The sequence below is a fragment of the Monodelphis domestica genome, chromosome 3 (genome assembly GCF_027887165.1).
Source record: "Monodelphis domestica isolate mMonDom1 chromosome 3, mMonDom1.pri, whole genome shotgun sequence".
Lineage (NCBI taxonomy): Eukaryota > Metazoa > Chordata > Mammalia > Didelphimorphia > Didelphidae > Monodelphis > Monodelphis domestica.
This window is the reverse complement of record NC_077229.1, coordinates 300,184,402-300,256,490: the sequence shown is the minus strand read 5'-3', so window position 1 is coordinate 300,256,490 and position 72,089 is coordinate 300,184,402. Positions and strand designations below refer to the sequence as shown.

General features: G+C 35.1%; 1 protein-coding gene across 1 annotated transcript; it reads left to right on the top strand.

Moving 5' to 3' along the window:
* Window positions 1–22,462: 22,462 nt before the first annotated feature.
* OPRK1 (opioid receptor kappa 1) lies at window positions 22,463–58,342 on the top strand. The gene is made up of 4 exons (XM_001368727.4): window positions 22,463–22,863; window positions 23,594–23,912; window positions 43,554–43,906; window positions 54,036–58,342. The coding sequence occupies exons 2-4, from the start codon at window positions 23,656–23,658 to the stop codon at window positions 54,563–54,565; spliced, it is 1,140 nt and encodes a 379-aa protein (XP_001368764.1). The 5' UTR covers window positions 22,463–22,863; window positions 23,594–23,655; the 3' UTR covers window positions 54,566–58,342.
* Window positions 58,343–72,089: the final 13,747 nt, after the last annotated feature.

The following is a 72,089-nucleotide window of genomic DNA, read 5'->3' as shown; positions in this document are numbered from 1 at the left end:
TAAGGCCTTAAGGAGATAATATCCCCAAATTAACTAATCTCTACTCAAAAGGCTTATATTCACTGTAGTTTCTTTCAATATTCTGAGGATGCTAACGTAATGTTCAGGTTGTCCCTTTATTCTCATTCTTGCTGCATGACTGATCTTCCACCTCTCATGACATAATGTAACATATTTAATAGTGTCTTTTACACAATTCACAGGCAACTTATTGCCACATTGACACTGTAATGAAATGGGGGTAGCTGAAAGACTACTCAGGGTATGTCAAATAAAAAGAAAGAAAGAAAATTTCAGCTCTAGCCTATACACATGGTTAAAATCATCCCTTTCCCCTTTCTTTGCTCCCCACCCTGCATTTCTACATTTTTGCTTGGGACCAAGAATAGTTACTTTATTTATATATTTTTTAACCCTTACCTTCCATCTTGGAATCAATACTGTGTATTGGTTCCAAGGTAGAAGAGTGGTAAGGGCTAGGAAATGAGGGTTAAGTTACTAGCCCAGGATCACACAGCTGGGAAATGTCTGAGGCAAGATTAGAACCACCTCTAGGCCTGACTCTCAATCCACTGAACTACCTAGCTGCCCCCAAATTAGTAACTTCAAAAATATCCCATAGTGGTGGGCAGATGGCCCCCCCATTAAAATTAACATTTATAGCTCTTTTCTGTTTATTATGCATCTTTCCATGTCTTTTGGGTTCACTTCTAATTAAGTACAATATTCTTTCCCAAGGTAGAAAATTATGAGTATTATAATTTCATAAAGCAGGGAAAAGTAGTATAGAGGAGAAAACACTCTGAAGCAAGCTTGGCAAAAGGCCAAGTTAAATAAGGCCATCACCCAGGCTTCCAACGCCGAGAGAGTGGGACTGTCTCTGTGCATCGACTTTTCCACTTAAATCTCCTTCACGCACAAGTGTCTTTGTGCACACTCATCTATACACCATAGATGAAAATGCACAAAGACAATCGTCATCCTCGGTTACCGAGAGACTACTAACAACAACAAGGGCATGTGGGGATGAAATTGAAACCAAGCACAATGAATAGATAAAAACTGAGAAAAAGCTACAAAAATTTTATAACAAACTCTTTTCATCATGAGGGAGGATGGAGCCACCATATTTAGACTCTTATTTTTCAGTCCTAGATTTACTTACAAGAGAAGTGGATATTATACTAGTGAAAGACAAGCAAAGAAGCTGGACTAGAACAAGTGTGTCCAAAGGAGAACAGTAGTAAAGGTAAAACAATTTGGGCATCATCGATGGATGGATTCTCAGAGTTTATAAGCAACATGAAACCACAGTCATGGAGAAGGGTGGAAATCCCAACTTATTGCTACCACAAAGATAAGCTGCAGATTAACAACTAAAACATATAACTGCTTTCCCATTTTTCTGGCAGAACATGATAAAAATATTGTAAACTTAATTACAAATACCACAAAACAAGTGAGTGCAAGAAAAAAAGATATTACAGATTTAAGTTTTTACTGATGCAAAAAGTTGCAAGTTTGATTTTGAATTTAATTATTAGCTGTTTCAGATAATTTGCACAACATATATAGATGTTCATATACAAAGTGCATATAAAGCAAATATAGTATAACTTCGAAAATGTAACTATCAGATGCAGGGGGTGGGAAAGAATGAAGTAGAAAGTGCTTGAACTTAGTCTTGAGGAACACCAAGGATTTCAAGAAATGAAATTATGGAGGGAAAGCATTCCAAGGATGGGAGATAGCTACTACAAACTTATGAAGACAGAAAATATAATGCATAAGGAACAGCAAGTAGGACAATATGGTCAAGCTATAGATTAGACTAATAGTAACAATGTGTAAAGAAGGCACTATAAGTAAGATGGAAGCATGTCATTAAGAGCTTTTCAGGCAGATGAATTCATATTTGATCCAAGAGAGTCTAGGGAACTATTGGGGTTTACTCAGTAATAGAGGCAGGCTGACATGCTTTCAGAAACCATGCTTTCTTTATGCTACAGGAAAACCACTTTCGTGACTGTGTGGAAGACTGGAGACAATTCAATAGTCTATTTCAGTACTCCAGGTGACAAGTGATGAAGGCATGAATAAAAGTGACATTTGTGTGAGTAGAGAGAAAGGGACATCTATGAGAGTTTTTGTGGAGATAGAAAAATTATTTTACAACTGATTGTATATGTGGGGTGAGTGAGAGTAGTGGCTCAAAGATTCCACCAAGGCTTTTGGCCTGGATGACTAGAGAGATGAGTGCATTAGTGCATTAGAAAGAATATGAAAAACATACTGATTTCTGTTTTAGATATGTTTTATTTTTGAAACTTACCGGACAAAATACATCTATGATTCTTGTTTGTGACCTTCTGTAAGTTCACCTAGGGACCCCATCAAAAAGCTGTGGTTCTTGCTCACTTTCATTTGACATGATAGGATGCTAATGGAGTATTCTGACCCCCTATTGGTAATTTCGTGCTTTTGCCACTTGAACTTCTTTGTATATCACACAATTCTTGAATAATATTCTTTATTATGTTTCTTTACTGCCTTTAGATGACTGTCAGTTCAATTCTTCAACAATTTCAGTGTCCCAAGACAATCTTGGGTCTAAGGGATCCATTTCAGAGACTACAAAGGTGATCACTTTCTTTACTTGTTGCATAGCATTTTAGCAGAAAATGCTTTCTAAATGAATGCTTGTTTAGATCTTGTTTTTTCCATATTTATTTTTAAACTCACTTTTCATGTTGTCTATCTGACTCTACTTATTTCACTTTGCTTCAGTTCATATAATTCCCATGATTACATACATCATGGTCATTGTTTCCTAGTAATATTCTATCATGTTGATAGGTCACAATTTGTTTAGCCCATTTCAGCCAATGTTATTTACAGATTTTTTGGTGTACTTTAAATCAGGCAAATCTTGAAGAAATTGAAACCTATTTATTCCATCTTAAATAAACATCTTCATTTTTGTGATGTATAGCATGATGCAAGACTGGGTTGCAATTTTTCACTTCCACTTGGGAATTTCTGTAATTTAAAAACAATCCTTATTCTCAAGATATCAATATAATAAGATTTCATCATTCTTTTCATGGGGACAGGCCTACTCAACATTTAAAGAAATTGTAGTGAGTTAATTTAAAAAATGGAAAGACCTAAATGAAATTATGAAGAGTGAAATGAGCAAAACCAAGAGAGAGCAATAAACATATTGTTGTGAATGTCTGCCTCTGGAAAAAAAGAACTGATAAATAGATATATATATATGATGTAATTATATATAAAATATATACTACATATATATATATATATATTTGTCAAATACCTTCTCTAGTATGGAGGGGAGAAAATGAGGGAAATATATGAAAATTTTAATGTAAGAAAAAAATTAAAAAATTGAAAAAGTCCTCCATAGATATTTTCAAATCAGTGTTTAAAAAATCAATGAAACACATATATGGCATAAAATCCAATACTCAACTATCATGATTATTCCTTGAGCTGCCCTTTTAGTTATTAAGTTGAATTCTAGTGATCTTAGATAGATAGATAGATAGATAGATAGATAGATAGATAGATAGATAGATATTTTGTTGAGAATTTTTGTATGGAATGTAGTTTATTTGGGTGAACTCTATTTCCACATAAGTGAATAAAAACTCAATAAATTTCAGTTGCTGAGAAACAAGCACTGAAAGTACCTTTTAAAAAAGTCAATGATTATGACCCATTGGTTTCAAGTGAAATCCAATATTATTAGGACAATGTAAATAATATTGACCCATAGAACTTAAAACTCATTTTTAAGAGGAGAAAACTGAAGACTGTGGAAGGTAAATGACTTTCTTAAGATCAAACAACTAGTAAATGATAGAGACTGCACTAGAACTTGGGTCTTCAAATTTCTAGAGTTTGGTACTTTCCATTATACTGTCAAAGATGAAAGGTATTAGTACACTGAGTGATTCTGAAGTCTATGTCCTTCAGGTAACATGACATCTCAGAAAAAGTTTGCAATTATACAACAATAGGTTCATCAAAGACTTCATTCAGTGGAAAACTACAAAGGTAACAATTAGAGGGAAAATAAAACTTTAACCATAAAATTGAACACTGGTATGAGTAATCAAATCTTAAACTTCTCTTGGAAAGAGAACTGCACATAAATGACAAATCAAAGTCCTCAGTAAAATTGGTTTTCATTAGTCTAGAAATGAAAAATGAATAATGGCTGACCTGGTTTCCACTAAGGCATTTTTATAGCTCATCTTTCTGAGTAAAAACATGTTCAAGAAAATGCTGCAAATTTAGAATAAGTATTTTACCAGTAAGTGGTACCAGTGAGTAAGGTTTTACCAACATCACCTATCCTACAGGGTATGAAGTATAGTACAGTGGCAACATAATTAGTTTTATAGTCAGAGGATATGGGTTCAAATTCTAACCTGGTTATTACCATCATCATTATTATTATCCAAATATCCTTGGACAAGTTACTTAAACTTTTGGCTATCTAATGTCTTCATTTGTAAAATTTGCTAATAGGAAATAGGTTATAGGAAAGAAGTGGAGAACTGTTTGACATCATCACACAAGATTTCTGAATGCAATTGAATAGAAAATAAGCTTGATATTAAAGCAAAAGTAATTATTAAACATACAAATAAAAATTTTAAATCAAAAGGAGGCCTTTTTGGAATATGTCATTGAGAATAATGGAGATATTTAAAAATAAAAAATACATATATTTTCAAATTAAATATGACAAAATACCAGATGATGATTAGTGTTTTTGTTGGCCCTAAGTTCTGTGCATATGATCTTCTAATATTAGAGTTGAAATATATGATAAAAATTTAAATGCAATATTTTTATGGGAAAATCTATTTTCAGAAACTGTCTTCCCTAAAGAACTCTGAAAAAAGACTGTGTGTAAATATAATAATTATTGCTTTTATTGTGATGATACATCTGTATTATTTGTGTTCATAATTCACATTTGTGAGTGTGGTCATACTAGAAATGTGGCTCCGTGGATTGAGTGCTAGACCTGTGGTCAAGAAGAACTGAATTGGGCATAGCTGAGTAGCTCAGTGGATTGAGAGCTAGGACTAGAGATGGGAAGTCCCGGGTGACCTTGGGCAAGTCACTTAATCCCCATTGCCTAGCCCTTACCACTCTTCTGCCTTAGAATCAATATTGTATTGTATTGATTCTAAGATGGAAGGTAAAAAAAAAGGCAAAATAAAAAAGGAGTGAGTTAAAATACAGCTTCAAACACTTACTAATTGTATAACCCTGTGCAAATCACATAATATCTTCTGCCTCAGTTTCCTCATGTGTAATATGAAAATAATGATAATTCTTACCCTCCAGGGTTGTTGTGAAGATAAAATGAAATAATATTCATAAAGTACTCTGCAACCCTTGAAATAGCATATGAATGATATTTTTGCGTTGTTATAACAATTATTACTCTCATTACCAGTTTAAAGATAATGTTCCTGCTGATTCCTAGACTAGAATTCTTACATGAATAGGCCTTTGTGGCATAGATGGCTAGACAATTAACTCAAATGTGAAAGAAATTTAATCCTGAAACCTAATTTTTGAAGATAAGAAATTCTGGATACTCTAATGCTTTTCTTTGCCAGCTGACCATAAGCTCTTTTAGAAGATCCTATTAAGTGGGACTGGCTTCAAACATAAGCCAAATGAAAGAGTGTCTCTTATTTGAGATCAATCTACCTAAGTTGAGAAAGAATCAGAGAAGTACAGAATTTGAGAATTAGAAGACATTTCAGCAACTACATATTTCAAAAGACACTTTAGAGTAGGGATTTTCAGTATTTCCTTTCTGTGTGTCAAGAGATACCTTTGGCCATCTGGTGAAGTTTAGAAACCCTTTTTAAAATAATTTTTATTTTTTCCATATTACATGTTGATACACTTTTTAAAAATCATTTTTATGATGTTTTGAGATTCATGTCCTTTCCATCACTTCTATCCCTCCACCCTTCCCAAGATGGTAAGTATTATGATATAGGTTATACATATATTATCAAGCAATATATATTTTCATGTTCATCATGTTGTGAAGGAACACTTGATTTCACTTATACAATGAGAAAATTTATTGAAGAAATGAAATGAAGAATGGTATGCTTCAATCTGCCTTAGGACTCGGGAAGTCTCTTCTATGAAGTTGATAGCCTTTTCCCTCATGAGTCCCTAGGAATTGTACTGGCTGATAATACTTAAATCATTTGTAGTTGATCATCATATACTATTGTTGTTGTGTAAAAAGTTCTCCTGGAGGTTCTGCTCACTTCAATTTGTATCACATCATATAAATATTCCCAGGTTTTTTTGGGGGGGGAGGTTATGGTGGAGATCATCATATTTGGCATTTTTATGGTATTCTGTTATAATCATATACCACAACTTGTTCAACCAATCCCCAATTTATGGAAAACCCTTTGGTTTCCACTTTTTATCCACCACAAAGAGAGATGCTATAAATGATTTTCTGTATATGAAACTTTTTCTTATATCTTTGATCTCTTTGGGATACAGATCTTATAGTGGTATTGCTAAGACAAAGGATATTACACAGTTTGATGGTCCTTTGGGGCTAGTTCCAAATTGCTTTCCAGAATGGATCAGAATATCAGAATTAAATTGTATCAGTTCACAGCTGGTAGTGTCCCAATTTTTACAGATTCCCCTCCATCATTTATCATCTTCCTTCTTTATCATAGTAGCCAGTCTGGAGGGTATAAAATGGTACCTTAGAATTGCTTAAATTTACATTTCTCTAATTAATAATGATTTGGATTTTTGAGTGATTAAAAATAGTTTTAATTTCCTCACCTGAGAACTACATGTTCATATCCTTTGACCTTTTGCCAATTGGAAGATGTTTTGTATTCTTATGAATTTAATTCAGTTTTCATACATTTGAGAAATGAGGCTTTTGTCAGAAACAATTATTATAAAGATTTTTCATCATTTTGTCATTTGTCTTCTATTCTTGGTTGCATTGGTTTTGTTTGGGCAAAAACTTTTAACATTTAATGTAGTCAAAAGTATTTATTTTATATTTCGTAATACTCTCTAAATCTTGTTTGGACATAAATTCTTCCCTTATCCATACATCTATCTCTTATCCATAAAGTTTGGCAACTATTTTGTGGTCTTCTAATTTGTTTATGGTATTACTCATGATTTCTAAATCGTATTGATTTTGACTTTACCTTGTTATATAGCATGAGGTATTGGTCTGTGCATCACTTTTGCCATACTGCTTTCTAGTTTTCCCAGCAGATTGTATCAAATAGTGAATTCTTCTTCCAAAGCTTGGGTCTTTGGGTAAGAATCCTTTCTTAGAATAATACTTTTAAATAAAAAATGTGTATGATTAGCAAAAGAAAATATTTATATTTAATTGCATTTATAGAATAAAAGAAAATTTAGGTTCATAATCCTTAGGTTCAGGACTTCTACCTTGAAGTAATCCTGACTATCATAAATTTATTAAATAATCTAGGAGGCATGATGTAACATATTTGTATATGCACATATATGTAGCTATCTATTTATATATACATACATATGTATTTTGAGTGGGTCATAGAATCATAAAAAATAGGATAATTTACCTAAGGTTGGAAGTGACCTTACATGTTATTTAGTCTACCTCACTGTTGTGAGAGATGATCCTGTTAATCAGATTGAGTTTAATGCCACCCCTTCCTTAAGTGGATTGACTTGAAACCTAGGGATGGCCCTTTGTGACAGAGACTATGTAAATATCACCTTCTTGGCTGTCTTTAGTCATGTCCTACTGTACAGAATTTTCACGTGGGCTGCTTTTTACTTGGGGGATGTCAAGCATTCCTTAATAGGAAAAGCCCAAGGGAAGTAAGGCTCGTTTTTATTTCTGTTCAATAATACATGTTTATCAGAACATTTGAGATCTGAGTCATTTATTGCTCCAAACAAAGTAAAACTCTTCCAAGATACTTTATCATACAAATAAGGAAACTGAGTCCTAGAGAGATTGAGTAATTTACCTAAGGTCACACATCTATGAAGTAGTAGATTCAGGATTTGAGCTCAGGTCCTGGGACTCAACTTTAGCTCTCTTTCTACCAACACATAATCTACTCAGTTATGTAAAGGAATTGCAATTCCTTTCATGAGAGTGTGTGTTCCTGTGGGCAAAAATACAGATTTGTAAAGACATGGGATAGCACATCGAAGTAACTTATTTTTCAGAAATTATTGCTTAAGGTGAACACAATCCATTTCTGGACCTAAAACCATAGCGTTCTCTAGTCACATTTCCATTATGATAGTCTTCTAGTAACATTTTGGAGTTGAATGTCTTTTCTTGGATATCTAGTACTTAACTAAGTGCTATTTTCTAATTTATTCACCAACTCTTGGCTTTGTAAGCATTACACTGCTTAAACAGGTGAAAGATTTCTGATATTACACTCCCTTGAGAGATTGAATTATCACATAATGTCACTTCTTTTCAACAACTTACTTGAACTATTACTGTGAGAATACAAAATTAAACTCAGGAATTACCCATGCCCACTTTTTAAAATTTCCTTTTTCCTTTGGAAATATACATGGTTCTTTCTGATTTTTAAAAACTTGGTTCTGATCCGTTCCCTTGTTTTTGGAATCATGTGTCTTTTCTAATCACTGTATCTCTCTCAACACCTAGCACTTTGTATTGCTTATAGTTGGTATTTAATGTTATTTAGGGAATTGTTGTCCATCCTTTGTTTTTGAGGAGGATCAATCATAACACAGGGAAACGTCTAAGCATCAGTGATTTGAATTTAAGTGAGGTAGAGTTGCACAAAGTCATCAGTCTCACTCTCTGTTCCACAGTCATTGAAGTCCAGTAGCAAGACCCAAATCAGGATAACTGGTGATGGCCTTGGATGCAGTGGATGACCTTGGTATCTGATATTTGACCAAGCTCTAAGCACTCCACAACCTTTGTTGTGTTAGCCAGCTTTGCAGTTTCATTTCATTTTTAAAAGACAGCTGCTAGATTTATATAGAGCCTGCTTCTTTACCCAAAAAATCTATTCCTATCTGTGTTTCCCCAGAATTATGTAAAAATGAGCAACATTTGTGTCTAAGTACCTACATGTAGAAGCATCTGCTAAAGTTGAGACTTTGCAGTGACTCCTCATTTATTCAACATCTTCAGGACTGATTTAGATTATAGGGTTATAGAGTCAAAGATCTAGAACTATAATAGGCCTTAGAGGTCTTTTGGTTTAACTCCCCAAGTATAAAAGTGAAGTCCAGAAAGCTGTGACTTGCCTAAAGTGATGAAGTAGTAAGTGGAACAGACAGGACTTTAACACAAATCTTGTGATTCTATTTGGCTCTCCAAATTCTATACTCTTTGAACTACTGTATTGCCCTTCCTACTTATGCTGTGTTACCATAAACAATTTTCCAGATAATTAAGATTTAACTTCTTTGCATATTTAGAACTTTAGATACAAATCTTTGAATGAAGTCTGTACCTAACTGCCTTCTGAATCAAGTGTTCTGAAGAGGGAACCTTACTTCTTCTTGATGGTGAAGGGCTATATCAGTGCTAATTACTTAATGAGGAGACAGCTAAGTGATTCAGTGGATAGAGCTCTGGACTTGGAGTCAGAAAGGCCTCAGTTCAAATTCTGCCTCAAATACTTACTAGCTGTGTGACCCTCAGCAGTCATTTAACTTCTGTTTGCCTTAATCCACTGGAGAAGGAAATAGCAAACCACTCCAATGTCTTTGCCAAGAAAATCCCAAGGACAGTATGATCCACAGGGTCACAAAGAGTCAGAAACAACTGAATGACCAAACAACAACACAAATTACTTAATGAGTGCCTATTAATGATAATGATAGATAATTGAGAGTCAGAGTGGATAAAATCATTGATATCTACCTCTATAGGCATGCAATCTAAATCTTGCCCTTGTGGATGGCTGGTTAGAATATCAGCATCCTGTGACCTCTTAGTTTTAGTTCTTGTGCTGAACTGTGCTAACAGTGTTCATTCTCTAGGTATAGCCTTCATTCCCTTTGGGTTGCTGCCTGTTCTTCAGTGTCATAACCATATTATGTGCTATTACATAATAATAGCTCAGACTTGTTTTTGAAGTTTGCTATTTTCTCATGCATAGCCAGGCTGTCACTTCTCAGTTTTGTCATCATGCCTATTTTGGGGAATGCTGTCTTCTAAACCACTATTTTGCTGCTTCCCTACAAACAAGTTGCATATTACTATAAATTATATTTATTAATATTTTTTCAGATTACATGCTGATACAACTTTTAATAATTTTTTCTGACATTTTGTAATCCGTGTTCTTTCCCTCAGTCCCATCCTTCCCTGCACCTCCCCAAGATGGCACATAATATGATATAGGTTGTACATGTGTTTTTATGCAATGCATATTTCCTTATTCATCGTGCTGTAAAAGAAGACATATCATTGAGACTAGTAAAAATTTTATAGAGGAAACAAAATGAAAATGATGTTCTTGAATCTGTATTCAAACTCCATTGATTCCTTCTATGGTAGTGTATGGCCCTTTTCATCATGAGTTCCTTAGAGTTGTTCTTGCTCCTTGTATTGCTAATAATAGTTGTCACTCACAGTTGATCATCATAGTATTTTATTGTTGCTATTGTGTAAAATGTTCTCCTGATTCTGATCACTTCACTTTGCATCACTTCATATGATTGTGATAATTTTGTTCATCATTTCTTATGACATAATAGTATTCTGGTACAATCATATACCACAACTTGTTCAGTCATTCCCCAATTGATGGACATCCTTTCCATTTCTCGTATTTTGCTACTATAAAAAAGGGCTGTTGTAAATATTTTTGTACAAAAAGGTCCTTTTCCACTCTCTTTGATCTCTTTGGGATACAAACCCATTAGTTGTATTACTATATCAAAGGGTATGTAGTTTGATGGCCCTTTGGGCATGTTTCCAAATTTCTCCCTAGAATTGTATCATTTCAAAGTTCCATGAACAATGTATTAGAATCCCAATATTTCCACATTCTTAGTGACATTTATAAATTTCCTTTTTTTATCCTATCAGCTAATCTGATAGATATGAGGTGGGACCTCAGAGATGTTTTGATTTTCCTTTGTCTGATTAATAGTGATTTGGAGCATTTTGTCATATGACTACAGATAATTTTTATTTCTTCATCTGTGAATTTCTTGTCCATTTCCTTTGGGCATTTGACAATTGGGAATCCTTTGTATTCTTATAAATTTGACTCAATTCTTTATATATTTGAGAAATAAGGCCTTTTTCAAAGAGCTTGCTTTGAATGCTTTTTCTCATTTTGTTGTTTCCCTTCTAATCTTGGTCACCAGTTTCTCCTGGCCAGCTCAACTGCCTCTCCTCCTGGGAACATTCTGTTTGGAACCTTCTTCTTGATTGACAGATATGTCCCCAGTCTTGGTTCTTGCATCTTGGCTTACAAGACCTCTCTCTCTCCATGCCTCTACCACACATTGATTTTATTTATGCAAAATCTTTTAAATTTAATTGTGTCAAAGGTGACTATTTTATATCTTATAATGTTCTCTATTTCTTATTTCCACATAAATTCTTCCTTTATCCATAGATCAAACAGGTCAACAATTCCATGCTTATCTAATTTACTTAAGGTTTTGCTCTTTCTTTCTAAATCATGGATCCATTTTGACTTTACCTTGGTATATGACATGTTGATTTATGTCTAGTTTCTGTCATATTGTTTTCCAGTTTTCACAGCAGTTTTTGGCAAATAATGAATTCTTCTTCCAAAAGCATGGATTTTTACATTTGCCAAACACTGTTACTATAGTCTCACTGCTGTGTGTTGAGAACCTAATCCAACCTTGCTGAATACTTTTGAGATCATGTGCCCAAACTGCAACTTCAAGCTGTCTGTGAGCCCCACTGGCATTACCTCAGACAGGAGAGGGAGGAAGTGCTCACCATTGGGCAACTTTACAGAGGGGCTGGGCATGCAAAAAATGTCCTCAGAGCTGTGGAGAGGGGTAATGGGGCAACATTCTCCATGCTGCCCAGGCAGCTGTGCCATGGCTTTGCCAAAAGAGACCTAATCTATTCCATTGAACCCATCTATTTCTTAGCCAATATCAGGTTGTTTTGATAGTGGCTACCTTATGATATACTTTAAGGTCCAGTACAGCTAAGCCAACTTCCTTCATATTTTTTTTCATTAATTCCGTTGATATTCTTGGCCTTTTGTTCTTCTAAATGAATTTTGTTATTACATTTTCTAACTCTATGAGATAATTTTTTGTAGTTTGATTTAGACTTTATGTCAGGAGAAATGATTTTATAGTTATAGTTAAAAGTGTAATGGACACCTTCAGGAAGCCCTATATCTTTTCTTAATGGGGATCTTCAAGCAAAGGTTGAATGACCATTTGTTATGTATGTCATAGACGGAATTCTTTTTCATATATAGACTCAGCTAGTTGTCCATTAAATTGCCTTTGAACTTTTGACATTTTGGGCATCCTAATTTTGTAATCAGACTCATTTTGGTGTAGGGCACACATAGCTTCAGAACTTAATAAGTTTCATGGAACTTATGATTATCTAACAATAAGGATTAGTTAGAATTAAAGTTAATTAACATTCAGTAAAGTTCACAATACAATTCAGTGACAAATGATATTGTGCCATTAAGCCTCAGCACTAAATGAATAATGAATGCCTCACTGCTTTCTGGTTTTCTCCTTCAATTCCCAATCTACTTTGTTTCCTCACTTGGTGTTATTCCTAATATCATGTAGCTTATAGTCTTATTTTCTTTCCATATTCATTAATAGTGGAATAGATATCTTTGTGTTCATTATTTCTATTTCTTCAAATTAAAGGAGCAATACTGGCATTGAGATCAAAGGAAAGGTGAAGATAATTGGAATAAGTCCCCTTTAGTAAATATTTGTTACCACATGTGATTTATTTATGTATTGTCAGTGAATACTACAGTTTGACCAACTGAACAAGTTAGTTTGCCTCTGCGCCTAGAAATACTAGACTAATGAGGCAAGTATATATAAACTTTAAACTGTTTGCTGTGGTTTTTACAGTTTTATGTCACCTATTTGCTGCCAGGTCTTTGATGTACAGAATGCTATTAACATATGATTTTACATATATATAATATATGATATATGTATACTTGCAACATTAATATGCATATATACACATAGAGACTAATACAAGATTAAGTGTATATATATATATATATACATATATATATATATATATATGGGGGATACACACATACACAAATATATATAAAATTTGTTTTTGTCTTCCTATGTGTTATGAAACAAATGATGGTCTCCCATCTATAGCCTATTTTGCAGGAAAGAATTCTGCTACTTTGAAATTTTTCATCTACATTTGGTCAACTTTGGATTTCTACACTTGTACTACATATCAGCTGCTACCCTTAACAATTTTGTTTTTATATGAACATTGGCAGCATTTAGAAATTCAACCTAGAATCCTCTGTAAAGTGATTTGGAAAATTGAATACCTTTTTATTTTCTCACTTCATTTGTCATCTCCATAATTATTATTAATCTCAGTGTTAAGCAATATATCAACTTGTTCTTATACAGGTAGATGGCACCATGAGTAAATAAGCTCATAGGTTTATAAGTAGAAAAGACTTTAGAGGCCCTCAAGTCCAATTTTCATTTTATAAATAAAAAAATGAGATCCAGAATTTTAAGAAACTAGTCCAAAGTAAGACAAGGAGCAACACAAGAACTTGCATGAGAATCCAGGTCCTTTGATGCTAAATGCTGTTCTTTTCCTTCTATTATATGCTTATCTATGTATACTGGAACATTTCTGCATTTTTGTTTGTATTATGGCTCACATTTGCTTTACTTCCAAATAATATGAATAAAAGTAGCATTGAACTGGGAATTTGGTGATTTGAATTCTAGTCCTAGCTCAGCCATTTAGTGGATTTTGATTTCTGAATAAATTACTCTGAGCCTCAGTTTACTTACTTGCATAATGGGAATAAAAATATTCAATGTCTGTCTCAAAGAGTTGTTGTGAGGGTCTAGTGAAATAAAACAATATGGAAATTGCTTACATAAACTTTAAAGCTTTATGTACATTTTGGTTAATGCTATTATTACCTTTTCTGAGTCCCAGGCTCTTTGGTAAAAGTGTTCTATCTCTCTCACAGGATTGTTTTAATTTTAAATACAATATTACTGCATGTAAAAGTATCTTTATAATCATTAACTTAATATCCTGCAAATGTAAAGTATTGTCATTATCTTCTAAACGTTGTGGGTATCATACAGAGCAGATTTTGAGATTGACAGAACAAACCAAATTAAAATTTATTTGCACCATTATGTAACATTCATATGTCAGTCCTGTCCTTGTTTATTTTTTTATTATCTCTACAAAAGAAATATTTTATCACACTTACTCCCTCTGCTGTTCATATTTCCTTATTCTCATATTTTTTTTTTGAATTTGGAAAAAAAGGAAAACCAAAATCCATCTCTGTAGAACTCAATCCTAATTTGTGCCTGAAATTGTCACAATCTGGTTTAACCTCTCTTTCTTGAAGGCCTACTATGTGGCAGGTGTGCTGATGAATGTGATTCTGAGTTGCAAAGTACTCTTGTTGGTCTATTTGCTATTTAAGATAGCCATTTAAATAGTGACTCCTCTTTTCTGTATCTTCCAGAAGCAAATTTTCATCCTGTTCTAGCAGCACCAGAGCATAGCTGTAGCCTCTGGCTCTCGATTTAAATAATACGCTAAGTATAACTGGAGTTTGAAGCAGATCATTGTCACAAGATAGAGGAATCTGGCAGAGCTTGTATGATTATATGCTATCAGTTACTGTGGCTGCCTTGCTTTGTGAGGAATTTGGTTTTTAGGTTCTGAGAGCTTTCTAAATAACTGTTAGATTTCTAGCACCAGGAACATGTTCAACAAACAGTGTCATCAAGGGAAAGGCTTGCAATGAGCTTTAAACTATTTGTTGTTATTTTTACAGCTTTATGCCACCTTCTGTTTGCGTCTGGGTCTCTGATGCTTAGAATGCTATTAGCATATCGTTATACCAAAACAAGTCCCCTAACTCATCGATTCTGTTTGTGTTTCCAGTTTATCCCACAGGTATTCTTTGCTCATCTTCTTTCCAGCTTCTTCAACAAACATACCTATATAAAAGGAAATGGGAAAGTAGTACTGTTAGTATGTTGATTTGTTCTTGCTAAATTATCCTAGCTAGGTGAAACATTTCATTAATTTTCCCTTCCATGCCCTCATGTGGGTCTTAGAGACCATCATAAAAATAAAAAACAAAAACAATAACAATAACAAAAAATCCAGAAAACCAAAATCATTTTTTACTCTCTGCAAATTCATGAAAGGCATTAAGGTGCTATAGAGAAATAGCCAACCTTGGGACCAGAAAGTCATGGATTCAAATGTTGCCTCTAAAAATTACTATGAGGGGCAACTAGATAGCTCAGTGGATAGAGTACCAGGTTTGGAGTTGGGAGAACCTGCCTTCAAATATAGCTTCAGATACTTCCTAGTTGTGTGATCTTGGGCAAGTCACTTACTCTCCATTGCCTACCTCTTTCTTGCCAATCTTCTGCCTTAGAACTGATACTAAAACAGAAGGTAAGAGGTTTTTTTTTTTTTAATTACTGACTAGAACTCTGTGCTACCATTTAATCCTTTGGTGTCTTCAACAATTTTTAACAACTAATAGTTTTAGAAAAAGTACTAACCTACATTGGTTGGGGAATTTTTCTAATTAAGTATGTCCCTATGCCAGTAAAGTAACAATTGTATTCCTTATCCTTACAGCTATGTCCACCTGGTGTTAGTGGGCCAATAAATGATTATTTAAAATATATTCTACATTTCTTTATGCCACTTACATGGTATAAATGAAAGTGAAGGCAGATAGCAATCCAACTGACCTTGCTGTAGATTATTAGTTAATTAATTAGCAAATTTCATTGTTGTTTAGTAATTTTTTAGTCACAGCTGACTCTTCATGACCCCATTTGGGGTTTTCTTGGCAAAAATACTGGAGTGGTTAACCATTTCCTTCTCTAGCTCATTTTACAGATGAGAAAACTGAAGCAAACAGGGTAAAGTGACTTGACCAAGTTCAACCAGTTAATAAGAATCTGAGACCAAAACTCAGGAAGATGAGTTGACTTGAGACCTGACTTTCTATCCACTGTGCCACAAATGTGACCACTTAAAGAGTATTATCCAAACTCGATTTTCCTTCTATGATAATAGTGAATTAAATATGAAGTCTGCATCTACCTCCAGAGGACCAAATTGACCATTTTAGCCATTCTGAGCAGGCTTCAAGTTATTTTAGTCAAATAATAGATTTGATTAAGTCTATTCCTTTTATATAGCTAGTTGTTTGGTAGACATTCATGGTGTTTGTGAGGGGGGGAAGGAAAATGGTGGCTGTCGTCAGCTATTTAAGGGCTCATATATATAGGGACCAATTTGGCAAGGAATTTCTTCTACTCAGTAAAATCATGGAGCATGCCCATGTATGGCTGCTTCAAATGATCTGACTCTGTGAGACCAGGTCTAGGCTGGTACTGTCCCTATCTGGCTGTTTTCTGGATATACAGGTTGTCATTTCACTCCCATTAGGATGGTGCCACTTTTAAAAGTGGAGTTGGAAAACTACTATATTGATGACCTGAGAAGATCACCAGCCACAGAGGAGCACTTTATGAGGACAAATTCTCGATTTACTTTGACCTTGTAGACATGACCTAAAAGTCCTGTCTTGCAGGACTAAATCCTCAGATAGTATGGTTATTCCTAAAGCAAAAAGCATTCATTTGCCAAGTTTCTTCTTTAAAACTAATAATTACAACCACAAAACAAAATGGAAAATTAGAACATTTGTCTGAATAACTTGTAGCACAATGACCTAAGTGGTCTAGTGGTTTGAAATGGCTTTTCAAAACACTTTAAATCTCAGTTTTGTTGAATTCTGAATTGGATTGCCTACATCTAGGACACTTTCCCACTTAAAACCCTTTGTAGCTTAATTTCACTTTCCCCCTTTATGTCCTCCATATTTCAGTCAGGATGAATTACTAGTGTTTCCCCAAAGTTGGTGTGACATTTCTAGCTCTAAACATTTGTACAAGCTGAAACACTCTTAACTTTTTAAAATTTCTTCTTTTCCTTTTCCCTTAAGGTTCTTCTGAAATGCTACCTTCTCCATGAAATCAGAGGGTCACAGTTGAAAGGATTTCTCTTCCTCCTCTAATTTTCAGCACCTTACTTGGGTCACTTCTTTGTATTCATTACATTCTTGTTTGTATTATATTTGTTTCTGTACATGCTATAGAATCTAAGTCCTTGAGGGAAATGAATTACATCATTGTTTTTACCTTTGTTTTCCTTGGGCCCATCACAGTGGCTTGCATATTGTCCAAACCTAATGTTTGCTACTTTTAATATGAGCTGTCCATAAGGAAATGTATTTGTACTGCTGATGAGTATTCATAGAAAGAGATCCCAGCTTTGTGCACTAATGAAATATTAACCTAGGTCCAAGAAGCTGTTTTTCTTTCTAGCAGGACCTTGTATCCACCATTTCCTGATAGCCCTGGATGAAATGGCTGCTGCATTGGCTTGCCATTTTTGTCTGCTAAGAGTCATGATAGCATGAAGTCCTTGTTATCAGGGAATGCATTCAGTGATAAAAGAAACACATTAATACTGGTTATATGGATTCGAAGGCACTCATGACAATGAATGCTTTCCATGTCCAGAGAAAGAACTGTTGGAGTCAGAATACAGATGATTTTTCACTTGTTTATTTGAGTATATGTTTTAGGGCTTTGGTTTTATAGGATTATTCACTTACAAAGAGGCACAATATGGAAATATGTTTTGCATGAAATAATACATGTGTAATCCAGATCAAATCACCTGCTAGCACCAAGAGGGGGAAGGGAAAGGGAGGGAGGAAGATGATAAGTTCAATTACATGAAATAGGAAAACTTGCATGGAAATTTGTTATTACATGTAATTGGTAAAAAAAAAATACTGGTTGTATGGGAAAAAATAGTTCTCGTTTAACCCCTGAAAGCCAAAAGCATGAAGCATGGTTCCCAGCAGCTCTTTATTTAGGAGTTATGACAGGGAAAGATTGTATTGTTTGGGATAGTGACTAGATCAGGAAAATGATCTCAGCAACATCTTTCCCCCTACACTCCCAACCAAGCATGGCTCAATCTGATGACAAAGAGAATCGCAGAATTTAGAGCTTCAAGGGACTGAAGGGATCAAATCCTACTTTATCGTTTTATATATGAGGAAAGCTGAATTGGGGGAGGATGAATAGCCACACATTTTGGAGATCACAGTGAGCATTAATCCATTCTTTTGACTAATGAAAGCAAGATTAAACTACCTGATGAACAAAGCTGTCAGTTGCAAAAGGGCTTTTCTTTTTATTTATTTATTTTTAAACCTTTACCTTCTGTCTTGGAATCATTACTGTGTGTTGGTTCCAGGGGAGAAGAATGGTAAGGGCTAGGCAATGGGGGTTATGATCACAAGTTAGGACATGATGGAAGCCAGACTTGAACCTAAGACCTCCCATCTGTAGGCCTGGCTCTCAATTCAATGAGCTATCCAGCTGCCCCTGCAAAATGGCTTTTAGAAAGCATTTACTTCTGAAACACATATCCTAGCTAGCAGGAGACATATTTCCTCACACATGATGTGGCTAGGCAAAAGATAACTAGATGCATCAGCTTTTCAAGATGAAAAGCCCTTTTTGGAAGGGCTGGATCCAAGGACCAAATGGAATTTATAGTCAATGTATGTTACGTGTGAATAATACTTCTATTTTTTTTTTAGTTTTTATCTACTTTTAGTAAATTTTTAATAAATTAATTACCTTAAAGAAGTAAATAAATGAGACACATAGGCAGGGACATAATAATGGGAGTTATGAAATAGGTTGAGAGGGGGACAACAAACTGAATAATATGATTATATGGAAACATACATTTCCCTAAACCCATGTTGGTGAATCTATGTCATGCATGACAGAGGGGGTACTCAGAGCCCTCTTTGTGGGAACATATGCCATTGCCCTAGTACAGAGTTCACCAGAGTTCATTACTAGAAAGCCAGAGGAATGAGGGGGCTGGGCTGCTTCTTCCTTCCCCCTTTCCACACCAACCTAAAAACATTTCTCACATCTCTAAAAGGTTCACCATCACTGCCGTGAGCTCCCACCCCCACCTCCTGTGTTGGAGAACCTATGGCATATATTCTGTAGGGGGCTGCGCCTCTTCCCCTCCCCATGAACCTGAGGACATTTCTCTCATTAGCCTCCCCTCTGCCCAGCAACCCAATGGGAACACTTCCTCCCTCCCCTGTTTGGGGTAAGGTGGGTGGAGGGGAACTCAAGTGCATTGTGAAGTTGCAGTTTGGGCACTTGGTCTTTAAAAGCTCCCCATCCATTCCCTGCACTGAAGAAAGATGATCAACACCTGGGAACTTTCCATATAGGGCAGAGCTAAGAATGATCACCGGCTACTTCCCTGAGATCCTGTTGAGAGGTATAGACTGACAATCATTCTTAGCTCTGAATTTAGACAGAATAGATTTTGAACTAGTGTTTGGTGTTGCCATGAAATAATGATGCTCATTTGCACTAATGACTTTTTTCTCAAAGGCAGCTTAACTTCACTAATTTCCAAAACAACAGGAAGGAGAGCCCTACTCCTTTAGATAAAGGCAATGCACTGAAACATGTTTTGTTTTGTTTTTTAATCCAATCAGCACAGATGTTCAAAGGAAGACAGAAGGGAAAATCCAAAGTCTTAGTGATGGAGATGAGTTTAATAACATATACAAACAACTTCCTACTATCTGTAAGCAGATTATATGTGACCAGGGAGTCATTCCTACTCTAGCATCTCTCAGAGGCTCATTTAGTGAAGAAGGAAAACTTGTTAGGGGACAAAGATAGCATTGCCAAACATATAATAGGCTAAGGAAATAGTTCTGGATATGATGCATATTTCCTAATGTCTTTTTAAGATGTCTTTTTAGCCCAGATGTCATAGTTCAGGAAGGGAGACTGTGGCCTAGACACAGGGCAATAAAACCTACTCCAAAGTGTGTTATTCCCCAAGAATCAGGTTCTTTTCTCTTCACATCAGGTGGATATGTTCCACTTCTTTCCTTCACATATTTCTGGCACATGGTCAGGAAATGATTTTGTCCAAATTAAATAATGAAGATATCTTCTTCTCACTGCCATAACATCAACTTGTTCCTGTCCCACAGATACATATCCACTCCTAATGTTCTGTGGCAACTTTACTTCCATGTGGAAGATGTGGACTTAAACTCAACTCTGTGAATTAGGAAAAAAATGTATTTATTGGTCCTAATTCTACTAACCAATAAAAATTAAAGTGATCATAGTAGAGTATAAGTATCTTGAGTATATGGCATACAATTCATATATCAGCATATTTCTTCCAGGGGTAGATGCTTAATAAATCTTTATTAAATAATTAAGGGAAACTATCTTATATTTATATCATGCTTTTGACTTTTTTCAAAACCCACTGAAAATCTTAAGAGCTTATCTTTCCAACTTAGAACTGGAAGTGACCTTAAACATTATCTAGTTTAACACCTTCAATCTAAAAGTGAAGAAAGTTAAATGTCAATGGGCAAAATTACTTTTCCAAGGACATACAGTGGCAGAATCAGTGCTTGAACCCAGTTGGATTTCAAATCAGTGTCCTTTTCTATACTATATTATTTAATCAAGACTAGAATTAGCTTTCTGTTAGCACATCACCCAGTGTGAATATGTATATATATATATATATATTTATATATATATATATATATATATATATATAGGCACATGGTTGTGAGTATATATGGCTGTATATCAATGTGTTTAAGTTCTAAATCTCTATGCAGTTCCTAGCATTTTAAAGGGCTATTTTTCTTTATAAGCTTTTATCCATTCCTGTGATTAAATCTCATATTCCTGAGAGTCAGACTCTACAGAAGCATCTGGTCTGAGTGTGTACAGAGAGACCCTCTAGTTTCCCTTAGCAACAAGATTCACCTGAAGGCTTTTTAAATGCTCCTCCCATTTAAGTTTTCATTTTATTCTAACCATTTATTTGTCAGAGAGTGTAAATAGATAGCTAGATATATAACATATATCTAGATGTTTATATATATGCATATGTACTATTTATATGCAGGTTGTCCCAAAACTCTTCATTCAGTTTGAGACACCCTATCATTTTTTCTTCATACATTTATTCTCATCAGTTTTATATATGTAGATATTTTCTATATCTGTATGAATTATAGTATATATGTATTTACACAATATGTATAAAGTTAAACACACACATATATAAAACTAAAACACACATTTTATCTTCTCCATCATTTGCACATATAGAAGATTTAGTTAAGTGTCACAATATTAGTAATGGAGAGGAAGAGGAGGGTGGGTGTATATGGAGTGAACAAAGATATTGTTACTGTCAGGGTGAGAGAACTGAAAGGATGTGAATAAATAAAAGAATTTTATTTACATCTTAAATCAGATTTTGTGATCTGTTCTCATAACTGAATCTTTTTCACCCACCTCTACCTGAGCTTAGAAATAAACCATCTTTTCTTCAAACTCCAAAAGATTATTTCCAACGTGATATTCTTACACAGTCACAAAGATCACAGATTTAGAGCTGGAAGGAACCTCAAGGGCCATTCAGGCAACGTTTCTATTTTACAGATGAACAAACTGAGATCTAGACTCTCTAAATACTTTATCCTTTGTCACAAAAGTAGTAAACAGCAAAGCTAGGAAATGGAAGGCACCAGTATCTTCCCAATGTTTTTCCAAGGAGCATATTCCTTGCTTGTATAGGTCTCTAGTCTCTATCTTCCAGTCATTTCCAAATTAAGGGAAACAAAATCAGCAACCCCCTAGATTTGGGGTCATGAGAACAAAGCAGGAGAAGCCATGTTAAAGCACAATCACATTTCAAAGAGGTGTGTATTTTGGGGGTGATTTTCAGGAATTCAAGGAGGCATGAAAGGATTAGAGCAGTAAGGTCAGTGTTTCGCAGGCAGAGAGAACGCTGACTGAATGTTACTGTTCCAACAGCCTCAGCGGGAACTCTAACAAGGTTTGTCCTTTAGATTTTTGGTGATGGGAACCGGAACTTTGTCATGTGTGTAAAAATGTAAACAGTTTGCAGCAGGATCGCCCTTTCTCCTCTCTCTACCTTCCTTTTCAGTATCTCTGCCTAGGAGTTGAGTTAGAAGTCATGTGAGCCTGACAGCCTGCGAGCTGCAGCTGAGATCAGAGCTAGAGAGTGTGTGCCCATTAGTCCAGAGCGCGGCTGGCTGGAGAGGCTGGCACAGCACTGGAGGCGCCAACAGGAGTCAGAGCCAGGCGAACCACAGGGGGGGAAAGGGAGAGTCTACAGCGGTTGCTGCAGCTGCAGCTGCAGCAGCCAACTCACAACAATAACAAAACCCCACTGCTTTGCTCCACTCGGGGTTCACCTCGTGGCGCAGATGCGCCCGCATATCCAGCGCTGAGATTGTCCGGCCAGCGAGTACCTGGGGGACCCCAAGAATCTCGCCTGGACTTAGAAGGGGCACTGTATAAGAACGACCCTGCAGAGGGACAGAGGTAAGCTTTGCGGGGCTGGGGGATATTTTTGCACTTCATTGTCCTTGGGGTTACCAAGTCCATTTTTACCTGGCCCTGTTTCAGGGGTTACAGAATTCAGGATCAGGGCGCACTTGTAACATAACAGGGGGAAAAGGGTCCATTCCCCTGCACTCCATAGCATCCCACCCCGTTCAACCACAGTCTGCCAGAGATAAGAAGACGGCAACTCGTGTGTGTGTGTGTGAGTGTGTGTGTATGTGTGTGCGCGCGCGTGTATTTGTGTATGTTCGCAAAGGTTTTGGTATGAGATCTGTACTTTGACCTTTCTCTTTTGGATCTCAAAGCTCTGTCTAGACATTCGAGAGGGGTGGAGATCTGGTGTTTCACACTGGGTGTGGGGAGAAGAGTGTGGACCTCGATCAGTAGTTTTAAGAGACTCTTCCCCTTCAAGGTAGCTCTGTGGTGTCTATAAGAGACTTCTGGATTTGAAGCAGAGTTCATCCTGGCACTGCGATTTACTAACACTTGTGTGTCCTTGGGCAATTATTTGCTCTAGCTGGACTTCAATTGACTGATCTGTGCTCCTGTGAAATAAAGAGTTTGCACTAGATCTCTAAGGTCATTTCCAGATCCAAATTTATGATTCTGTGTTATTCCATGCTTCCGAAAACTTGAGATTTGCTCAAGAAAAGTTTGCCTCACGTGCCCCCAACACCCATAAGCACTCTTTCTTCTCTCCCTTTTTCAGATTTCGTAACTTCTGGCTTCCGGCTTCCTTGTCCCCTTAATTCGGCTTCAGCCGGCCTCTCAATGGAGTCCCCGGTACAGATTTTCCGCGGGGATATGGCTCCTACCTGTCCCCCAGGCAACTGCCTGCTTCCCAATAGCAGCAACTGGTTCCCAGGATGGGCAGACCAGGACAACAACGAGAGTGACAGCTATGAGGACCAGCAGCTGAACCATACACACATCTCCCCTGTCATTCCCATCATCATCACTGCGGTCTACTCCGTGGTGTTTGTGGTGGGCTTGGTGGGCAACTCATTGGTCATGTTTGTGATCATCAGGTAAGAAAAGTGAGAGAAGATAGGTGGGAAGGAAGGGAAATAGATTACCAGTCTACTTTTTAGGGGATTCAGAAAACAGGGGAAAGGATGGGTAATACATCCCAGCTAGGCGATATGGAGCGCCCCCAGGAGACAGAAAACTCTTAACAAGGTAGAGAAAAAAACAGTACAAGATTCTGCCCCTTGGGGGAGGGGTTAGAGGTGGAGGTGGGCAGTCAGTCCCTGCTAGGTGCTGTACAAGTCAAGTTTTCGTTTTTTTCCTTCATGGAAAGGTTTCATGGAAATAAATTTTCAAAATCCCCTGGCACACACGCACACACACATTTCAAGGTTTTCTGTGACTCATCAGATTAGTGTTGTCAATTGTGTAGTTAAAATCCAATTATGTGCTGAAGGTTTATAACTTAAATTCCACTCTACAAATTAGAAAGGAAAAATGACATTATTTTGTGGCAATATTAACAGCTTCGGTTAGTAAGCCTTTTGACTTTCCAATGATATATTTGGGGAGGGGGATTATGAATTTGTGAAATTTTACATTACTTTGATGCTTTCATCCAGAGAAAGTGGAGATCAACATTCTTTTGTTGTATTTTATTGAACATAATTCTCTCTCTCCCTCCTCCCCCCAACCCCCATCAGGTAAAAAAGGTCTAGGTTGGGAGAAATATCTCTGGGTGACATATGAGCATGCTGGCATTCTGACTGCTGAGCCTTTGTCCACTTTCAAAAAAGCTTCACTTGTGTCCTGATATGGAATCTCAATAAGTTATCTCTGAGATGATGAAATCTGTGACAAAATAAGTGACAAAGATATGGGGTGGCGAATTTAAGGAATGGCAATGCACTAATTTCTCTTCTAATCACTAATTGAGTTTAAACCTAGAGTGTTTATTTCTCTTGTTCCTTCAGAATAACAGAAACCACAGTAAGAAAGTTCAGTGAATTTTACTTTTGCTTCCAGATATTTGGTTGTATTTTTTCAAATATGCATGTGATCACATTTTAAGAAAGCACAATCTGTTGGCTAATTTCCCAAGTGTATCTTTTAAAACTCATTTTACTCATTATTGACTGGGATTTGTTAAACTACCTCAGTACACTTGTTTCTTGTAATTTATTTCATGTGGTAGGAGTTCAATTAGTGTTATGGAAAGGGATATTAAAACCAAAATATATCTCAATGTTTATCAATTTTACAGTTAATCTTCATGAAGAAGATTATGTGGCAAAAGAGACAGGAATGAAATTTGTGATTTTAAGTGAAATTATCTTATGACTTTGGTATATGATGCTTAATTTTTTAAATATACCCAAAAGAAAGTTATTAATGGTATGTCAGTATTTATTTCTACTTACTATAATATGAATGTTTATTAAGAAATAGATTAACATCATTAACATATTTAAGAAATGATTTGTTGAAATGTTTAGTTTGGAACAAACTTCTTAACCTTTGTATTCAGTGGTTCTAGGGTGTGTCTTCTTCTAGAGTGAATGTCTTGGCTAAAAGACATAAAGAATACTAAGAGATAAGAGAACATAATCTTAGTGGTGGTATTCCAGGATGCCTATCATTTGTAGAATTTTAAATGTCAGAAGAAAGCAAAAAAATACCATGCAAAGATTGTTCATGAGTCATATAAAAATTGAATGGTAAATATGCATTTCAAATCAAGGCAATTAAAAATTAAAATATACTAATTATAGATATATTTAACCCCAAATCAGAATTAGGTAAGTAAGATTCTAGGGAAATTTTTTTTTCTCAATATCCTTAGGAATTAAATTAAATAATAAATAGAGAGAGAATACAGTTTTGAAATGGTGGTAGAAAAATGTTTGGTTCTGGACTTCATAGATCAAGAATATGTGGAAAATCTAAAGATGGATCTGAGTAATAGACAATCAAGGGATTAGTAAAGAACTAGGAATATTTAGCTCAGCAAAAAGTTTTTGTAAGAGTCAAAAAGAACCTAAAATGAGATGATATTATAAGGCTAGTGTTTTTTCATCTTAACAGACAAAAGAACTAGAGTTCTCTCCATTATGCACATATAACATATGTATACACATATACATACACACATATGTGTTTTTATGTTTGTGAATGTATTCAAATATATACACATATATCCATGTTACAAGAATAATCGAGTTTAACATACAGAAGCACTGACATTGGATTTTATAAATAGCGAAATGTTTTTCTAGAGAAATATAATTTCTTTCTCTGTGAATGGTCCAAAGCTCTCCCACAAAAATAAAATCTAAAACATGGACATTTAACTATCTAAAGTATTTCACTTCAGTCAAGAAAATAATTGGTCACCCTAATATGAAAGGTCATGTGGCAAAACCTAACCTGAGAGTCAGGAAAATCTGATTTCAAGTCTTGCCTCTGACACATATTCATTATGTAACCCTGGGAAGGTCCTTTAACATCTTAAGGCCCCAGGGACTATATATTTACTTACAAAGTATCTTCTGCATCAATGAAATCATAGTCCTGGACTGCGTGAATGTGCGTGTGCATCTGTATATACACATATGAGAACTTATGTTATATAGATATTTAAAGGTGTATGTATTTATATATAAGCACATCAATCAGTAAACATTTATTAAGTATCTTCTATGTCTCAGGTACTGTGCTAAATCTTGGAGTACATATGATACACAATCCATATCTCTATCTGGCTATATATCTATCTCTCTGTGTATGTATACATCTGTGTATGTATGCATATATATACATGCATATATTCCCTAAACACTATACAGATATATACATGCATGTATAATGCATATACATATTTGTGTTCATATATACATGTATCCATCAGCTTTCTTCCATTACACATGTATACATATATTGATATGAGTTGACTAATTGCTTTGCTTGAAACCTAGATAATGAATTATAAAACAAAGAGACAAAGGTAGGACTAGGTCTTAAGGGAAGATTAAAATTTGGGATTGTCTAAAAACTGCATCACATTCACTTTGCTGACATTCTTTATACAAGGCACTGGGAGGAGGTACTTGGAAAAAGACAATGTTTGAGCATCCTCAAGCCTATCTGGAATTAGCCCTATATACAAAGGTGCCCAAAACATCTGAGTTCACTTACTAGGCAAAGCAAATGTTTACCTAGGAGTCTAGTGGAGGATTAAATCAAGAGATCAGGATCAATTGACTTTCTCCACCAGACCAATTTACAGAATCTAAAGAATAGGCAACAGAGCCAAGATGATAAGATATTAAATGAAATTTTAAAAGTGTCTATATGCATTATTTTGTATAAGTTATGATGATATGGATGAAATGAAAATTTTTTATTATTCCTATTTAATATTTTATATTTCTATATAACTTTATTATATATAAACATAATTATATAAAATATATAAAAATTATAATATAATAATATAATATTATTATTCCTATTTAAAAACAAAACAAAACACTTATTTTCCATCTTAGAATCAATAGTGTGTATTGGTCCCAAGGCAGATGAGTGGTAAGGACTAGACAATGGGTGGTAAGTGACTTGCCCAGGATCACACACCTAGGAAGTTCCTGTGTCCAGATTTGAACCTAGAACCTCCTGGCTATAGGCTAGATTTTTAGTCCACTGAGATACCTAGCTGCCCCTACCCCCTCAACTATTAATCCTTTATAAGGTATGAAAAAATTAATCATTCAAATTTCATGTTCATCATTCAAGAATCAGAAGAAGACTAATCATTGACTGGTCAAAGGATTAGCTACTTTTGTGAGCTGAACTTTAAGGGGATAGATCCAAAGAGTATTGTTCATGATCTTAGCAGAGATACTGCACCCAAGAAGAAAAGCATGAGGACACTACAAGGAGGGATGGAGAATTAAAGCTATGCAGTACTATCAGAATGAATTACCTAAAGTGTTCTTTGTTCCCTGTGTGCCTCTCTTCTAAGTGGATTGTTTTTGTTTTAAACCCTTACCTTCCATCTTAGAATCAATACTGTGTGTAATCACACAGCTAAGAAATGTCTGAGGTCAAATTTGAACCCAGGACCTCTCATCTCTAGGCCTGGCTCTCAATCTACTGAGCTACTCAGCTGCCTCCTTAAATTCACATTTTCAAGCATTAATCAGCTAGGCTATCTTTCCCCGCCTCTTACTGTTTCTGAAATTGTAGTGTCTTTCTCTAAGAGAAGAGTGATACTTTCATCATGGATTCCTGCCCCGACTCATAAGGGTTATCATATAGCATCATGACTTTTGAGGGTATAAAAGGAGCTCATAAATGATCATAAATAATCCAATCCCATCATTTTGTAGATGAGAAAACTGAGACCTACACATGGGAAGTGATTTGCCCAGGGGCACAGAGATTACTAAAGTGCCAGAATTAAACCTAAAATCTTGATTCCAAATGTGTTTTCCCCCCTTTATTGTACATCTTGCCCTCAGCTATCCAATTGATCTTGATGTTACCAAAGTAGGTTCAGTATATTTAAAGAGAAGTTTTAATGAAAATAATTCAATGACATAACCCAGTATCTTTTTCATTAATCACAAGTTCTTTTTTCTCCGTTAGTGGTTCATCATCCACATCATACCCCTTCTACCCCTTGACTGGGTCTTCTCTAATATTCTATTCTGGGTCCTTTTGTATCTCATTCTATATACTTTCTCTTGAAAACTTCATCTTCTTCCATGCATTTAACTATCATCTTTTTTTTTGATGATTCCAAGGTCTACAGATCCAGTCCCATTCTTCCCCTTGAGTTTCAGTCCCATCACCAATTACCTATTGTATATTTCAAACTATATGTCCTAGAGGCATCTTAAACTCAAGATGTCTAAAATGGAAATTATCTTTGTCTCTAAATGCTCCACACCAAGCTTCTTTATTTCTGGTGAGATAAATTCTGTTCACCCTTAAGTTTATAATAACCTCACAAGTTTTTAATCTTTGAAGCATCCTGGACTCCTTATCCTCTCTTGCATATTCAATCAGTTGCAAACTCTTGCCTTTTCTACCTTCACCATATCTCTTGTATCCAATTTCTTCTTTCCACTCAAACCATTTTAGTTGAAGCTTTAATTCCTTCCTGCCTAGATCATTGCAACAGCCTCATAACTGTCTTCTTACCTCACTTCTTACTACTCCAGTGCATCCTACACCCACCTGCCAAATTAAATTTCCCTAAGATCATATCAGACTGTATATTCCTCTACTAAACCAACTCCAGTAACTTTCTATTGGTTTTGATATAAAAGATAATCTCTTATTTCACTTTCATAGTCCTGTGCAATTTGGCCCCAGCCTTCCTTTCTCTCACACTCTGAGATCCAGTAAAATGGATTTTCCCTCTCTTCATCATACTCAGCATATGATTTCCTCTCTCCCAGAGACTGATGGCACAGGGGTAGCTGGACTTAGAGTCAGGAAGACCTGAGCTAAAAATCCAGCCTCAGACACTTCCTAGCTGTATAACCCTGGGTGAGTCACTTAATCTTTATTTGCTCAGGTTTCTCAACTCTAAAATGGGATTAATAATAGCTCTTACCTCCCTGGGTTGTTGTAAGGACCAAATGTGTTATATTTGTATAAGGAACTAGCATATTACTTGACACATATTAAGTACTCTATACAAGGTTATTCTCTCCCAGCCCTTCTCTCTTCCATGCCCTTGCTCTGGTTATTCCCTCATGCCTAGACACTCACTTTACCTCCATTCTGAAAGAATCCTTTCTTGATTCCTCTGACTGGTGGTGACTACTGTCCCAAATTACCTTGCATCATTTCACCACCTTGTATATGCTATTATGTATTTATTTCATATTTATGCTATATATTATATTTACATTTTATTTTTCTCATTAGACTCTAAGTTTATTAAAGTTTTCTTACAAAACAGAAATATTAAATTATGTTCATGAATCACAATGTATTTATCCATTCCCCAAATGATAGGTATCTATTTTTTATCCATTCTTTGCTACCAGAGAAATGTCCTCACAACTCTTTTGGTGTATATGGGGGTTTTCTTCATATCCATGATCCCTCTCAGGTATTAGCTTAGTAGTAGAATCTCTGTTCAAAGGGTTTGATCTTTAAGTCATTTTATTTCAAGAATTCTAAATTAATCCCAAACATTTGTTCAGATTGCATCAACAATACATCAGCAATCTTTTTAGAATCCCTTCAACATTGACTATACTCAGCTTTTGTCTTTGACAATTTCAGGATGTTAAGTGAAACCTGAAGGTTGTTTTAATATGTATTTTTCTTATTAGTAGTAATTTTGAGCCTTTTTCACATTGCTGTTAATTGTTTGAAATTCTCTTGAGAACTACTTTTATCATATCCTTTGTCTTTTTATTTATTAGAGGAATGGCTTTTGGTCTTTCTATCTATGTCTTTACTTCTAGAAATATAGATACATATCTATAGAGAGATATAGATATAGATCAGTTAGTGGTTCACATTAATTTTAATAGTAAAATCTTACCTGAGAAAATAGTTTTATTTTTTTGTCCTTAGCACAATGCCTGACATACATTAGGAGTTTGTTAGTTGATTGATTGATTCATCCTTCACCCTCATCATTTTCCCATAGTGTTCTTTAGGGTAAATCTAAATTCTCACAAATCCAGCCTTATAAGCAAACAAAAAAGTCTTTCCTTAGCTTTGCCAGATACATAATCAAGTTTAAATTGGTTATTTTATTTCCTCCTAGTCCCCCATTGCACAAGTTGTTTTCTAAAACAGCTACTTTCTCTTCCCAAAAAATTCTTTTAGAAATTATTTTAAAAAACAAACAAAAAAAACCCAACCACAAAGTTTTTGAATGGACATTTGGTTTCATTCCAGTGGCCTATGTTGATTAGTTAACCAGTTTAACAGACTTCCCTTTAAATACAAAATCACATCTGAAGTTGAAAAAGAAGTATGAAGTAGTAGGTTGATGAGCCAGTAGTTCAACAGTTGTCAAGCTGGAGTTGGACAATCCAGTTATGAATTCTACTTCAAATGTACTTTTTAGAGCATTCTATCATTTCATTTTTCCATAGTTCAGGATTGGTTTCCATAGGAATTTATTTCCGAATGAGCAGAGTACCCCTCCAATCAATCATTCTACTTTCTTTTCTTGAACAATAACAAATCTAGTGCGAGCTCTGTGGCTGTCATTTCCTGAATTATTGATTTGATTTTTGAATGCACTCAGTATCTTGCCTTAGGAAGTTACCTCCTTGGCTACAACTGCTATCATGCTGTTCTTTATCTAGTTCCTCCTGTCATTTGGCTTATGAGCCAAATCAGTGGTACAAGTAATTCTAGTTTTGAATATATCATCAAAAAAAGTTGGTTTCACAATGATAAATATTTAATCTGCAAGGGAATAGTAGTTTGTGGTTTGGGGATAGTTTATTGTGTTAGATGAGAAAAGTTTCAGATGAATTATATTGAATTACTTTTATATAACAAGTATTTATACTCAGTAGAAATAATGATAAAATTAGCTTAATTCTCAAAGAAATCCAGCAGTCTAAGTCATCTTTTAACAATTTGATAACAAAGGAAATTCATATCTAAAGAAGATTTAAAATAATAGAATCTTAGCTTGAGAAGAGAACTTCATAATCATATGACTTAATCTTGTATTAAATCAAGGATGCTTACTGAGGACTAACTGTGGAAAAGAAATGGGATACCCAAATGCAATGATACTCTAGAATGATGTCTGCATAAATATGAATTTATCAAACCTGCTGCTATCTCTAGGAAAACTGAAAAATTTAATGAAATATCCACGATTCAAATCAATCCATTTGTTCAATATTTTGTAGGTATGAAAAATAAAATTACTTGGAATTTTCAGTTTTCAACTGTTCTTTAGTATTATGAAAACAAATTGTACATGTAGTAGAACTATGAATTGCAACCATGAAAAGCTTAATACAGAGTCATGAATAATATCAATAGCATCAACTATGGTGGTGCTCTTTTCTATGGTAATCCTCTCCTAATCTCTCTGCCTCTCTCTGTCTCTGTCGCTCTGTCTCTCTCTTCATCTCTCTTTCTCTATCTCTGTCTCTTTGTCTTTCTGTCTGTCTGTCTGTCTGTCTGTCTCTCTCAATTGTATAGGCACAGATGTAGTTATATTCTTACTGGTCAGCAAACATATTAAAACCCTTAATTTTGGCAACTGTGACAACATCAACACCTGTCTGCCCTGATATTCAGGATAAATGTTCCACCACCTGCCTGATTGCATCCTGGCCCCCTTTATCTTTTATTTTTGTACACATGGAGTCAATAAAGGCAACAGAGAAAAGATATGGAGGGTATATGAACCTGTCCCTTTCATAATAAATGAGCAATAAAAGTAAGGTGATTGGAGATAATTGAACATAATTTGTGCTGCTTGAGTAACTTAGATGCACATTAAGTTACTACTTTTGCACATAAGTATTATCAATTTTCACTTACTGAATTTTGTTGAAGCCAAATCAAGATTTTTTTTAAATGCCAAATTACTTTCCCTTAATAAAGAAACAAATTACAGTGGCAAGGCATTTAAATGGACATTTAGCAAATTTCCCTGAGATTCTTTGAAGGTGTTTGAAGAATTTAGTTGAATTGGATTCTGATTATGTTTTCAAATTAGTTTCTCTGGCAACTCAGATGTAGCATCCATTAATTCTGATTATTTTAGATATTTTTGAGCACAAAACCATGGATACTACATAACTGAAAGGACTATGGGAAAGGAATAATTATGTATGCTGATGAATTATTGCTCCCAATTTTGCCTAACTTGGTAAATCTATTTCATTTCCAAAAAATGTGGGGTTACATCCTCCCTAATGGTTGTCATTCTTTTGAAATAATTAAGTACTTAAATAATTGTACTAACTTTTCAATGCCCAAGGTCCCATCTAGTGGTTTATTGATTGATTGATTAATGCTACTTTGTAGTATGACATTGTCTTCTGGGCCATCAAACTGTCCATAAGCTCAGATGGACCTATAAGAAAAAAATAAATTTTTTTTTTTCAGACATATGCTCCTAGAGGTGCCTTTTCATGAGCCTCAAAGGATAGTTTGAGACATGGACAAATGAAAAACAAAGAGAACAAAGAGCTTTGGATTTGGCTTCAGAGAACTTGAATTTGAATACTGGCCCCACCACATATTATGTCTCTGACTTCTGACAAGTTTTGGAAGCGACTAGAGTTTCTCATTTACCTCATTTCTACAATGAGGAATTTGGACTAGACTTGTAAGAGTCCTTCTGGCTTTAAACTCATGATACATTATGCAACAGTAGTCCCTTTGACCATATTCCAAGTTAGACTCTCTTCCAGAACTACTTGGCCTTTATATCAATGGCTTCAGTTTCATGTCCAATGACACCATACTTAGTATACATTCCTAGCTACATACGAAGGGGAGGCTCTTCTGAGCCTTGACTGAATTCTGTTCCCATGTTTATTATATAGAAATTCTGGTGTCATAGAAAGTGGGCAGGACAGTATTGAAGGAGTTTATACAATTCATATTAATTATTCCATTTCTCTGTCCTAACATTTTTTCCCCTAAAAACCTTACCTTCCACTTTAGAATCAATACTGTGTATTGGTTCCAAGTTGAAGAGTGGTAAAGTCTAGGCAATTGGGGTTAAGTGACTTGCCCAGTGTCACACAGGTGGGACATGCCTGAGGTCAAATTTGAACCCAGGACATCCCATCTCTAGGCCTGGCTCTCAACCCACTGAGCCACCCAGTTGCCCCCTCTGTCCTAACATTCTTAAGGTTCCCAACACTTAAAGACAAATCCTGAACTTTAGCTTGGTTGTTAATTCATAGTCTGCCTGTTCAGCCTTATCTTTAGGGGAAGGCTGTCAAATCTTTAACAATTGACTCTGAAAAAAATAAACATACCCATGGTATGCTTTTAGGTTTAATCAATACTATCAACATATCCTTATTCACTTCCTTATTTTAAAAAAAATCAACAAAAATACAAATTGAGCCTTGATTTTTAATATTTGCTAATAACAGAAGTGAATATGCTCACACTGATAGCAATAGATTCTTTCAGGCCAATAGAGCTTTCTCCAGTACACTCCTGTTTACCTATTACTATTTTCCTTCACAGATACTGCATTCTTTGATTCCCAGTGGTCCTATGGACCATTAGTAACCTTAAGTCTTTGTTCATATAACTTGCTGCCTGGAGTATCTTATTTTCCCTACTCTTTCAGTCCTTCAAGATCCAATTGAAAACCTACCTCCTCCACTTGACCGTATGCAAACAATTCATATATATGAAATTATTATACTAAGGTAAATAATTGGTTTGCTGAAATAAATAGTAGAATCTTATTAGAAGGGAGCTCAGTGCTTCTGAGAAAGAATTCTATCCACAATATCTTCCCTAAAAGACCTTTAGTTTGGAGAAATTCATCTCCCAAAGAAGCTCACTCTATTCTTCACATGATTATAGATCAGGAAGTAGAAAGGTACTTAAAGGTCATCAAATACAAATGCAAACCCTTGATACAGATGAGGAAACTGAGACCCATAGAGTAAATTGCACAGGTTTGATTTGCACTCCAGTCCTGTCATTGTTTAGGCACTTTTCAACCATGTCTGACTGTGTGACTGCATTTAGAGTTTTCTTGACAAACATAGTCGAATGGTTATCCATTTCCTTCTTCTGCTCATTTTCCAAATGAGGAAACTGAGGCAAAGGATGTTAAGTAACTTGCCCAGGGTCATACTGCTAGTAAGTTTTTGAGGTCAAATTTGAATTTGGGTCTTCCTGACTCCAGATCTGACCCTCTATCCACTGTGCTACCTAGCTGCCCTCCAAGTGAATGCTCCTTTCTTTGTTCCATGCTACCTTTGAACTTTAGTTATTAGAAAATTTCTTCTTAATTTGAGGTAAAATTTGCCCCTCTGTAACTTCTAATTGCTTCTAAGACAGGCTTTGATAAGCTCACCAGAGCAAGTATAATTCCTCTTTCTTGTGGTCACTGGTCAAATACTGAACATGACAATCTTGTTTTCCTTGTCTTCTTTTCTAGTCTAACCATCATTGGCTTCTTAAACTGATCCTCAGAGCTATTCACTTCAGTGAGGCAGGTGACTAGGGTTCAAGTTCTGATTTTTCCACAAACTTCCTCTTCACTTCATCTCTCCAATTTTATTTCTTTTCTAAAAATTGAGAAAAAAGGGGGGGAAATGGACTAAAAAGAAAAAATAATGAATAATTTTTTTTTTAATGAGAGATCAAGTTGTATATAAACTGTTGTGGTCTTGTCTTTAAAATAGTTCCTGATTAAGGAAACATAATTTGCACATAGAGACAGTTGAGCAATATTCAGTCCTATCAATTGCCTGCTGCCTGACACTGGACAGAGAAGGAACTGGCTGAAAGACCAAGGGACAGCGGCACACAGTCATTTTAATGATTGCCTCTGTTTTCTGGTCTTTTCCAACCTTATGCTTGTTTCTCAACTGAGGAAGGTCATGTTTTCCACAAAACCCTGCCTAAGGATCTTGATTCTTGGCATCTCCATGAGTGATTCAGCTCCCTTTCTGATTTGCATAAAGCAATACAGCTGTCTGCTTGCAGAGACCAACTCGCTCATTTTGTCTGCAAAGAGCTACCTATTTTTGTTTTTGCGTTGCTATATGTTTGAATGGACTTTAGCCAGATTCCATGGGAAAGCAATGCCCTTTTCTCTGGATCAAAGAAAGCAGAGTACTACTCTTGTCCTGTATTGCCTGAATCAGAGCTCAAGCACAAAAATCATTGGGTGTCCTGCTGCTGCCTGAAATCCAGAAGTGGAATGGCATCTCCCCTTTCTGTTTGGATGCTTCTCAGCTTCCTACCCTACATATTCCCACATGGCACATCCTATGGCAATTTTATAGCTTTGAAAAATCATCAAGTGTAACTTAGGTCACATATTGCACTCTTTTAGGGCCATATGCTACTGTGCTATGTGCAATGAGCAAATGAAGCAACCTGCTATTGATTCCACCTCCAGGCTTTCTACATAAGCCAAAAGTTCTCTCTGGGATGCCCACCAATTTACTTGAAACAAAAATAGACCTGCCCAAAACCCCCATCTGGGAAATAAAAAGCATGTTTGGTTTGAATAAAATGGAGAAGGGTAAACAGGGTGAATAAGCTACCATCATAGATTTCCTCCCAGAAAAAGCAGTACTCTATAGCCCTGAGGCATAAAGATCTAGTAAATAACAGAGATATTTGCTAACTTGAGGGGCTTTGTTAGACTTGTGTTCTCTGGATGCTCAACTACATTTTAACCACTTCTAGGGTATGATCTCTTGTGTTTCTTGATAACTCTCACAGTAGTTCATGTTGGGCCTTGTTCTGTCATGGATAATTTTGACTTCATGGCTTCTTGGTTAACATGGATCCTTGTTTGGTCCAATATAGACTGCCCCAGAATACCTATGATTTACTTAAAATAGTAACATGACTTCAAAAAGTGCTTTATATATGCCCATTGACATTTTTATATACTCATTTAAATATGTCAATATAAGTACATCATACACATACATGAATATGCCCACGCATATACACATAATCCTATAAGCACATGCACATACATATATATACATAAGTACCTTTATATCTATAGCCAACTATCTATACCTATATTGGTGTATGTATATATGTTTGTGTGTGTGTATTCTTTTTTCCTTACATCTTCTTTAATTTCACCATCAGCTCTACTTCCCTCTGAAAAAATGTACTCTGATCGTGGAAATACCTTATTTTCTAAAAATTGATCTTTTCATCTCTATCGTACCAGCCTGGGTTTCTCTTTGCTTCCTGACTTCTTATTGTTGTTCAGGCTCACCCAACTCTTCATTACCCTAGTTGAGATTTTCTCAGTAAAGGTATAGTGGTGGTTTGTAGCTCCCCACCATTTCATACCATTGGAAATTATACCTGACTGCCACCTCCTCCTCTACTCCCACCCCTGACTGCCAAAGCTCTCTTTTTATGTTTGCTTTATCCATTAGATTTCAGCTCCTTGAGGCCAGGAATTGCCTTGCTGACTTATTTTTGTATCCCTATTGTTTAGCCCAGTGCCTGACATATAGCAAGTGCTTGATGAATGCTTTATCAATCTGTATATGAGGCAGCGAAGGTGCAGTGGATAGAATTTTGGGCCTGGAATCAGAAAGGCTCATCTTCCTGGGTTCAAATCTGACCTTGGACGCTTACTAGCTTTGTGACTTTAGCAAGTCACTTAACCTTTCTTGCCTCAGTTCCTCATCTGTAAAATGAATTGGAGAAGGACCTGGCAAATGACTTTAGTGTCTTTGCCAAGAAAACCCCAAATGCGGTCATGGGGAGTCTTACATGATTGAAAATGACTCAGCATCAACAATAAATCTGTATATCTATCAAATGATACTTGGAGATGGATACTATTATTGTTATTATCATTTTATAGGCTAAAAAACTTAGAATACAAGAAGTTAAATGACTTCCATATTCTGGTAGCTAGTGAGTATTGGAGACAGGATCCAAATCTACAGCTCTGTTGACTTCAGGATCAGTGACTCTCCCTCCTGCTTCTCTACCACCTTCAATGGCAACCTGTCCCTTTATCTTTACCATCTTTGAGTATATGGAGTTAGCATTCCATATGTGGCATTAATGTCATCCTCTTCACCAGAAAAAGTGGAAGTCAAGGAAGGGAAGTGGTTAGCAGGTTAAATACAAGTTTCCTAAAAGAGCAAAGAAAAATATAAAATAAAATGTAATATTGATTGGAGCCCCCTTTCAGCTTTTATGAGACAAATTTGGAGAAAAGTATTGTCTATTCTCAAACTCAATATTTCTGCAATTTTTTCTTCTCGATGTATATATATATTAATGGAAAGAGGAAGAATTACATTCTTCCATCTGCCTTTAAGATTCTTTGAAGTGCCTGGGCTTAGAGTTGAATGATTTTATCAAATTAATATGGAAAAAATTGCCATGATTCTGCCTCCACAAAAGACTGCAAAGTCTCATCTTCTTGAATAGATAACATTGTTTTCATGAAAGTTATGGGGGTAGAAGGCAGAGCCTGGAAGGGCCTATCTAAATGGAAAGTTTTACAGACAGATCAGGAAAGTTATACTGGGCAAGATGTCTGAGGCCTTGCTTAGTTAAGTATAGAAATTGTATCACTAGAAGTTTGACCACCAGAGGATGATTTTTTGGGGGGAGGGTTTTGGGATGGTGTCAAAGTGATACTAGAAATGAAATTAATCTCATGAAATGAATGAGAAGATAATGAGACTAAAGAGAGTTTAACAGGCCATCTAAGCTATATTGTCTCAAGAATTAGAAATGAAACTAAAAATGATACAGTTGACGAATACATATATGTGAAATAGAAAAAATAACTTCCAGTGCTTTTGAAAGAATTAATTTTATCAATGATGATGATGGTACTCTCAAACTTGGACTATGGACTCCATCTATCCATCCATGTGATGTACTAGGCAAGGAAACACCCAATGACATGTAAGAGAATGAAGTCAAGAGGGGCTGAGTGTCACTTACAACATACACAAATTTTTTAAAAATATTTTAAAGTATTATGGGACTGATTCTTAAGTTATCTCAAAAAGGGAAGACTTGAAATAAAAGCATTTATAGAGCACTTTAGGGTTTACAAAATACTTTGTAAAAATTATCTCATTTGGTCCTTATAACAAGCATGGAAGGTAAGTGTTAATATAAACCACATTTTGCAGATGAAGAATCTGATGCAGATGGAGATTAAATAACTTGCCCAGGGTCACACAGCTAGTTGAGGATATAAGGCTAGACTTGAACCCAAGGTCTTCCGAATGCCAAGTCCAGCCCTGTTCACCTAGCAGCCCAGAATGGAAGTCATTACATTCAATACTTTTAACCAAGAAGATAGCAGCAACTATTTACCAATAGGCATATTTTCTTAGATCTGTAAAATCTTCAGTCATTTTCTAGCTATGAATTGAAGGTATCTTTGTCAAAACTATGAAAATTGGGAACCTCTCCCTCAGGGAAAATACCTCATGCAGAATACATACATATAAAGGAAGAAGTCCCCAGTGATGACAAGGTTTTCTAAATACTATGAACAGAAGGCAACTGAATCATAATAATAGTCTCTCTTTATTGAAATACATAGTAATGGTTCAGAGATCAATCTACTTAGCATCATTTGAAAAAAAGTTGATGAAAACAAATATTGCCCAGACTGTATAATGAACCTAAATGGTTGACTTGTCACATTTAGTATTGATAGGTGTTCCTCCCACCCCTGGAGGAGGTCACCACTCCGGTGCCTGGCAAATGCCCTTTAACTTCTTTTATAGAAGCAGATATAATGAAGGTAGTTTTCATCAGCCCCCAGAGAGTACTAAGCATGCTTGGAATTAAAGGTTTTTTTTTTCTACAATTGAATTTACACTATGTGCAAAAATTTCATCTTTTCTAATTCAAATGTATTATATTATTTAAATCAAATTCATAGCATTAAAGTTGTTCCACTCATATTCTATATGATAGTGCCTTATTCTGATGTCTGATTTGAAGGAATATAGACTTTAGTCATTTTTTTAATCATACCTATAATTTCATTGACATACGCACCTTCCAGTGAAGGAACTCTCTGCCAAAGTATATGATTTTATTGTTACTATTTAGGTGTTTTTATTCATAGCCAGCTCTTCATGACTCTTTGGGGGTTTTCCTGGCAAAGATAGTGGTTTCCTATTTCCTTCTTGAGCTCACTTCATAGATAAGGAAATGGAGAGAAACAAGATAAAATGACTTGCCCAAGGTTTTATATACTAGTAAGTATGTGAGGCTAAATTTGAAGTCAGGTCTTCCTAACTTGCTACCTAACCATCCAATGCAAATTAGTATCTGCTCAGAAACTTAAGAGTTGTCTGGGGGTCCTGACAGGTTAAGGGATTTACTCTGGCTAACTCTAGAGGCATGTGTTGGAAGCAAGATTAAAGCTCAGATCTTCCTGACATCCATGCTACTTCACTATCCACTCTCCCAAGCTGATTTTCCATTTTAAATACAGTCACATAAAGCTTTATACTCTCCTTGACCAAGTTTAGTAGATAGAACTACACTGCTATTTTTCATAGAATAAAAATTATATCTTTTAGTTGGCAAAAAAACATGATTGTTATTCTTCTAGTTTTGATTGTAAAGTCCTAATTTTTTTCTTAAATTCTGACTTTTTGTCTTAGTATCAATTCTAAGGCAGAAGAGTATCAAAGGCCAGGCAATTGGGGTTAAATGATTTGCCCAGGGTCATACAACTAGGAAGTGTCTATGGTCACATTTGAACCCAGGACCTCCTGACTTCAGGTGTAGTGTTGCATTTGCTGCACTACCTAGTTGCCCCAGTCCTATATTTTTCATTACTATTTTTAGTGTGAAATATATTAAAATATTATAATGGTAATGGAAAAAAATTCCACTTCATTTCCTTTGGTATCCATTGATCTTTATCTTTAAAGAACTAAATGAATAGATCCATTTTTACATATGTGTTCCCTATTTTAATTTGTTTTAATCTAATGAAACCTATTTCCTTATATTTCTCATATCTGCTATCCATGTTTCTTGTATTTTTAGCTTTGTTCTAATGCCATGAATCCTATTTCTTACTCTATGTTACACTATTGACCAAGATGTTATTAATAAAGCACAACTAACCCCTTGATGGATAGAATCCTGGGCTTGGAGTTAAGACCTGGAATCAAATTCCACTCAGTTTTCTCAACTGCAAAGGGAGGAGGTTGTATTAAATGATGTCCACGGTCCCTTCTAGCTCTAAGGCAATGGATACTAGATCAATGGAAATGAATCCCAGAGATGCGATTGACCATTTTCTTCTTTGAACTTTCATAATTTGTACTTGTTCAATTGAGTGCCTGTCTATATTCTCTGTAGACATATCCATTCTGATCTTGTAGGTTTTTTCAGAGCAAGTATTGCATTTTATTTGCCTTTCTATTTCTGGCCACACCTTTCAGAATCCTTTGCCCATAGTAATGATGTTTAACAACTATCATTGTGGAAGGCCTTTGGGATGAGGAGGAATGAGTGCATTTGACCCTCTCTAACCATGCCTGCCGCCAACATTTGGGCTGACTTCTCTAGAGTTCTCAGCACTTTACTCCTCCCCCAACCTCTTTCTTCCCCACTAGGGAGTGGAAAAAATCCAAAATCCCCTAAGGCTGAGTGACTGGCCTACTTGGAGGTGAAATGTAGCTGGAGGTTTTGTTTGCATGAGGCTTTCTTTGACAACATAGAGAGCTTAAAAACACAGATTGTAAATGAAATTCATAAATGTTCTGAATACCCAGGAAATCTGTTTATTTGCAGGCCAAGCTGGGGGTCTTCTAGACAGATGACTTTAGTAAAATCGATCATTTGCTGGCCATTCCTCTCTTCTCCATACCTTCTTATCACAGTAGAGCAAAAGTGTCAACTCAAGGCAAATACAATTATTTATCTAGAAAATCATTGTTTAAAGATATAAAAAACCACTAAGCAAACTTTGAAATACATTTAATAATGAATCATACCACTCACTGCTTGTGGCAATAAAATATAAAGTAAATTCACTGTTGTTTCAGTGGTTTCTCTGAACTGACATAATTCAGTCAGTCATTCGCTGTTGGATACTGTGAATAAGCCCAGTGTCGTTCCAGAGAAAGGAAGAGGTTTCAGCTGCTGCAAAGCTTAGAGGCAGTCTCCTGGAAAACATATTCTTTCTGCTGTTACTTTTATAGCTCCTGCTACTGTTCATTGTCTGAAACTCCAGGGCTGACAATGTAGTGGAAAACTCTATCCCCTTGTTCTCATCTTGAAGTCTCTAGCTTTCTCTCTGCCCACATTGGGAAGAAACTCAGTGTCCCCAAAAGCCTTCCTGTAGTCTTAAGCTATTAAAACTTCAGTGTCCCAAGACTTTGGGGACAACCTGTGCAACACTTTAGCTACTTGGGCCTGTTTTATAAGGCAGCCAGTCCAAATCTTGATAGAACGACTATTATAGCAATCATCTATTATTCAATGTTACTTGTTGAATTGAAGAGATAGATACAAAGTAGAATTGAGAGGACAGGAGAAATGGAGGAGGTAGAAGTTAAATATATTGCCCATTTTATATAGATATGTACAGAGAGAGCTATACAGAGACAAAGACAGAGAGACACAGACAGACAGAGGCAGAGAAGCAGTAGGGAGAGAGAGATATATTCATCCTCTCAGGCTCCTAATACTATTCAGAAATCATTGCTTTATATTTCCTCTGCTTCTTTTTAGGAGCATAGAGCTATAGCCAGTAGGGACCTCAACGGTAATCTAGCCTAACTCCTTCATTTAACAGATGGGAAAATTGAGGGCCAAGAAAGTTAAGTGACTTGCCCAGGATCACACACTGGGATATAAACCCAGGTTCTTTGACTCCAAGGTCAGCACTCTTTCTCATGTCCCATGCTGCCTCCCTTTATTTTCTGTAGTGCTATATTTTATTCTTTTCATCAGGATCACTGGAGCTTCCTCCTAGTCTTTTAAAATGATTAAATGATTAAAAAGTTTTTAGAACTTTTAAAGGATGTTTTTGCTTTCACCTAGGGATCTTTTACTTCTTATATCCTTCTAGTTATGTGACCAGATATATTTTAAGGAAGTTAGTTTAGTTAAAACAAATATCTTCTCTCTATATAACATTATTCCTATATTTCCATCATTGCATAGAATAAAAACTGGAGGCTTAATGAGGTAAAAATTTTTGCAAAACATTTTACATATATTTCATTTCATACTCAAACAATCTGGGAGGTAGGTGCTAGTCTTATCCCTATTTTACAGATAAGAAAACTGAAGCAGATAGAGATAGTGACTTATCAGGATCATATTCTCATTCTGGTGTGAAGTGGGATTTGAACTCAGGTCTTCCTGTCTCCAAGTCTAATCCTCTATCCTCTGTTGAACAGGAAGATTTTTCTTAGCTAGAAAATGAATTGGGATAAATAATCTCATTATTTTCAACTTTTATAATTTTTCCTCCATTCCTCATGAGTAGTTTGCTCAGCTTTTTATAAGGCATGTCAACTTGCTATCATTTTCAATATCATAATTTACTTTTGACTCATATCTCTAATGCTTTAGAATCTCTAAGATCATTAATCATTGTTTATTTGTTTTGTCATTAAATAATACTTTTTCATAGCTTAAAATCTGTAGTTTTTCTTTGAAAGGAGAAATCTGTGAAAGAGTCAAAAATATATTTTTGCAAATATTATCTGAAAATTTTATTTATTGACAGAATACTTGCAAACCTATATCATTAACTCTATATTGAAGGGGAGAAAACTAAAATATTCAATGAGTCAGGGCCAGCTGAACTTCAGAATAAATAGTACTCTATTAAATTTATCCCAGAATGTTTAGCTTCCTCAGTTCTAAGGAGTTGATCTTCTAGCTCCTTGTAGCACTAAAATTCTATGATTCTGTCACTTCATATATGAACCTGACATATCGCTAGAAAAATTGAATTTTGTTTTTTATTTCAGATATACAAAGATGAAGACAGCAACCAATATTTACATATTTAATTTGGCTATGGCAGATGCATTGGTTACTACCACTATGCCTTTCCAGAGCACCGAATATCTGATGAATTCTTGGCCCTTCGGAGATGTGCTTTGTAAAGTCGTGATTTCTATTGACTACTATAATATGTTTACCAGCATATTCACACTGACCATGATGAGTGTCGATCGTTATATTGCAGTGTGCCACCCTGTCAAGGCTTTGGACTTCCGCACTCCCTTGAAGGCAAAGATTATCAACATATGTATCTGGTTACTATCATCCTCTGTTGGTATTTCTGCTATAGTCCTAGGGGGAACCAAAGTCAGAGAAGGTAAGAGGTCAAAATTTAACTCTTTCAATATTACCCAAGTTTCTGTCCCTTCTCCTCAAACAATAGAAAATTCTGGGACAGAATAAACCCAGAGATAATCCACAGAGGGAAGGCACCAGAATTCAGGGGGATCAGGAAAGGTTACTTATAGAAGATGAAATTTTATCTGGAACTTGAAAGAAATCAAATGATAGTGATGAGGGGGGAGGGAATTTTAGGAATAAGAGAGAGTGAGTGAATTTCTTCTCTTCCAGTAATTATTTTAACCTGTTATTAGGGTGCCACATTAGTTAGGACATTAGGTGTTGTAGTGGAAATAGAGCTGTATTTGGAATCAAGAAGACTTGAATTTGACACCTACTTAACTATATGACCCTGGGCAAGTCCCTTATCTCTTTCATACTCAATTTCCTTATTTATAAAATAGAGATGTAAAGTTCTCTATTGACTTTGGGGTGCTATTTAGATGTATATGTAATTATTATTAAGCAAAATAATTGGATTTGAGCTATTTCATCATTTCAAAATGTCAGCGATTTCTTAGTGTGGACACTGACAATTCTTCAATTGGTTGTAGCCATTGCTCTGATAAGAAGCAATCAGAAAACACCAAAACATCATCTGGTGGCCATTGTTTTGATTGTTAGCCCTTTTAAGTTTAACCAGCCTTGTCCTCTGATACTAGATATCAATGATGTTACTAGCCTGATCCCTACTCAAAACCTCTTTGGCTTAGTAAGATTTGACAGATCTTATACTTGTCTGATATAGCCCTTGAAAATCTAGGATCATATCCACAATGATCTCCAATTTTTCATCTTCATAGCTTGTTTATACATGCCATTTGCAAATTGTCTCCTCTATTAGACTGTGAACTTCTTGAGAACAGAGACTGTCTTTTGCTTTTCTTTATATTCCCAGCACTTAGCACAGTCTGGCAGGGACATAGAATACTTTTAATGAATGTTAATTGGCTGCATGAATGAGACATCAGAATAAGACAAGTGCAGGTAGGCATGAAGTATTCTCTAGAAAAAAGTAACTGACATTTATCCATAGCAATTTAAGCTTTCATGGCAGTTTACATATAGCATCTCATTATACCCTCATTACTGCCCAGGGAGGTATGTATTGCAGGTATTATTATCCTACTTTACAGATGAGAAAAATAATCCTCAGAGAGAGTGTGTTTATCCATTGTCAGACAATAGAGATGGACTTTGAATCCCGATCAATTCTCTCTCAAAACTTACAACAGACTGCCTTGATGCAGGATGAAAAATGTAGGATAGCAGACAATTGGCTAAAATAATGTCTTTTAATGATTATATGTGTTTACATGCCTTTCTCAACTTTGTACAATAGATTTGTTCTTGAAAAGTTGTATTCACAACAAATGCAGTGTAAATTGATTAAAATGGTAGTAATAATACTGATTTTGTACTCTGTTTCTCAAAGATCTTTACAACTATTATTGTTTTTAGCCTCACTGCAACTTTGAAAAGTAGATGCTATTATTTTCAGCCCTATTTTACAGACAAGGAAACTGTCAGTTAGAGGTTGTGTATTGCCAATAGTCATGTAGCTAATGTCTAAAGGCAAGGACGTTTTAATACTACATCAATGGCAAATATAGAAAAATATAGAATATAGTTAAATATAAAAAGATTCTTTAAAGGGGCAGCTAAGTGGCTCAGTGGATAGAGAGGCAAGCTTGGAGTTGGGAGGTCCAGGATTCAAATGTGAGCTTAGATACTGGCTAGTTGTCTAACCCTAGCAAAGTCACTCAACTCAAACTGCCCAACCCTAGCTGCTCTTCTGCCTTGGAACTGATACTTAGTATTAATTCTAAGACAAAAGGTAAGAATTAAAAAATAATAACAAAGCATTCTTTGAGACACAAAATAAGTTCTAACCAATCATGATCAATTCAAGTTTTGTTTTAATGTATGGGTGAATCAGACAAGCAGTTCACACCAAATTAATTAATGATTAGTCAATATTCAATTCAGTGTACATGACTAGAGCTTCTTTTCATAAATAAGTCCTAAATCTCATCTGTAAAGTCTTAAACAGTTTAGGCCCTAGAAGAGAACTAGAGAAAAGTGAATTCTTAGAATGATATTATTGTGTCTATCAAATAGACCCAGTAAGAAAAAAATAGAAGATAGGAGAAAAAAATATATTTGGAGTGCCTATTCCAAGGCCTTGCTGAATGTTTTGGGTACCATGGAAGAAGTCAACATGTTAAAACCTTCATAAGGCAAATTGGGGCTTTTTCCTTCCCTCCTAGTAACAAGTCAGCCTGTCTTCAGCAGCACCATTTTTTTAGCCTCATACATGTGAAGGTCCAGTCCTCTCAAAATCTTAGTAATCAATTTTAAGAAGTGAGAGAGAGACAAACTTTTCAGGTTCAGGTCATTAGCTTATGTCCCTAGCCAAACTGGATCATTATTCTTTTCACTCTATTTCTAGGTTTTTGCATCTCTAGGGTAAAAGGTACAGTTATGAAAAGAACTCTGCTCTTAATAGAATTTCATTTTTGCTGGCAGAACAATCACTTTGAAAATTATAGATGATGTTTCTCTCTGCAGCAATTGTGTAAGTGCTACAATTCATGAATACCTGTGGGCACAGATAATTGACTACATATGGCTGTAAAATACTTTCAAGGTCATGGCTCAGGTACATGTCTTGAAATAATAACATATCTTATATGGTAAAAGTAATTTAATAAAGCACATTGTGCTTTTCTCTTTAAAACTATGTACTGAGTTTCCATCATAGCCAAAGAAGGTTATGATTAATAACTTTTTGAAGATATCTAAGTAATCTTTCTCTCTCTTGCTCTCACTCTCTCTTTCCCCCTTCTTCTTCTCTCCCCTTTTCTCCCTCCTCTCTTCTTTTCACCTCTCCTGGCTGGTCCCCTGAACCTGGGAGCTCACTGTACTGCTGCTGAACTTAGTGTGGACACCTGATTGGCTTGTCCTCTCCACCAGACTCAGCCTCTTTAGTATCAAGGGTGGATTGCAGATGTGCTCACCCATACTCATGTCTTAACTCTTTCTTAAAGAGAAGACATTCTGTATGTTTGACTACATTTGGAATTTGTTTCTTATGTCCTCAGAGAGAAAAAAAAAACTCAGAAGAGTCTTTTTAAAGTCTTAGGTCTTTGTGCAGAATATGAAGTCTGAGTCAAGGTAAGAAACTGCCCCTATAAATTTCATGTAGTGTGTGAATAAGCAGCTGAGTGATAGGAGGAGACTTACACATGAAGACAGAGGCTATCATTATTGTTTTATTGCATTTATTGGAAACCAAATTAGCAGAGAAAATGCATTTCTTTTGTATAGCAGTTCAGAATGTAGTGGGTATTAAAGATTTCCTTTTTGAGAATTTTATAGGAAATAATTTTTGTACATTGCATTGGTAATATTAAGCCTGTTAGAAATTTTTGGTAATTGACAACATGATGCAGTAGAAAAAGCACCAAATAAGCAGTCAGGAGGTCTGGGTTTAAATCCTGGCTCTCTTACTATCTGCATGAACCCAGGAAACTCACCAAACTAAGACTGGTAATGAACACTGAGATTGCATTTAGAAGTGCAGCATCCAGAAGCAGGAAGATGATGATTTCATTGTCTTTTTTCTCTTAAGGCCAGATTACAACTGGAACGTTGTGTTAAAGTTTTAGACAACATATTTTAGGAAGGAAATTAATATACTGGTAAGCCATCATGAAGATGAAAGGACTAGTTAATTTTCTGGAATTGGATTTTTTAAAAACTAGAGCTGTTTAGCTTGGAAAATAGAAGGTTTAGGATTTGATAGTGTTAAATTTATTTGTGGTTGGACTCTGAATATTTTTATAGGTTGTTGCCAGGGATTTAATTTCTAAATCCCCAAATGAATTAATAAAGTAAATGGAATTTATGGTAGTTTATTTACAATAGAGGGAAAATATTAAGGAATGAGAGAGATAGCAAATTCCAACTTCCTCTGAGCCAGGTAGAAATACTAAGGCCCTAATCAGGGAAAAGAGTCTCAAGATGATGGACCTTTCTCAGAGGTTTATACCTCCCGGAAAGGCAGGCTCATTAAGTCAGCCTTTCACTCACCAATGGTGACCATCTAAAATGGAAAAGCAGTCTGAGATTGCCTGCACAAATTCCTCCAGGGGGTCCAGTTCCTCCAGTACAACTCCGAGTCAAAAGAATCCTCCATCCAACTTGAATCTCAAATTGAATATCTCTTCTTCTGGCCTCTGGGCCTCTTTTAAAGATTGTTTTCTCTTGTGTCATCTCTCCTAAATTTCATGTCTACCAATCACAGCAGAGGCTCCTCTCCAGGACTGTTTAGTTCACACCTTTAGTTTAGGACTCTTTAGTTCACATCTTCTTTGGTTAGATTATACCTTTTTTTGGTTACTTAATACCTTTTTTGGTTAGTTCACCTTTTATAGTTACTTAACACCTTTTTGTAGTTAAAATGGGCAGATCTACTTAAAATACTGAGCTACCACCTTTTTGGGGATTAAAATCTAAAAATAGATTGTGGATTACAATTCAATCTTCCCAATAAAGGAAGAGTTAAGTACCTTCATTAATAAAAGCAAAGGATTACAATTTAATGTTCACAATAAAAGAAGAGCTCAATATCTTCTTTGTTACAATCAGGAAATACCTAAATTCAATCTCCACAATAGTCATGTTGAGGTGTTGAGGGACTGTCAAGACAGGAGGCATTAGACTGCTTGGTTTAAAAGCAACTACTGGATGTTTCTGAGACAAATTAAGACTTGGTGGAAGAAAAAAAATCTTTCTAACAACTGGGGGGGGGGGGGCTCAGAAAGGATCTTTTGAAGCAAATAACATTTCCATTGAACTCTGAGTAATGCTAGAGGTTCCAAGAAGTGGCAACCTGTTGTATACCAGGAAACTGTGTCTCATCCTAGAAATATAGGATGGAGTCTGATTCTGAAAGGCTATAAATGCCAAATAGAGGACTTTGAAATTATCCTAGACCAAGATTTCTTAAGCTGTGGTTTGTGAACCAGAATAAAAAAACTTGTTAACTGCATTTTATCATAATTGGTGTTTTAAAACATTAAAATAGTGAAGGAGTCTCTAAGTTTCATCAATGAGACTGCCAAAAAGCTTTATGACACAAAAGAATTTAATAACCTGTCTTGGAAATAAGGAAGCTCCTTTAAGTAGGGGGTGACCTAATTAAACTCATGCTTTAGGAATATTACTTTGGCTACTATGTGGATGATAGATCAGAGAAAAGAGGCCTGAGGAGGACAGGTAGATTAAGCATCTATTGAAATGGATTGTCTCAAAAGGGAAGGCCTGATCTGGGTGGTTGTGATGTGAGTGGAAAGAAACAGATACGAAATTTTTTTGAGAAGTCCGACGTGACAAGATTTGATAACTATTGACTATTGAAGAGGATTGGTGGGAAAATGTGCCAGTAATGATGAGTCACAGAAGGATTTTTATGGCACTGAAGTATTTTTAGCATGGTAACAAATAGCAGAGGCAGTATGGTATAGTGAGTAGAGGACTGTTAGGCTTAGTTTTATCCAACTCTGATAAAAAAGAAATTAGTGACCCTCAACAAGTCTTTTAACTTCTCAACATTCAAGGCAATCATTGAAAGGGGTTTTTACACCAGATGTTCTTACATAAATGGAAATAGAGTAAAAAAAAATCTAAGAACACGGTGAGAAATTTAACTTGGTGATTAATTAGCAAGGCAATATTAGACATGAAGTATAAGATTTTAAGACAAAACAATAGATCATGAAAGAAGGAGCTGAAGCGCCTTCTAGAGATTATTAAGAAAAATGCAGACAAGCTAAAGTAGAATGTCAACAATATCTAGCTAAAAATATTTATACCAAAAATAATCAGATAAATGAATGATTATTTTGGTTTTAATTTTCATAGTAATCCCTTTAGTTTTCTCCTATGAAAAATGATATGATAAATGATTCATGATTTAATATACTTAAATACAACTAATTAAACTCCCTTTCCTACTATTTACATGGAAATAGATGAATTTTAATACATGAAATATGTTTCTAACAGGATCATTTGTCTATTCATTTTATTTACTTTTCCCATTATGTGGTTATAATTAATGTGCATATTTATTCTAATTTGACATTTCTACCTTGAATTATTTAATAAAATTATTTCTATATTTCCTTTTCTCATTCTTAACTATATTAATTTGATTTGTTTTCTATTACATTAGTGCACTACAATTTATTTAATCACTCTTCTATTGTTGGAAAATTAGGTTGTTACCAGTTCTTTTTCATTCTAAATACAACTGATAGTAATATGAAAAATCTTTGAGCAATCAGTTATTTTTGTTATTGCTTTACTCACAATATATATATATTTCCAACAAAGGAATTAATAGCTCAAAATATATGCTGATTTTTTTAAAGCTTTCACTAAGTACTATGAGTACTATTCTTCAAAGAGGTTGTATGTTTACTATCCTAGCAGGAAGCAATAAGTGTACCCATCTCTCTATAACCTTATTTACATTGAGTTTTTTTCTTATCATTATTTGTACCTCTGAAATTACTATATTGAAAAATTTGAATTTATTATGAACAATTTGACTTTCTTCTTTTGAAAAATATCTATTCATATCCTTTAACCATTTATCCATTGCAGACTGAGAGTTGCCCTTATAAAATATAATAATTTTCTTGATATTTGTATCTGTCATGTTTGTTATAAATATTTTTCCTAAACTCAATTTTTCATTTTAATTATATTACTTTTCTTTTATACACTTTTAACATTATTTTTATATAAACAAGCATGTCTAATAATACACAAAATAAGTTCTTTGATTTTAAGAGAAAAAAAGCTACTTCCTCTCATAATTTAGATATTTTTCAATTTTCTTCCATTTTTCATGAGTCTTTTCATATGAAAGTATATGTATTTTTGTTTGCAACTCTTCATGACATTTTGGGGTTTTGTTGGCAAAGATACTGGAGTGGTTTTCCAATTCCTTCTCCATCTCATTTTACAGAAGAGGAAACTGAGGCAAACAGGATTAAATTATTTGGACAGAGTTACATAGCTAGTCAATGTTGAGGGACAGATTTGAATTCAGAAAGATAAGTCTTCCTGACTCTAAACCTGGTTCTCTATCCAGTGTACTTCTTGGAATTCACTGAAGGATTTCTCTTTTCTTTAAATTTATAACAGTAATGGACCACTTCCAACTTTACTTTGATTGATGTTTCATAGACAAAAGCTATATAATTATTATTAATTATATTTCACAGAGGAAATAACATTTCAAAGTTAAAATAATTAAGCAAGCTCATAAAGCTAGTATTCTGCTTTACATAGAGCTAAAAGCTTCTTCCACTCTTGACCTGAGAAACAATCTATCATTGTTTTTACCATTAATATTATTCAGGAATTCCTATATGAAAGACCCCCCAGTGAGGAATTTTGAAAGAATAAAGAAGTCAAAAATAGGTCCTCTACTCTTAACCAGGTTGCATTCTTGTGTATTGTTGTTTAGTTGTTTTTTTAGTGAGTTTTCCTGACATTAGGTATTGCTTTCTATCCATTGTATCACCTAACTACTACAGGCTACTTTCTTAATAAAATCCAAGATAGTGACAAGGTGATAAGACACAAAATCATATGTTTTTGTCAAATATATTTTAAATATGTTTATTAAGCATTTCTAGTAAAGGCAAAAATGGCAAAAGAGGCAATGAGATGAATAACCTCAGAATCAGGAAGCCTTGAATTTGAGTCCTACCTCTGACACATAACTAGCTGTTTGAGTGTGCAGAAAGTCACTTACCTTGTAAGTAACCTAGGCAAAAATCACTGTAAAGTATAATAATTGGCAGTCCGCGTTAGTGAAAGGAATTTCCTCTTTGTGAGATCCCTTTATTAACTAAATCTTAGGTTTAGATCTGTCCCTCCCCCACAAGATGATGAAAAAATGAATAATATTTTTCTTTTTCTTTTTTAAATCCTTACTTTCTGTCTTAGTAACAACTGTAAGACAGAACTGGAAGTGCTAAGCAAATGGGGTCCAATTAATTTGTCCTGGATTATGGCAGATAAGAAGTTTCTCGGGATATATTTGAAACCAGGTCCTCCCAACTCCACCCTGGGCACTCTCTCCACTGTCCCACCTTACAACCCTGATGTTATTTTTCTTGTACAGCATTAATAATGTCCAAGTAAACGCTGGATCCAGAAGTTTAAGAAACTCCTCTCAAAGTTTTGACTTCCTGTTAGCTTCTCATTATGATCAAATGTTCATAGCATTAGTTTGTGCAAATTCTCTTCAGGTGCTAAAAATGACCTTTTACTTGATTGACTTTTCATCTACTACTCTTTGACTTGCTTCTGAGCCAGCAAAAGGGAATACCTCTGAAAAATTTATCCTTATTAGCATTCACAATAATTACATATTTTGCAATTTGTAGGATGACTAATAGTAATATGAATATAGAATGTTTTATTCTTTTCTATATTATTTGTTGTAGAAGGTATTTAAAATATCTTAGGAAATAGTCTTGTGCTTCTTAAGGAATAGAACTTTCTTATGTCAGGAAAAAATTCATTCCATAATATTTGTGTTAACAATTCCTGTGATAAGAAGAGAATCCCTTTCTGTATTATCTGAACTCTTTTCTCACATGCTAAAGGAAAAGGCATGAGCAAATAAACTTGCCACTGGATACCATCTAAATAAAGAGAGATCTGGGTTTCTGCTCCTTCCCCTGTTGAAAAAAAATCTGTTCAACCAAAAGGAGGCAGTGAAATGGAAGTGATTTTCTAGTTTAAAAGAAGAAAGAATGACCATACCCTCCCTTATACATATTAGAATTTTTAAAAAGGGGAAAAATAAACTTTTGCTACTATTATTTAGATGATTTCCTAAATATTTTTTGATTCAAAATTATTTTGTTTGCATTTTACGCAATTGCCCAAACATATGAAATGGAGTCATAGTTACTGAAATTTATTTATTTTCTAATTGATATAACCCATTGCTCAAACCTTAAAAGTCAGCTTCTTTCCAGAGTCTTTCCCCCCCCTTCAGTGACCTCTCCCTAAAGAGAAGTTGAAACAGTGTATTTTTTTTTGACTACTGGAAACCAGAAGATCAAGGTCTTGTCTTCTCCTTCAAGCTCTCACTTACATTTCTCCTTATTTATTTGAAGAGCATTGAGTAATTCATATTTGTTAATAAGGAGTATTCCATGCAAATGAGCTTTTGAGCCATGGATTGCATTCATCTTGGTTCATTTCCAGATATCTTGTAGCTCAATCAAATGTCTTTCATATTTGTGTCTCATTGCAAAACTGTATGGCTTACTTAAAGTTCTATTGTTTAATCAAACTGGATTTTATTTTATGTTGTCAGTGGTTTGAAAATTGTTTTTTTGAAAAAGAACTTAATAAAGTCAATTTCCCATTAGAAAAATATTACTTGAGTTCCTTGTGAAAGTCAGCTAAGAAAAATGAATTTTAGTAATCATGAGTTTTATACATTACAAGGAAATGAACAATGTTTGTTAATATTTTTATTGATTTACACTGTAATTAAAGTACCTTATGTGACCAGTGTGTAATTAGCTGCTTGGTACCCTTGGTCTCCTCTGAAAGGTAAATGCCTCATTGGGGTGTGGACTTTATACTTTGTTGGCCTACTTTGTGTAATACACACACACACACACACACACACACACACACACACACATACACACACACAAAACCCTTACCTATTATTTTAGAATCAATATTATATATTGGTGCCAAGGCAAAAAAAAAGTGGTACAGGCTCGCAATTGGAGTTAAGTGACTTGCCCAGGGAACACAGCTAGGAAGTGTCTGAGGCCATTTCTGAACCCAGGCCCTCCCATTGCTAGGCCTGGCTCTCAACCTACTGACTATCTAACTGGCCCCTGTGTGATAATATATTAGTATAACTCAATTATCCAAGTAGAAAATCTGCTGAGCACATTTTAAATGATCACTACCATGTATCCATAAAAATGTATGAGATGCTTGGTCTAACCTCTTTATTATTGTTTTTCTCTTATTTCTTCCAGATTTAGATACCATTGAATGCTCTTTGCAGTTCCCAGATGCTGACTATTCTTGGTGGGACCTCTTCATGAAAATCTGTGTCTTTGTTTTTGCATTTGTGATCCCAGTTCTTATCATTATTGTTTGCTATACTTTGATGATCTTGCGCTTAAAGAGTGTGAGGCTACTCTCTGGTTCTCGGGAGAAAGATCGTAACCTCCGCCGAATCACCAGACTTGTTCTGGTGGTGGTGGCTGTCTTTATAATCTGTTGGACCCCCATTCATATATTTGTGCTGGTTGAGGCCCTGGGGAACACCTCCCATAGTACAGCAGCCCTTTCTAGCTATTATTTCTGCATAGCTTTAGGGTATACCAACAGCAGCCTAAACCCCATTCTCTATGCTTTCTTGGATGAAAACTTCAAAAGATGTTTCAGGGACTTTTGTTTCCCATTTAGGAGGATGGAGAGACAGAGTACCAGTAGAGTCCAAAACACAGTTCAGGACACTCCCTACATGAGGGAGGTTGATGGGATAAATAAACCTGTATGACTAGTCGTGGAAATGTCTTCATATAGTTCTCCAGGAAGAGAGGAGTTCAATGATCTAGGATTAACTCAGATTACCACAGCAGTCTGAGCCTGGAAACATAAAAAATTTATTTTTGGAAAGACTTTTAAAAGTTCTTATGTTGTGGAGCCATGGCAAGGGTTAGCTGCTATGGCAGTCAAGCTCAGTTGATATCAAAGTTTAAGGCAGGATTTGAGGACAAAAAAAAAATCTAAGTGGGAAGGTACCTTCTTTAAATCTAGGAGGTCAGACTATCTGACAATTATCACTAGGGAAGATAAAGTCAGATTTCCATCTTCTAAGGCTTAGACTAAGCTCACCACCATTTGCTATGGCCTTATATGCAGAGATATTGTTTGTGTACTTGAGTTTAAAAGAAGAACAAGAAGCATTTGCTTTAGACTGAGAGTGAACACTGTAAATCCAGATCTTTGCACAGTGGCAGTTTCAAGAAGGAAGAAGGATGGCCACTGTGAAGTTCTCCCTATCTCTCTTTACTCTTCCTGGACAAGAATTTCCTTTGATTTTGTGGCAAAAATTTCAGCTTAAGCATGGCCCGAATTTACACCTAAAGTGTATAATGTTTCTGTATAATGTGAAAGTCTTTTACTATTTAAAAAGATAAAAATAAAATGTTAGGATGCCAGAAATAAAGTTTCTAATATATTTTAATGTACTTGGCATCTGAAGATGATGTTTAATACTTTTAGCTAGTATTCTCTTGGTATTTAAGTTGATAAATTATACAGTTGTTAAGTCACCTCAGAAAATATGTTGGGGAAAAATCTTGCCTTCATCATCTCTGTACAAAAAGAGAACTTGAGTCAGAGAGACTTTGGTTGGTTAGAATATACCAGAAATTCTTCTTGAAATATTATATATATATATATATATATATATATATATATATATAAAGGATGGGCTGGCCCATTATTAGTTCTTCTTGACATGTGTGCCTAATTAAAAAATAACTTAAGCAGGTAATTCATTCACTTGGAGAGATGATACTGCTGGCAATCATTGTAGTACTTAAAACATTTCTCCAGTCATTACCATATTTTCTGGAATTTATCTTAGGACTTTTGGAAGTGATGCAATCTCTTTCAGATAGCTAGAGTACTGGTGTGCCTGCTTAACTCAAAAGAGTCCATTTCTAACGTTTCCTTAAAAGTTTAGCTCATGCTGAGGGTTCAGCCCTATAATGTATCTGGATTGAGCCCATCATCAGTATAGACTGAAAATTTTCTGTAAATAGAGCTCGGATGTTCTTTTTTTTTATGGTGGGATACACTGGTGAAATGTCATTCATAGGTGGAGCATTGAAATGATATGGTTTTGTTTTATTGTGCTTTGGCTTGGGTCAGGTACCACCAGGAGTAGTTGGGGTAGGGCTTTTAGCAGTCTATGTATGGTGATTTTGCCATTTGTTCTCTAAGCTCTAAAGTGATAAAATTTCAAAACAGTACAGTTATAGTGGGAATTATACTTCATTAATGCATTCTCTTTTACTCCACCAAGCTAGGGTACTTTCCTCCTCCTTGTTCATTGCTTTGACATATGCCTGGGCCAATGGGTGAATTTGAGACTAAGGCTTTGCCCCAGGTGGGTACAAGATAAAAAACCATCCAGAGTTTAAAAAGGATAATTATTCTCATAGTTCCATTGACATATTCACATCTGTGAAAGTATTTTAATTCTCATGGGAATATGCCTGCTTGCTCTTATACTCGTGTGTCTTTGCTATGTCCACTAAACCAAAACTTGGCACTTAAGAAGTTAAACCAATATTTTCAGACTTACCTCAACTGTATTAGCTTGTCTCTATCTTATAACTGCAGAATATTTCCTAAATTCTTTGGACTGTGTCCCTGGACACATCTCTAACTGAAAATTAAGGAATTTTTATCTTATATTTCATTGAATTATCTAAGAACATTTGTGCTTTTATAGCCAGATATATAGCCAGTTTTAATATTTATTGACTATACTGTGATATACTTAAATATACCAACTGCAATCCTCAATGGATATGTGTATACATACATATATGTGAAAACATGTGAATATTCATATACGAATATGTATATACACAGTAGCTTGAGTACATAATACTGAGTAATAAAGAAGTATGTTCCTTTCTGAAGCATATTATACATAATATTTATAAATATCAAGGTAATCTTATTTATTTCCTGGAACAATTAATTCATCTGTTTGTGCTGTAGGCTCCCTGTTGCAATTTTTACTCCAGGGAGTAAATAAAAACTGGGATTCTAAGCATGAAATAGGATTCTGTGAAGTGCACATGAGGTATCCTCATGCTAATACCCTGACTGGCACTGAGGTCATCTTATACTAGATAGAAGACATCTTCCCATCTTGTGCGAAGGATGCTTAGGGACTCTTATGGCACTTACTAGGTCTACATTTGATCCCATAAAACACATAGAAAGATGCAAAGTTTAGGGATATAATAAGAAGAAGAGTATGGAGCATAAAACCTCTTTATCAAAAATATTGCCTGGTTTTAAAGTTCCTCTCCTAGAAATTTTTTTCTGTGTAACAGGAGGTTCAAGATTTGTGCCAAGTACATGCCCTCAGACAATGACATTGTCAAAAGCCCTCTTTTATTAATTCCTATTCTATTATGTTTTGCTGTGCCACTCTGGCAAAACAAAACAAGTATCTATCTGAGGACAGAATTAGACTGTCCAACTTTAGGTTGCTCACCCACACACACTTTTTTGTTACAATTTTTCTACTTTACCAGTGATCACTTCTATCATATAGATTTGTGACAAGGGATTAAGGATTTGGAGAGAGGTACAGTACGATAAAGCAGCAGTGACCTAGATAGATAAAAGAATAAAATGAATAGAATGACCCAGACAGTAGAGAAGTGTGATTCTTGGGCATCAAAGATCCTTCTTATGACCTTGCCTTGAATAGTCCTTCATAAAGATTTTTTTTAAATTTATAATACATATTGATATTTCAGTGGATAATTGGAAAGTCTAGTTTCAAATTCTACTTCTGACATATACTATCTGTGTGATCCTGGGCAAAGACTTAACTGCTCAGTGCTCTAGACAGCTCTTATACACTGCAGACAAGGTGCCAACCACAACTGGTCAAGGGAGTTTCTTCCCCAGGGAATTTCGTAGCCTAATGAAATCAGAAGTATAATCACTGTCCTCTTAATCTATTGGTATATAGTAAAAACTAAAAAGAAATTTTGGAAAATTTCAAAGGGCAATTTCTGACAATCAAGTGCCATTTGGGGATGTATCTCTGAGCAAAACTTGGCCCCAAACTTGAATAGTCGTTCTTACCCCCTTTTTAGTCATTTAGTATGTATAATGCAGCCTGACAGGAAAAATAATTGGAGTAAAAGGAATACATTTGGCTGAATTTCTCTTAGCACTTTCTCAAAGAGAGAACTGTGACTGTACTCTATGGTCCTTTCATGAGAATTTGTTCCCAAAGCTAGAATTGTTTGATTCAGCAGAAACCTGAAAACTATGCCTAAAAAGGGGAGCCTTTTACCCTGATGAATTCTTCTAATCACCAAAAATATTTTCTTGTTTCTTTTCTGAGATCTGATAGGAATATATATATATATATATACATATATAATATAATATAATGTACATACTTATATTCTAAAATGGTGGTAATTATGTATTGTGTATATGGTTATGTCTTGTGATGAAAAAAATTGTACTGTTAAAAAAAAGAAACTAAATTCCCCAAAATTCATTTCTCGTGTTGATTCATTTATTCTACTACCTTTTCTCTATAGTTTAGTATTAATAAAAGAAAAGTAAGGTAAAGTGATTTCATGATATTATAGAGGTATTTTGGAACTATTTCCTTCTCGTGGAGATAATATTGGAAACATTAAGGTATAATTAAAGGAAAAGTAGAATGTTGACATCTAATTACCTTGCAAAGAGCCAGAATTCTTTTTTTCCCCAAAGAGCAGTGAATTTGGGGGTAAAAAGAAAATCTAGATTAAAATTCTAGTTCTATTTTTAACTTTTGTGACTACGGGCAAATATTTTCATTTTTAAACATGTTAATTCTGCACTTATAGAATGAATGGGTTGTAATATGTAAGAGTTAAATTAATATCCAATACTTCAAGTATTATATTTTTAAAGTTTATTATCTGACAAAATAGAATATTGTGACTAAGTTAATAATCTACCTGCTCAAAAGGGCCCACTGCATCAAAATGACAACACAGGAAGGAAAGAGAGCTAAACACAGAATTCCACCCAATTCATCTTCTGTCTATGTTAGCACATAACAATAGGAAGTGAGTGGGCTCTTGGGTAATGTAATTCAAAGTTACAAGATTTCTAATTACATAAATAGGTGATTGATATGGCAGTTTTCACTTCTAAATATTATAGTTCTAAATATTTTGAAAAACATTCAAGAAGAAGCAGATACACAGTGGATAGCATGGACTTGGGAAGACCTGGGTTCAAATCTGTCCCAGCTATGTGACCCTAAGTAAATCACTTAATCCTGATTGCTTTCTTCTCTTTTGATTTAGAATTTGTACTAAAACAGATGGTAAGGTTTTCGGAAGTGGGGAAAGGAAAATCTCTCTCTCTCTCTCTCTCTCTCTCTCTCTCTCTCTCTCTCTCTCTCTTTCTTTCTTTCTCTCTCTCTCTCTCTCTTTCTTTCTCTCTCTTTCTCTCTCATCTTCCCTTAATTACTTCATTTATATTAATTACAATCTCCATAAATCCCAGCTGACTTGGGTATACTCATATTTTGGGAATTTCCCATGGCAACTACTTATTTTAGATTTTAGGTCAAAACACTAAAAATTATCCTTACAGTTTTGGCCAAAACCTTTAGAGTTTGGCATTTTTTACAGTTTTTAACATTCACAAAGGTAGAGTGTATAATATATAGTAGAACTATTTCACCAAAAGATTAATATTGGGAAAGAAGAGACTGTCTAGTGAACAATTAACAGCTACAAAACAGAAAAAGATGGAATGATAAAATTTTGAAAAGATAAAGTAATTTTAGATTTCAGGAATATGGATATGGAACACATAAATGATGGTAAAGTATGACAATCTTTTTGTGTAGTTGAAATAGTATGGAGGAGGAGGTCATTGGAAATGAATATATTGTGGAATTGGGAAGTTAGGATTTAAAGATTTTCAACATATTTGTTAAGATACTGAGTCTGAAGGCAGAGTATGGAGTTGAAAAAACAGTGGCCCAGACACTGAATTTCTTGACAAAAGGAAAAATGACTCTAGAGGGATGAAGACCAGCAGATGATAGACAACAGCATCTGGCCAAGGTCATAGATTTGGATGTATCAACCACAATGTAAGATAGGTCATTGAGGAATGGTGGTAGAGGGAAAGTCAAGAATTAGATAGAGGTACAAAAGTGTATCCAGGTACTCCTTAGTGTGATGGAAGGTATGAGAGAAAGTATAGACACTTCTAGAAAGAGTGACCATGAAAACAATGTAGTCAATAGGAAATAGGGAATCAGGTCTCAGTGAGTTACAGATGAAAGGAGTGAGAAATAAAAATGTTTAAGATATAAAGAAGTTTGTTAATTATGGCACAGTCATTATATAGGGCACAGCAGAATTTTCAGACAAATCTAGAATGGGCCATTGGGGAAGTATGGTGGAGAAGATAGGAATAATAAAATGAGAACCTGGGCTAGGGAAAGAAATATGTACTTTAGTAGTTGGGAGTACAAAACCATTGGGGTACAAAGAGTAAAATGGTTGGTTGAGAGTACATTAATACATGAAGAATGAGTCTAGAGTGCTGGTAGATGGGGAAAGGTCTGTTGAGAGTAATAACTAAATTATATAGTTCAAGGTGGTTGCTCAGAGATCGATCTCATCAAAGAAAGTGTACTTTTGACAAGTGAAGAAGAGATAAACTAGGAGTCTGAGAGGTCAGTCAAAAGGCCAAAGGTTGCAGCATGAATTGAAATTGGTGCTGGAGCTAGAGTTGTGCCAAGAGTCCTACTCAAATATGGAAGTCAATAAGTAAAGCTTCCTGAGGCGAGAGAAGCTTTAAGGTAGGAAGATAGAGGAAGGATAGAAGTTTTGGATACCGCGAGGGGGGTGGCGGAGCCAAATTAGAGATATGAGGTGGCAGGAATGAGTCAGAAATGCAGGCCTTATTAATTATCAATGAGCCACAGCAAAACTCCGATCAGTGGACTACTCAGAAGGCTTGTACCCATCCAAAGATCCAAACTTAATACCACACAGGTTGGAGAGATGATAGAGAAAAAAAAAGTGCCTGGCCGAAGGCCAGGTCCCAGGTGAGAGAGATAGAGAAGGAACGAAATTAAGATGGCCAAGCTCCAGCAAGGACAGACATCAGTGGGAGCTGAGATCCAAGAGGAAGAGAGGGAAGAGAGAGGGCCGAGATTGCTGTGGCTACTTTTAATGTCTTTGATATGCAAATATACACCCTACATAGGGATGATTATCATTGGTTAATGACAAGGTATAGGTGTGGTTTCTCTTAGCCAGGTGAACACAAATAAACCTGTTTTCCCGCCTAACCTGGGGGAAGCTGGGGTCAAGGGTCAGAGGTTTTCCCAGCCAAGCACAAGACTGAGCATGCTCTCTTCTAAGACAATCTGTACATACTGTTTCCCTTGCCCATAGCTAGGGGTGGACTACTATAATAAGCAACATAGTAAATAAAAGAATTGAATTTGAAGATCTAGGTTCAAGTCTTATTTCTAATGATTAATATCTATGTGACTTTGGGGAAATAATTTTTTAATGATAAAGGCATTTTATTCATTCACTTGTGAACATCAAGGAAAAGAATCAGTTCATTGTCAATATTTTATAAAAACCCAATAGGAAATCTGTTATATGTGAACCAATTCCACCCTCTTTTCTTTTATGATCAGAAATTTTTGTTTCTATAACACTGGTACACATCTATGTACTTACACCATGAATAAAATGATCCTCTAAAATCTGAAGTAGTCAAGCCTGAAAAAATGTAAAGACTCTTTCAAAATCTCTGTTTATGATGATTAAAAACTTTCATTTATTTGGACAAATATTTTAATATGTCTTGGATTTTTTTCCCTAATGTATGAAGTAGAAGGGTTTGACTAAATGACCTCTAGGTCTTTAGGTCATTAATAATAATGTAATTAGAAAAAACTTCCCATAGGACATTGTCCCTTATATCTACTAGGAGAAAAACCAGGCCAACTTCAAGTTCAGTTCAGGGTAGATTGTTCCACTTACTTTCAACCTACATGGAGATTGGTAACATTGTCTTTAAATCCTCCATATGATCAAATTAATAATTTCAAACTTGTATATAGGATAGAAAGTTAGTTTCCTACATTTTTCATTAAGTTAAGTTTTAACTATGTCAAATTCTGAGGAGTTTAGTGGCTGCCAGGATAATGTCATTCCCATGTTAGATAGGTCTGAGAGTGAAGAAATTCTTATGTTGATTTGAAAAGCAGCTCCTTATAAGCTCCATCCTTAGGTTCTAATTTTGACTTTGGCAGCAATATGGAATGTCTGGTCTCTTTATTTCATGACAGGTTTTCAAATATTTAAAGGCATCAATCACTTCAGATTGAAATAACCAAATTTTTCTTCCTCATATACACTGAGTATTATTTAGCCAATTATAATGTAGCTTATTTCTCTTTAGGAATATCTATGAATGTGGATCATCATTTTTTATTTTTCTGTTTACATATTGTTTTGGGGCAGATGAAAAATACACTCAATTGTACATGTCCCCAATTTACTAATGCTTCAGTCCCCCTACAAACTGGTACAAAAAGAAATTTCTGTACTACCAGGATTCTTTACTCAATATTTAAGTACTTACACAGTCTCATGCCATTTTATCTTTTACTTTATTATTTGTCTCCTGAGCACACGTTGAATTTTCTGGTACTCTTTTCCATAGCTAAGATATCCTTCCTTTCTCTCTCTCTCTCCCTCTCTCTCACTTTCTCTCTCTCTCTCTCCCTCTCTCTCTCACTCTCTCACTCTCTCTCTTTCTCTCTTTTCTCTCTCTCTCTCTCTCTCTCTCTCTCTCTCTCTCTCTCTCTCTCAACACACACTTTTACTAATAAATAACTATAAATTAATGTACAGTATCTAAGGAATTTTAATCATAATAATTTTTTGCCTTTCTAAGTAATTATATATTTTACTACATTATAATTTTGACTATTTTCTATTTTCTTTTTTATTCCATGCTCTATGAATGACATACATCAGTGACATATAATTTTGGTGTATTTTCCAAAAGGAAGTTCAGTGCTCTGCACATCATAGGATCATGAAGTGTTTATAGCTGGAAGGGACCTTAGGTATCATCTAGTCTAATCTCCTTTTATGGAAAAAAGAAATTGAAGTCCATAAAGATGAAACTAATTGTAAGATTTAATGCTGAAAGGATAAAAGTGACAAAGGAAAGGGGGGTCAGGTATGTCAGACTTGGAAATGTTAAATAATGGAAGAGGTAGAGGTGGAAGGTTGGGTGGGTGAATGGGAAGGTGGAAGAGGAGGATTATTAACATAGACTTCCATAGGACTTTGGATATGGAGAATTTTGACAGACTACTCCACTCCTATATTCCTTCTGTTCAAGGATTTGGGTTTCAGGTATACACACACACACACACACACACACACACACACACACACACACACAAACCTTACAATCATTAATCATAAAAGAAACACTATAAAATGCCATTATTACAATTTCACAATGACAGTTCATTTAAAAAATAAGTGGAATTTAGCACATCAGGCAAGAAAAATTAGAATATTTTTGAAGATTTTTCTAAACACTGGCAATATTTGACAAATAGTACAAGTGACATCTGTGTTCAGAAAGAAAAAAAAACAACAAGTTATCTATGTTTGCTAGGTTGGCAGACACCAAAAAAAAAGGCATAGTTAGTATGAAAATGCAATGCATAAATTGCCATTGAATGACTAAAATAATTCTTTTCTTATAAATGAAATAATGATGATTATCTCTTAAACACATGGGGCTCCATCATGTAGCTGCTATTTGTCAATAAATTATTCCTAAAGAAACAGCTTATAAATTCATTTGGATTTCTATCTTTTGCAGGCCCAAAATTTTGTGGGGATGGAAATTTGGAGAGGAAAAACATAGAAGGATAGTACTGATACATGGAAAATGACAAAAAAAAATCCTAGCATTGCTTAGTATTTTGGAAGGCTAGACATAAGACTTGTTTGCTATTTAAATTACTTAGAATCCTGTAAAATAATTAAAATAGACAATGTGTACAAAACATTCTTTTTTCTCCAGCTATGAGATCTTTTCCTACCCCCTCAGCACTCTTAATATATATCTTAGTCCTGGTTTTGGGGAAATTTTTGATTATATGAAACTTATTAAAAGTTTTCTACAAACAAATACAAAATAACAAAAATTAGAAGGGAAACTTGGGGGAAATTTTTGCTATATATTCTCAAATAAAAGTCTCATCCAGGATATATATGTATATATGAAATCAATTCAGACTTAGAAGACCAAGAATCATTCTGTAATAAAAAAATGGTCAAAGGATGTATGGAGTTTTAAAAATAAGAAATCCAAGCTGTAAACCATCACATGAAAGAAGGTATTCTAAATAAAAAATTGCTAAGCTTTTGCCAGAAGACTAGTTACCTATTTTTGTATGGGAGAGTTAAAAGTGGTTTTTACATTTTAAAAATACAACAACACTTTGTTTAAAAATATAAAAAATAAAATTCATATCTTGCCAGGACAAAAAGTAGGCTGAAGGCCAGATGCTTGTTCTAAATCATTAAGAATAAGAGGCATTCAAATTATAATATTTCTGAAGTACCACATTACACCCATAATAATGGTAAAGATGACAAAATGAGAAATATTGGAGGGGCTAGGGTAAAATAGGTATGCAGTGTGCTGTTAGTGGAGCTACAAATTGAACTAGTCATTTTAGAAAGAAATTTGGAACTATGTACAAAAAGTTATCAGATCATACATATGCTTTGATTCATGTTTACTACAATTGAGTCTAGACAACAAAGAAATCAAAGATGGAAGAGTCCATTTTCAATGGGGTTGAATAGTAACATTAATGTTCCTTGAGTGGAGTTATGAATTGATCCAACAATCATAGAAAGAAGCTTGGAATTTAGAAGAAAATTCACTACACTTTGACTCAGCAATCCCGCTACTGCGATATATTCCAAACAGGAGAAAGGTTTTAAAGAAAAGGTCATATATATATATATATATATATATATATATATATATATATATATCTCAAATGTTTGTTGAAGCACATTTTTGTGGCAGCAAAACTGGAAACACAGTGAGCACCCAATGAACTGAACAATGGTTGGAGAAATTGTGGTATGGGAATATTATTGTTCACTAAGAAATGACAAAAGTGAGGAATTCATAAAAGTGGCAAGATTTTTCTGAATTAATGCCAAGAAGAAAGGGGAATCAGGAGAACAATGTACATTATGACAGCAATATTGTAAATTGAATAATACAGTAAGATTACTCATCTCAGATCAAAGTAAATAATGTTAATATTGGGCCCAGAGGACAGATGGTGACATATTCTTCCTTCATCTCATTAGAGATATAGTGTACTGTGAATATAGATCAGTATATATGTTGTTATATCATTCAACTTTGTTTTCCTTTGTAACAATGGGAGTTTATTTGGGAGATGCACACACATATACATGCATAAATATATGTGTATATGTGTATAGCTAAATAAGAATCCTGTTTCTGACATTTGCAATCAGATGAACATTCAATCATTTTATGACATTTAATACTAAGGAATACACATAAGGCTGTCAATTCTACTTTAAGATTTCTTTAATGTACAAAGTTTTTCCCTTCCAAGAGCCTTTTTCTGCCCCCCCTACAGCTTCTATCATCACCTTGATTTTTGACCCCATGTGTTTCAAAATAGCCTAATATTATATTAGTGTCTTTGGTTGCCATATGAATTCATTATAATCCATTGAAACAGAATATTTTAAGGGAATAATTATTAATCTAACCATTTCTCCTCTCTATTGTACTTGCACAAAAGAGCCTTTGAGCCTAGCTCAAGTTCCTTATGTTTGTCCTGATTAAATATCATCTTATTAGATTTGGTCTGCTGTCCAATCTTTTTCAGAATCTTTTGATACCTCACAGTTATAAAATATGGTAACTATCCTGCAACGTTTTCATGGCATATGTGAATTTGTTAATGATGCCAAAATCACCAATAAAAACATTTATCTAAATCACAAAGATAATTTCCTTGACTATTCCAATATCCAAATGGACAGTAAAATATTAATTAATATACTTTCAATATGTTCATTCAACCCCTTTGGAATGTACGTAATAATATTATTATCTAACCCACTATTTACATTTTGTCCATAAGGGTAACATGGTGGTTTATCAGCTATCTTGCCATTGATCACTTCTTTCCTTACTAAATCTTATAATTCATCCACTTACTATTGTGTTCTATAATAGAAAGTAGGACTTGTAGTTTGAAGATTAACTCCTTCCTTTATTAATTTTTGAGTCCAAACATTTGCCCTTTTCCTATCTTTTAAGACCTTTCCTGTTCTTCACAATCCCATCTGCCTCTTATTTCATTGTACTCTGCTGCTGCAGGTGCACCAGTAGCCCTAAGCTCATTTTGGCCAGATCAGTATTTTAGCTCATATACTTATGTTGGTTAAACATTTTTAAAAGTTTAGTTTTAGTCCAAAGGAATCTGGTATAGGAAACAAAAGCATTTGGTATATTAGATGTAATATTGGACGTGGAGTCAAGAACACCTGAATTCCAACCCAACATCAAATGTTTATTAGTTGTGTAACCATAGATAGGTCATTTAGTCTCTCTCAGTCTTGTTTTCCTCATTTTTAAAAGGGGGAAAATAATAGTACCTACTTCATAGATTTATTGTGAAGAACAAATGAAATAGCATGTGTAAAGTCCTTTGCATACTTTAAAGTGCTTTGCAGTTGCTAGGTGTTGCTATTATTAAACCAAATGGAATAGTTCAATTTTATTTCCACTTTCTGCTATATACTATATACTCTTTGTCCTTAGAATCTATCCTATCTCTTCTTCCATCTTCCCTTGGTATATAATAAAGCCTTAGAATTTTTTTGTTATTTTTTTCTTTACCAAAAAATATTGTGTCATCTAGAATCTAACACACTTGTCACTTGTCTTATAGGACCATAATTTAAAAAAAAATCTTTTATTACCTTCTATGCTTCCTTCATCCAGACACTTTAAAAAATCTTATTTATTTTATGTGTTCCTTCATTTGAGTCAGAACAGATAAAGTGCTGGGATTGGAGTCAGGAATATCTGAGTCAAATCTACCCCCAACCCCTTACTAGCTGTGTGATCCTGGGAAAATCACTTAACCTTTGTGTCTGCCTCAGTTTCTTTAACTGTAAAACTGGAATAATAAGAGCAGCTACCTCTCAGGGTTGTGATACAATTCAAATGATATAATATTTGCAAAATGCTTAGCATAATGCTTGGTACATTAGTAGGTGTTTAGCAATCCCTCACCCCTTCTTTCTATATTTCACTGAGCAATTTTATCACTTATTTTAAACAGTATCTTCCCCCATTTCCTTCCTCACTTGAAAAATTGTGTTTGTGTTAGAATTTTCCTTCTTGACAACTTCCTTAGGCTTCCTTGAGAAAACCTGGGCTAACTTCTACTGAATGAATGTCACATGATCCTACCTATGCTTTTTCTATATGTTTCACTCTTCCCAAATCTCAGTAGCTGGTCTCCTCCAGTCAGGTTCTATTAGGGTTTGTCAAAAAGGAACAACTCAGACTATTCATGTTGGATAATGAAATATTTAATATTCCAAACAATCAAATAATACAAAGAAAAGAAGAAGAAGAAGCCATATCAACTCTTCAGTCTCCCTGGATACCATCTTCTTGTTGTTACACTCTGGGATACAAGGTGGTTCCAAGCTAGCTGGAATGAGTCTATATCTCTCAAAACTGTATTCATAATTGAGTAATTTGATTCATATTTTTACAAATTAGAGAAAGAACTATAAAAAAACTGGCAATATTTTGTTTTATTAGAACAATGGATAAACAAAGTTGCCATATCCAATGTTAGCCACAGGTATTCTCATGGGCAACACATAACTGCTGCAGCTCCTCTCTTGTTTCCTAGCAGGTACCCTGGTGCTGATGGGTCTGTGATGGTATAATATATGCTATAAACTGTGTGATTGGTTACATGATTTCCTGAAGACTCTAAGTCAACTAAATTGGTGGTATTCTCAAACAGGAACAGATTCTTTCTTGCCACACATTAACTTAAAAACCCACAAAATCAATGCTATCTCTATGGAATTATATTTTTAAACATTTCCCATTATATATATATATATTTATATATGTATGTATACACACACACACACACACACACACACACACACACACACACACACACACATATATATATATATATATATATATATATATATATATATAAACCCTTAACTTCCATTTTGGAGTCAATACTGACTCCAAGGCAGAAGAGTGATAAGGGCTAGGCAACGGGGGTTAAATGACTTGCCCAGGGTCACACAGTTAGGAAGTGTCTGAGGCCAGATTTGAACCTAGGACCTTTCATCTCTAGGCCTGGTTCTCAATCCACTGAGCTACCCAGCTGTCCCCTTTTCCCATTATATTTTAATCTTATCTGTGTCCCACTTTGGATTACTGCTGGTCCCTTGTGGCTAGTGGGTCATGAATTTGACATCTCTAAACTAATTCATACCACTTACCCACTAAAACCTCAATTATTAGCATGGAGTGAGCACTTTATTCCAAGGTCCCTAGACTCTACTTTGAGAACAAGTGCTGGATTAAAGTTTATAGGATCTAGAAACTTCTGTTTTATAGGCAATTTGGTGAATACATTTTAGGGATATCTATCAATGTTTTGTTGTTCCTATACATGCTGAAAATGTCTTTATTAGAACTTTTATCATCTAATTTAAGACCTAGTTTAAAAGTATAGGCCCTTTAGTTTTTATAGAATCTAAGCCCAATTTTCATTCTGTCTATTGGGCAACATGGCTCTACTACTAACTAACCAGTCATGAACCTTCATCAAATGACCCAGTCTTTCTGGATCTTGATTTTTACATCTTTTGTCATAAAAGAACTCAGAGTGCTCACTATTGACAATGAAATATCTAAGACATAAAAATAATAAAAACATACAAGGAAAAGACACTAAATTGGTTTTCCAATGTCCCAAGTTACCAATATTTAGACCCTTGGAAATCTGATGTTCTGGACACATAGCAAGGACTAGATGACATCAATGACATTTCAGTACCTTCTGGCTCTAGAATTCTACGCATACACATAATTTTATCTTCTTCCCTCAGGAAAGTGAAAGCAGCCCTTCTAATCTTAAAAAATTGCATGTTGGAGAAAGGAGCAACCATTTCTACTCTGCCAAATTCTCTGATCGAACAGTGGGGAAATTCCATTTAAGAAGGAAATTATTTTTTCCAGACCTGGCTGCTGGTACTATAAATTCCTTTCTTCAATCAAAATGTTTTGTTGAAAACTTTCATGCAGAGAGGAGAGCTATGGTATTGGCCATACTGAGTGAAAGACTCAAAAGCTGCATTGCCCTGCTGTGGATATGCCATCAACAACATATCTTGTTAATTTAAATGTTAAAACTTTTTATAGATCAGAGCTAGAGCCAAGTGCTTTGCAATCATTTCATAATTTCCCTTAATAACCATTCTCAAGAAAAAGTAGAAGTCCATTATTCCAATTTAACAAATGGGAACCAATAAAAAAGATTTCATGATGAGGACAGAAGCAATAGTTTTTTGTTTTTTTTACCAGGGTCCACCGGGTGGACTGCACTAGTAGTGCTGAAATTAGAGTCAAAGATAGTCTCTATCCCAGTGTTAGTACTTAGTCAAGCAATTTTGCCTCTTCAGCTGTGTATAGTGTATAGAATTAGTTATAGATATAGAAATGCCATTATTTTTTCAAGATTGTTTGACAACAGGTCATTTATAAAAGACTGGTCTCTTCTACAAAATTATTTACAGTGTAAGAGGAGTTTTGCTTCTCATCCTCCTTTTGGCATTTTTTTCTATGGACAGCCTGTAGTTTCAGCAAATAAATCATCCAAAAGGTCAGGAGCAACCACAAGAAACTATTTAATATAAAAATTCTATAAATAATTTCACAAAGGGATGAATAACTTTCCTTCTAGGAATTCAAAATCCTTTGAAAAACAAGAGGTCAAAGCCAGAAGTAAATAGTCTGAGGAGAGATAATGCAGTTGTGAGAAAAATCAAGTAACATTTAGAATGTATTGTTTCCTCCTCTGTGAAATAGTGACTGAGTCATGATATGGTCCTTTAAGATCTCTTGCTATAAGGACTTGACCCTCTCCTGCTCCCCCTCTTCCATAGAATGATAGTTTGACTCTACTGTGGGATCTTTCCTGACAATCTATTGCTATTAAATTGGGTTTAGGCCTCTGGTTAGAGTGCAAGAGGTGTTCTGTCTACATTGTCAACTGATGAAAAAAAAAACATTTTCTTGCCAATGATGAAAAAATTGTAAAAATAAAAAATCTTTTCCCTTTTTCTGTCCACCAGAAAGTCCTACAATCAGCTTTTATTGTGGAAAGCATATGGTTATTGAACAAATAATTAATTATCTTATATCAGCAGTTTCTCAGCAGTACTCTTAAACCATCTGAATTAAATCGATCTCTGGTATCCTTAAGGTTTTTTTTTGCCTTTAATTGGCATTTAGAAATATAAACTATACTCTACAACTCAATGTCCCAAACTGAATCAACTTACTACCTTTTCCCCAAATCTGGTTCTTCCTTGTAACTTCACTTTTTCTGTCAGTTGCACTCCCATGTATACTATCAGTTGATTTCAACACCTAAGATTATCTTTGAGCCTCCTCTTTCATTTTTCTAAAATCATTATTCTACTTTGGGCAGGACCACCTGCTGCCTACCTAACTCCTGAGTTTATGTGACCCTAGATGTGTAGATTAACTTTTTGAGACTCAAGCTGCCTCCTCTTTAAAGCCATTAGGCAAGGGGGCAGCTGGGTGGCTTAGTGGATCCAGAGCCAGGCCTAGAGATGGGAGGTCCTTGGTTCAAATCTGGTCTTAGACAGTTTTCTAGCTGTGTGACCTTGGGCAAGTCACTTAAGCCCCATTGCTTTGCCCTTACCATTCTTCTGCCTTGGAGCCAATATACAATATTGATTCTAACACAGAAGGTAAGGGTTTGGAAGAAAGCCATTACACTAGATAATCTTTGAAGTCCCTTCTAACTCTCTCTCTCTCTCTCTCTCTCTCTCTCTCTCTCTCTCTCTCTCTGTCTGTCTATCTGTCTCTCTTCTGAGGTAATAGGAAAAAAGAAAATAAACATTTAGTAAGCACACATTCTGTGCTAGGCACTATACTTGCTGTACTAAAAGCTTCACAATTTTCTTTTAATCTTTATAACAACCCTGGGAGGTAGGTGACATTATCCCTGTTTTTACAAGTAAGGAAAATGTGGCAGGCAGGTGTTAAGTGACTAGCTTGGGGTCATACAACTAATAAGTGTCCAAGGTTGAATTTGAACACAGGTCTTCTGGACATCAAGTTCATCACATATTGGGTTCAATATGTGAACCCCACACACTGTTATTTCTACAATGCTGCATCTCTGGCCAACTTGAATGACAGAAAGTCAAAGGCATTTTGTGAAATGAGAGATACTTATAACACCAATCAGCATAATTACTCCAAGGTGTTATATAACCTGACTATGTCATGTGAATAATGATCACTCATATTTACCTCTTCATTGAAGGTTTGTGCTTCAGCTTCCAATTTTACAGGTAAGGATGCCAAGGCTTAGAGACCTTTAGACTTTTATAAAGTTACATAACCAGAGGAATGACAAAGTCAAATCTCAAACCCTCATCACTCTACTCCTTCTAGAGCTTTCTTTGTCTTGAACTGTTGCCCTTAAGCATAAAAATGCAAATTGAACTAACAGTAACTGAGTCAATTAGGGCCAAGAGAGAAGACAATGCAAATGTAATCAGATGTGAGATGTCTTTCTTCAAGGAGGGTTGTCACATTTTAAATATGAAATAAGCTATGCCTTGACTCTGATGTCTTCCTCTAAAATAAAGATATACACCATGCTACTTCTTAATTTTGGTTTACAGTAGCCTGGGGCTGTTTTCTATTATAGTGGTAGATATCTGGGGAACAAGAGATTTAACTGCTAGTTAGAGACATGAAATTGAGACTCTTAGTTAAGCAATCAAAGTTCCAAAAAACAAAACAAAACACAGTTTATCACAAATTACCTCTGGAAGTCAGGG

Coding starts and splice junctions, on each gene's coding strand:
- OPRK1 (XM_001368727.4), top strand. CDS start 23,656: ATGGAGTCCCCGGTACAGATTTTCCGCGGGGATATGGCTCCTACCTGT. Junction 23,913..43,553: donor GTCATGTTTGTGATCATCAG/GTAAGAAAAGTG, acceptor TTTTTATTTCAG/ATATACAAAGATGAAGACAG. Junction 43,907..54,035: donor GGGAACCAAAGTCAGAGAAG/GTAAGAGGTCAA, acceptor TATTTCTTCCAG/ATTTAGATACCATTGAATGC.